Here is a 72,089-nt window from a genome sequence, read left to right as displayed (position 1 = left end):
CCTTCTCTTCTTTTCTCCTCTGTGTAAGGTGTCTTATCTCATGCTCCTTACTTTGTTTCCTCTCTCCCCACCTCCTTCTTCCAGACAAACTGTTGGATTTTTCATATCCTGGAAATGAATTCATCTCTTTTTCTTTGGTAACTTTCTAAATCCCCGCAAAGGTACTCTGAGTACTCTGAGGACTCAGCTTATGTTACATCTTCACCTTTGATTCCATCATCAGTGATCTCTTGACTAAAGTTCACAGCTGTTGGGACCCTTAGTGTGTGGGTAGAGAAGAGAAGCAGGGGTGAACCCACAGCCTAAGATGTACTTACTACAAGTAGTTTGACTCTGATTACAAAGCAAATTCACTGCAGAACAAGGATTTGAGCTCAGAAGTCCAAGATACCTTTACCACACAAAGATGCCATCACACTTTGTAGTTTGAAGAAAGACCATAAAAGTTTGTCCATACCTAATAGGTATTTAGACTTTTTCAATTTAGAGAGACTCAAGCTAAACCAAACATAGACTAGGTACTCACTGAGATCACAGTTATTGGGTTCCTGGTTAATTAATAATAATTATTATAATAATAAAAATGATAATATTAATACTGATAATCTATTTATACAGTCCTTACTATGTATCCTAAATTCTTTATGTGCATTAATTCAGTCCAGCCTCTCAAACAAACAAACAAAAGATCAGTATTATCATATGATCTCCATTTTACAGATGAGAAAACTGAGACACAGTGAGGAGAGTAGAAGCTATCAGGCATTTTCATCTCACTGGATCTTTTATTGGAAGTTCTACAACACTTGATAAATGAATTGTAAATAAGACAAAATAAAATATGATGCACTAAGTTCAGTTGCACAGAGAAAGGCTTTAACAATTGCCCTATCGGGGCGCCTGGGTGGCTCAGTCGGTTGAGCATCCGACTTCAGCTCAGGTCACGATCTCTCAGTTCACAAGTTCGAGTGCCACCTCGGGCTCTGTGCTGACAGCTCAGAGCCTGGAGCCTGCTTCAGATTTTGTCTCTTCTCTCTCTGCCCCTCCTCAGCTCTTGTTCTGTCTCTCTATCTCTCAAAAATAAATAAAAAACATTTAAAAAATTTTTAAAAATTGCTTGTATATAGTGCTTAAGATTCCCTAGGTGCTTATTTAAAAAAAAAAATAAAAGTCATACCAAAAATCTCAGGAAAAACAGAAAGAATACCTACTCCCATTCTCTGACAAAATTACTAAAAACTGAAGTCATTGCCCCTACATTTGTGGAGTCTTAAGCCTTTGGCTTAAGTATTGCTTCACATTTCTGGAGGCTTGAGATCACAGTGTCAGCTGTCTCTCTGAAGGCTCTAACTGAGGATCTTTCATTGCCTCTTTCAGCCCTGGTGGCTCCAGGCATTTCTTGGCTTGTGGCCACATGTTTCCCCTCCATCAAGGGAGGTAGTACCCACTCTGGTAATTTAGGATGATCTTATCTCACAGTCTTTAACTTAATTACATCCACAAAGAGCTTTTTTCAAACAAAGTCATATTTGCAGGTTTGGGGACATGGAAAAATGTTGTTGGAGACCCCCCATTCAACTCACTGAAAATAATTAGAGAAGTTTTTTCAGGTTTTTAAAAACTGTTTCTTTATTTTGAGTGAGAGGGAGAGCACACATGAGTGGGGAAGGGGCGGAGAGAGAATCCCAAGCAGGCTCTGTGCTGTCAGCACAGAGCCCAACACAGGCTCAGTCACAGGAATTGGGAGATCATGACCTGAGCTGACATCAAGAGTCAGATGCTCAACTGACTGAGCCATCCAGGTGCCGCTTTTTCAGGTTTTTATAAGAAATTTAGTAGTATTTAAGATACAATCCTAAATAGTTTGTCTTACAATGGGGCTAATTGTCTTGTGCTTCACAGTGAATGTCCTGGGGCTATTATCAAATATAAGACTCTGACGCACAGAGATAAGTGATTTTGAGCTCGAGAGACTTGCTTATGACTTTAACAGAGCAGGAATAGAATTGACTTGTAAACTTCCACTTTCCCTCTCTAAAATAAAATACTAACTTTCTTAACTACAACTTTGAATTGGCAGAACACTCATTTAAACTTAATTAAGATCATATGTTTTAGTTTTCCCTCTTTTGACAGGCTTTCAAATGTCATTCAGATGTTAACTTGGCAACAAGGGGAAAATAAAACTGTGGAGAAAATGAGTAAAAAGATTTTTAAAATGAACAGTGAAATAAATTTTAAGGATAAAGGTAGATTTGTATATTACTTTTAATATTGGAACATACATCCTCACTTACCTTTTTACATTTATTTTAGCTCATACACTGTTGAGTATCAGAAACCTTAAAATCTCAAGACATTTTCATCCATTTCAAACTTGCAATAGCTTGAGTCCTCAGATGGGACTGTGGTTGGGGGAATGTAATAATGCCTTTGAGAAATGAATGACCTGAAGATTTAACTGAATATGTTTGCCATAGACTGAAGGTTTGTCTTCCCTTAATTCATATTTTTAAATCCCAGCTCCCAGTGTAATGCTGTTAGGAGGTGGGGCCTTCTGGAGCTGATTATGTTATGAGGGTGCAGCTTTCCTGAATGGGATTAGTGCCCTTATACAAGAAAGCCCAGAGAGATCCTTTCCCCTTTCCATCATGTGAAGACAGAAAGATGAGGCCATCTATGAATCAGGAAGTGGGCCCTCACTATATGGAATCCGCCAGCACATTGATCTTGGACTTCCCAGACTCCAGAAATGGAAGAAATAAATTTCTGTTGTTTGTAAATCACCCAATCTGTGGTAATTTGTTATGCAGCCTGAATGGACTAAAACATCTATGCATATCAGGTTGGAATGGTTGGTTACCCAGCAAGGAGAGCTTGGCAAGATTCTAGGGCATTGTTTCTTGTCCAAGGAAAACAGCATTTCCTGGAGTGTGGCCTATAAAACAGCTGCATAATATTCTGTTTCTTAATTCTTCATTCAGTGCACACATACTCATCCTGCATTTTAAGGTCTCTGAAACTAGGCTACCTGTCACACAATGTCAGGTGATGTTTGTTAGCCACGAGGCCTTGCCTGCACGAACTAAGTTGTGCATGGAGAAGGCCCTTTCGTCTGACAACCACTTCAGTCAAGTTATTTGCATTCCTGTACCTCCTGAGGCTAAATTTAACTCTGGTCCTCAATTTTTGCTTATAAGAGATTACACTTCAATGTTGCATTGAAATGAAACATTTTTATGAAAGCAGAAGATTGACAGTCACAAGAAAACTAATCCAATTTAAGGTAGTAGACACTGCCAAATCTCTTGAAGTAGATCGTAAAATGTTGAAAGCTAGAAGGAGTTGATGTGATTTATATAGGCATTGAACTGTTAGCTGTCAAAAGCTTCCAGCTGAATTTCAAGAGAAACAGATTAACTTCTAGAGATACATACTTAAATTAAGTATATAATAGGAAATGCAGATAAAACTCTAAGAGGCTTTCATATAATATAGAATTATAATGTCAATCCTGAAGACCCTAAAGAACTAATATGATGAATGTAATTTATGAAAAACATGTCAATGTGAGTTATACTGAGTACCTTAGGATGATGGAAATCTTCCTTTTAGGATCTCTGAAGGTATCTATCTTAGGTTATTAAAAGTTCTTAAACATACTATAATAGAGAAATCTACCTAGCTTTGCTTTTACCATTATTTCCAAACATATGAAGAAACTAGAACTCCCCCTACCCCCACCCCCCACTGCCAACACACACACACACACACACACACACACACACACACCCCTACTACTGTTTGCTAGTGCTGCATACTAGTGACTATACCACTGAGGTATGTTACCCTAGGGAATAGATTATCATGATAATTTATCCATTCATCACTTTTGTAAATGGTAAAGTTACAGATATAATCAAAAGGATTAAACACTGAAATTCAGAAAACCTTACTACTATTTTTTCATTAACTTGCTTTATGACCATGAACAGGTCCCTTCCCCATCTCTGAAATGATTTCCCCATCTCTTCAATAAATACATGGTACAGAATAATCCACAGTCCCTCGTATTACCCTGCCTTTCAATGCCTGCAATGAGGTCTGTTTGATGGGGGAGAGAATATCAGCTTTGGCTAAACAGACACTTCTCTCATTTGTAAATATTCTTGCAAAACATAAAACCACAACTTATTTTGTGGTTTTCAAGAATAATACATTAATTTGCTTGATACTTAACTCTTTTTTAATGTTTATTTTGAGAAAGAGAGAGAGAGCAGGGGAGGGACAGAGAGTGAGGGAGAGAGAAAATCCCAAGCAGAGCCTGATGTGGAGCTCAATCCCACAGACCCACGAGATCGTGACATGAGCCGAAATCAAGAGTCAGACGCTCAACCAACTGAGTCACCGAGGCACCCCAGTGCTTAACTCTTGTAGGTCAGTCACCCTTCTAGTGCCACATTCGGGGAGTTCTGTAGCAGCCATCACAAGGAGAGCCGTGCAATCAAATGTACCACTAGGTGTTCACGTATCAAGTTCCTTTCATGTGCTGACCTGATTGCATGGAGTAGAGTCATCTGAGGCCACAAGAGAGACTCTTGAACTCTTGGCTGTGTATTCCACTTTGGTGATGGTGGTGTTGATGGTGGTGGTCCTCCTCCTTCTTTGCTGTCATCCTTATCACTATGCTATCTCATTTCTAATCTACTTTCTATATTACTTCCTGAAGATTTGACTCTGCATGCTCCTGCTAAACACTTCAGACACTTCTCATCCACTCAGAGATGAAGTCCAATCTTCTTGTGTGGTGTAACACACCTCTTATAGTTTATCAGATCATTTATATGTTGGGCATGGAGCCTACACACACATACACACACACACACACACACACACACACACACACATTTAAATAAAAATATTTACCAGACCGCCTATACCTTTATAGTTTATTAGACCGTTTTCCCTCTCTATCATCATCGCTTGCCATTTCCCACCAACCACTGTATATTCCACTACCGCATGACCTTTGTTCAGTTCCTTAAATGTGTTATGCTCTTTTTTTTATGTCTGTGTGTACACATGCTGTTCCTTTATCCAAAGATGTTATCTTCACCACCCCCACCTCCCTCCTTCCACTGCCTCCACTTGGCTACTGGTTTTTTTTTTAACTTTTGTTTAACATTCATTTATCTTTGAGAGACACAAAGAGACAGAATGCGAGTGGGGGAGGGGCAGAGAGAGAGGGAGACACAGAATCCGAAACAGGCTCCAGGCTCTGAGCTGTCATCACAGACCCTGATGCGGGGCTCCAACACATGGACTATGAGATCATGACCTGAGTTGAAGTTGGACGCTTAGCTGACTGAGCCAACCAGGCACCCCTTGGTTACAGTTGTAATGGGTAATGCCTGATCATCAATACTGAATTAAGTAGTCCTCCTGTCAGCTCCAACAGCACCTCCCGCAAACCCTGGTACAGCACTGTCAGGACTCTGTTGTAATTGCCCTCTTCCTTGTGTATCTCCCACTAAATTTCAAACTCTGGGACTGCTTTTCAGGTGGATCATTTCAGATAGTATAAGGGTCCTGTGGAGCTTCAGAGCTCTATCCAGCAGTCTGACCAAGTCTGAAGTCTACTGTCCTAAGCAGAGATCTGAGAATATGAAAGGATGCATTCTGTTCAGTGTCATTGTGGGTGACATGACCTTTTCAACACCACCAATTTAAAGTAAAAGCAAAACAAATGTCCCAACAATGTACTAGATACATAAAGCATGAAACAACTGTGACAAATGTCTTACTTTGGAAATGATCCCCAGTTGCCTAAGGAATGGCTTACACTCTGGAGTACTCTTAGGAGATCTAAAAATTTCTCTTCATTGTTCCAGCTTTCCTCTTACTCACATGTTGACTGATCACATATTTGCCCAGCCTGGGGAGTGATTTTCTATCTCCTACCTTCTTTTGAAGCTGTGCATAAAGCTAACTTCCTGGCAATGTGATACTGTAACCATTAGGCAGTATGTGTGAAGGCCGCTGGATCTAGAAAGCAGGTCTTTTTTGTAACTGCAACTTACTAATTAACTAATATAAAAATGATGATAAAAAAATCAAGAATTTTTAAAGAGTCCAATGTGATTTCAGCACCTTGAATGCATTACATAAGTTAATCCTCTCAACAATCATGCAAGTAGGTCTTATTTCCTCCATTTCAAAGATGAAGAGACAGAGGCTTCCAGTGGCTTAATGGCTTGTCCAAAGTCAAGGAGCTGTGAAGTGTCAGAGCTCATGTTAGAAGTCACATCTCTCTAATTCCAAAGCCTGTATTCTTTTCACTCCATGAATATGCTTCTCAGTTTTCACTACAGGATATCCAGTACTTACAGAATCAAGAAAATAAAAATGGTGCATTTGGGAACACTTGCTTTTGGAGCAAAAGCATGGAGTAAAAGAGATCCTCTCTCAAGGCTGCCCCTGTTCACTGTGCCCTGAAGTGAGGGACTGCTCAGCCAGTGTTGCCACATAGGATACATCTGTGGCAGGTGGGGTCACTGTGGCTCAGTGTCCTCTCTTCTGAGGATCACTCCTTGAATAACCTTCCTATCTCCACTCAGACAGCTTCACTGTCACATTGTAGAAGCTGACAGAGCACTGTAGCTGGTGTTGGGCAGACCAGAGTTTCAGTCCTGACTTGGCTACTTACCACACAAGTGAATTGGGTGACCATTAAATTACTGCATCTCATGAGGAGGGGATGGGGCTCCCACAAGGTTGGAGAGGGACCCACATGAGTGACATCATGCCTCTGAGAGAACCTTGGGAACAGTAAAAGTGATGAATGTATATAAGGCAGTATTATTATACCCTCCAAACCAGTAATCAATAAAAACTTCAGACATATTGTCATCTAAGTTTGTGAGCACAAGAAGGGAGATACAGTCCCATTGTTCCTCTGTTTGCCTCTCCTTGACCTCAGGGCCTTAAACAGAAGAGCAACTCTTTGATGGTTATTCCTTGAGACCTTCTTGGTCTTTGGTGGTGATCATAGCCCTACCCGTTCCCACCCCAAGCTGTAAGGAAGTGGCTTCTAATGCTCTGAAAATATTCACTGTCTGAAATCCTCATCTGCACTTTGAATCCCCTGGCTTACTGTGTTTGGGGTTTTTTTCTATGACATATGCATAATAATGTTAACAGTGAACATTTATTAAGTGTCTAATTTGTGCCAGGCAGATTGTACTTTATGTACACTATCCAATGTAATTTTTACAGCTATCTCACATCTTATTGTATAACTATCATCATTTTTGCACATGAGAACACTCAGAGAAGGCAGCCCCTTTGTTTGGTTTATCAGGACTCCCCATCAAACAAGGTTCTGAACTCAGGACTCCCAGGGACCAGAGCCCTTACACAGCCTCTATATTATGCCAGTGACTTTGCTGAATTCTGACTGTCGAGTCCGAGAACATGGCTTGACCATGTTTGCTTTCTCCAAGGGACCAGAAACCTGCATGGAACAGTTGTTATATGGATACTCTCAAATTCCTCATCTGAAAAAGACAGTAAGGGTCCCTACTTCATGAAACTGTGTGAGGATAAAATGATACCATATATAAAATGTGTAGCAAAGTGCCTCCTATAGATAAACATTCAATAAGGGAGTAGCTACTACGATGTATGGTCTGAATGTCATTTTCCTATTACCCTCCCTCCCTTGCCGCGTAATGTCCTCAAGCACAGTGTCAATACTAATGTGTCCTTTATTTTTGGCTCCCATAGAAACCTATACCAGATCTGTAACACACAAAAAATGTGAATGGACAGGATGTAAGATCCTGGGATCCGACTCACAGGGCAGTTTGGGGATCAGAACCGATGACCAGATGGGAACAGTTTCTCATAGGCAGACAACACTCTACAGTTTAGAGATAAGCAATACAGAAGAATGTTGGTGACATGGACTATGGAGTCACTCTGAATTAAATAACAAAAGCTGGTGCTTCTGTTGATTCAATAAATACCCATTAAGTGCTCCCTATGTGCCAAGCACTGGGAAACAAGTTTCACACTCACTAGCTTTGTGAGCTCATGCAAGTCAATAAATTCCCTATGCCTCGATTTACTCATCTGTAAAATGTGCATAACACAACCTATCTCAGAGTGTTGTTGGCTTTATAGGAAACAGTATACGACAGTTCTGAGAACAGAGCCCAGTGACAGCAGTTCTAACTTTTCGGCCTCTGTGTGAACACTCCACCTCACGTGATTCTCACAACAATCCTGAGTGTTATTTGTTATTGCTGTGATCCCCATTTGGAAGGTGAGGGAATCAAAGACATTCAGTTATACTCCTCACCTATTCTTGTGGGTGGAACGAGGCAGCTAAATGGCAAGTGTGGGTGAAACAGTCCTTCCTGAGGGAGACCTAAGGACAACTGCCCTGTGTAGGTTGCTCAGTGGCTGCGGAGGAGAATATTATCCCAGCTGTGCCTACATCTTCCCACCAGTGAGTCCTAGAGCACTAGACATGGCCACGTGAATCTGCTGGGCCTCCAAGAACTGAATGGAGGCAGGAAATCTGCCAGCCTTGGCCTCATCTCTAGGAAAGTTCTGCCACCCCTTGCTGCCAGCTCAGACGGTTGTCATATTATTCATGCATGTGGTATCATACCCAAGAAGTCGTTGGCTCCCCAGTGGCTGGCATGGATAAGGAAGTGTTGGACGCCCAAAAATCCAGACCAACAGTGGAAAAGTCTGGCATGAGTTTGGAGACCTGCTGGGCTCATCAGTGTGTCAATTCTGGGCAAACCAAGAATGGTCTCCTAAGGCTGGCATCCTAGGGGCCAGTCTGTCAGCCACGCCGTGGAAGCCAAGCAGCATGTTAGACACTGTGGGGAACAGGAAGGGAGGTGTCTTAGTCTGCTCAGGCTGCCATGACAGAACACTGGGTGTCTTAGGCAACAGAAATTTATGGAGGCTGGAAGCCTGAGATTAAGGTGCCAGAATGGTCTCTTTCTGCTGAGAGATCTCTTCCTAACTTGCAGATGGCTGCCTTCATGCTGCCTTAACGCACGGCAGCAAGAGACAGTGTGGCAAGCTCTCTGGTGTATCTTCTTATAGGAGCACAAATCCAATCATCAGGGCCCTGCCCTCTTGACCTCATCTAAACTTAATTACCTCCCAAAGGTCCCATCTCCAAATAGCACCACATTGAGGGTTAGGGCTTCAACATATGAATTTGAGAGAGGATAAATCAGTCCATAACAGAAGGTAAGCATTTGATTGCATTTGGAGTCTGGTCACTTCTGGCTAATGTATTTAAGAGGATCAGTGCCAAACTAGGAAATGCAGAACAGATAAACCATAATAGGAAAGGATCTTAAAATCACATTATATAGGAAAAGAAGGAAGGAAGGAAGGAGGGAGGGAAGGAAAAGAAAGAGAGAAAGGAGTCATAAAGGAACTTCTGGGGGGCCCGTACTAGTGTAACAGAAAACATTTACAAAAGCACACATTGCTATGGTGCCGAAAGAAAGATACTAGAACCCTGATTGCAAAATTACTAATGTGATGGTTAGATTTAAGATGGTATCTATAAACATTCAGTATTTTTGTTTTAATTTTAGGATACACGTTAGATGGTTAGAGTGTCAATTACAAATGGTATGGATGATCATTGCAAAAGATTAATGCACTAATTGAGTAATTAGCAAATTACAATTCAACACTCTGGTGAGCCCTTTCAGTAATATTCAAATGACTTGAGCAGAACTTTTCATTCAGTCTGCACTCATAGGTGAACAATCATATAATGCTACTAATTGACCTTTTGTGGAAAATAAATCAAACCCCAAGTGAACCCTTATATCAAGGTACTTTACTCATGTGGTTGGGGTTAAGGACCTACTTGAGTAGCTGAGGAAAGTCATAAACCCTTTCCTCAGAAAAATGCATTCATGGATAAATCTTGACATATAGTTTCATAAAGTTAAGAATCTAAGATCTAAACTGTATCATAGTTAGTACTCAGTGGTTATATGTCAAGTGACTTAATGAGTGGTAGAATGAATAAATATTGAAACCTATTTTATCAACCTTTTAGTGTAGTTGGATACTTCTCCCTTCTGAGACAGAGGCTTTTCCCAGACATTTCCAGGCACACTTTGTGACATTAGCTGGGCTCTGGTTGGTTCTGCTGGATTTAGCTTCTAGCTGTAGGTCTGGGTCAGGTCTGCTCTCCCTGTCTCATTCTGAGCCCAGGCTAATGGGGCAGTGGACACCCAGGCCATGTGTTCATAGTGATGACAGAAGCAGAAGGTGGCATGCCCTGGCATGTTGATGACAAGCCAACAGCCAGAAGTCGTGGAGGGGAGCATATGCTTCAGCTGCTGTGAAGCCATAGCAGGGTTGTGGGAGGTTAATACTGATCCAGGAGAATGAAGAATTGAGACCGATAATCCAATCGGCCAAACTCTCTCCCTTCCATTTACTTCACACACCTTTACAGAGCTAGGTTTGGAAGGACAAGCTAAAAGGGGATAAAGAAAAGATTTCAGACAAAGGAAACAAAGATGAAGGATTAGGAATAAACAGACGGGTAAACAAAGGGAGAAAGAGAGAGAATGAGAGTGGGAATCTGAAGGAACACACTGGGGGGATGTTTTTGATAAATAGTATCAATGCTTGAGGCTTTATTTTTGTTTGTTTGTTGTCTGAAAATTTCTTGAAGTTTTGAGACTTGGATAGAAAGGAAGCCAGAAAGGATAGAAAGAAGCCAGAAAACCAGAATTTAGCCCCAGTTCTAATATGCTGAGTACTTACTTAGTCAAAGTTCATCCCTGTTCAGTTTGTTTCTCCATTTGTAAAGATTACTGATTCCCCCAGGTGAAGTCAAAAGGCCCTTATAGCTCTGGGAATGATTATTCTGGGTCCACCTGGAACAGAAGGAGCTATGCTGGAGTTCCCCTCTAGAACTTGGAGAGAAGGAATGAGAAAGAAATTAACTGGTGATGCATCTACCAGCATAGCACTGGGGACAACCGATAAATCGGATTACACGTTCCAAAAGAGAGGACAGCCAGTCTGGGAAATCCACACTGGAATGTTCCCTCCACGTTGGCCTTGGAAATCCCTGAGGGTAGAGCATTCTTACCTCCAAAACTGAAGGGGCAGGGGGAGGGCAAGCCTGTATCTGATGCCAAATACATGAAGGCCCTTCCAGTTCGTTGATGGAATCCACAGCTTGAAAAGAAAGCAACTTGTTTTTGCAAGCATTTCTAGGGAGCCAGTTCTTCTGTTTCCATTCACACCCAATAACCCCAGGTCAGCAGAATATGGAACGGACGACCTTGGCCAAGGCTTCCAATAGCCATGGCTAACGAGGCTCTAGGGAAAAGGCCTTCAAAGAGTCCACAGATATTACTTACTGTGTCTGCCAGTGAGACTTTTGACCAAAACAAAGCAGGACTGCTAAGGCGGGCCAGGCAGTAGGAAGTGCGAAAATGCTGTGCTAATGGCCACTGACTATGGACATTTCTACAAGCTGCTTTTTGGCAGTTTGACGTGGTTTAGCCAAGGGGCTGTGCCAGGGAGAGCCACTTCCATCTAACTTCTCTGAAGAGTAGAGAAGCCAGGGAATTTGACAACCTGCTTGTCATCACCCAGCAAAAGGTGTCTCTGAGAAAGAACTGAGTTTGAGCTCTGAATCAGTTCCCCACCACCACTGACTCCTGTGTGATCTTGTACAGGTTATTCTACCTCTTTGGGTCTTAGTTTTCTCACTGTTAAAAGTAGGAACTTGGCTTAACCCTAACGCTTTGGAAACACAGAAAAACAAGCTTTGCTTTAAGCAACGAATATGTGGCAGAAATGTTTACTTTATTTATTTTTTTAAGTTTATTTTTTATTTATTTTGAGAGATAGAGATAGAGAGAGAGCAAGAGTGGGAGGGGCAGAGAAAAAGGGAGGCAGAATCCCAAGCAGGTTCTGCGCTGTCAGTGCAGAGCCCCATGTGGGGCTCAGACTCAGGAATGATGAAATCAAGACCTGAGCCAAACTCAAGTCAGATGCTCTACCAACTGAGCCACCCAGGTGCCCCTGAAATTTTTACTTTAGATTGCTCTGTGTGTGTTTGTGTTGTGTGTGTGTGTGTGTGTGTGTGTGTGCACAGCAACTTTATAATGGAGTTTAAAAACCAAGGCTATGAGACAGGATTTCCTAGGGTCAGTTCAGTTGAGTGAACATGGTTTAGACGTATTGCTAAGTTCAGGAGATAGAGGAATGAATAAGGCTCAATTTCCTTCTCTTGAGGACTTCCTAATTGGTGGCAAAGCAGACCTGTTGAAAGATAATCTCAGCACAATGTGGTGGGAGCAACAAAGGACCTCATACAGCTGCCTGGGAGAGACAGAAATAAGGCAGAGGCAGAAGTAGACCTTCTTCCAGTAAGTGGTGGGAAGGAAGATTGAAAGAATGCTTGCCAGTAGGAAGAAAAAAGAAAAAAATCCTTGCATTGTCTCCTTTGATTGTGGATCTGGTCATTTTACTTTATTTATTTATTTATTTATTTATTTATTTATTTATTTTTAATTTTTTTTAACGTTTATTCACTTTTGAGAGACAGAGACAGAGTGCGAGCAGAGGAGGGGCAGAGAGAGAGGGAGACACGGAATCTGAAGCAGGATCCAGGCTCCAAGCTGTCAGCACAGAGCCCGATGGCAGGGCTCAAACTCATGAAGGGCGAGATCATGACCTGAGTTGAAGTCAGACACTCAACCAACTGAGCCACCCAGGCACCCCTAGATCTGGTCATTTTAAAAAGAAAGTAAGAAGTGGTTGGAAGGAAGATAAAGGAAGGCTTTCCAAGACAAAAGGCAAAGCATAAGGCATGGGAATGTAAAGGAGGTGGCATAACATGAGATGTTAACTGGAAACCATCTGTGTAACTCAACATTGTTGGAGGATAAAGTAGAAGAAAATGGCACAGTGGGTAATCTGGGATCAAGCAAATATGTTCTAGAAGCAAATCCATCCTTTTTTTTTGTTTGAAAATACCCTATGCAATATTTTGATATACAAAATGTTGTAAAGAATAAAATAACACCAGTATACCTACCATTCCCTCTGAGAAATAAGACATGGCCGACGTAATTACAGAGCCTTGCATTCCCCACCTGGAGCATACCCATGGAGACTGAATTTATCTCAAGGTTGGCCTCACAGTAATTGAATTCTCAGGAATAGGGTAAAAGTTGGAATTGTGTTTGATTAATTTATATTGTGAAATCTGACTGTCACATGGACTGGAATATGACCATCCCTGAAGTCAGTACATTCCTTCCTAGTACCAAGCTAAAGGGTACACCACATCTTAGTCAAAAGCCAATTTATCAGTTAACAGTGAGAAATTCCAGGCAGTCTGACCAGTTTATTCTTCCCTACTGGCTAATTCCTTATGAAATGTTAAATTGTAGACATATGTTTTTTTGGTAAAACTGAAGTCAGATGAATCAAGTCAAGTGGTGCAAAGTTAAGGTAGCCTGATTCATATCTTCTTCCATTCTCCCTTGCCCCCTTGCACCTTCTTCCCTTCCCTTCCCTTCTCGTCCCTTCACTTCCCTTCTCCCTTTCCTTCCTTCCTTCCTTCCTTCCTTCCTTCCTTCCTTCCTTCCTTCCTTCCTTCCTTCTTCCTGTGGTTGCAAGATAAAATACAGAGTACCTAATTAAATCTGAATTTCAGGTAAACAACAAATGAAATTTGAATATAAGTATGTACCAAATACTGCGTGAGATACACTTATATGAAAAAAAGTATTCATCATTCAATCTGAGATTCAAATCAAACTGGGCATTCTATATTTTTATTTGCTAAATCTTGTAATCCTATAATCCTTCCTTCCCTTGACAGATATTCAGAATCAATGATGTATTAGTGAATGGGACATTTTTTTATACTTTCTAGCTACCAGTACCTTTTACATTTTTGGAAATTTCTGGCTTTCTGAATCCCGTCTCACAAAGGTAGAATGGAATGAATTCAATTCCTTGGGTCATCTGGTTCTACCAATGAGATTCACATTTACTAAACTTTGATGGGCAAGTCAGCAACTATGGAAGGAAGTACCACTCAAAATCCTTTTTGTCTACTGTGTGATCTCAGAGGCACCCAGTTTTTGGTAGTGGGATTATTTTCAAGATCAAGTCTGGTGGTTTTCTTTATGGAAAAGAGGACAGCAGTAGGAACAGAGGTATGCTTGTCATCCCAGTTCTGTGCCATGGTTTGGAGCGTTTTTTTCTGGAACTTCAGGCCTGAGCATGATTTTCTAGCACCATTCCTGTTCCTGCTTAATCTCCAGACTTGGTTTCTGTTGCTTCCATAAGACTCCTGTTTATACTAATTGCTCTACAACTAATGAGCATAACACAGGCCTTGACTACATGAAACTTATAAATTTGTGGAGGAGGCAGACATTAAATAAATACACAATTACAAATTATGGTAAGTTGTAATTATCTCTATGAAGAAAAACTACATCTATAAAAGTGTTAATAGGGGGAACTCACTTCAGTATCAGTCAATTCTGTGGCAGCCCCGGGTAGATGATGCAGAATGAATATGATATTTCTTCTGAGGACAGTAGGAAGGCATTGAAAGGTGTCAGATAAGAGTGTTGCCTGATCTCATTTTTTAAAATCTATTTTATTTTTTGAAAATGCTTATTTATTTATTTTTAATTTTTTTTTAACATTTATTTATTTTTGAGACAGAGAGAGACAGAGCATGAACAGGGGAGGGGCAGAGAGAGAGGGAGACATAGAATCTGAAACAGGCTCCAGGCTCTGAGCTGTCAGCACGGAGCTCGATGCGGGGCTCGAACTCACAGACCGCGAGCTCGTGACCTGAGCCGAAGTCGGACGCTTAACCAACCAAGCCACCCAGGCGCCCCAACTTATTTATTTTTGAGAGAGAGAGACAGAGAAAGTGAGGAAGCAGGGGAAGGGCAGAGAGAAGGAGACAAAATCTGAAGCAGGCTCCGTGCTGTCAGCATAGAGCCCCTACACAGGGCTTGAACTCAGAAATTGTGAGATCATGACCTGAGCTGAAGTCAGAAGCTTAACTGACTGAGCCACCCAGGTGCCCCTCATTTTTTTTTTTCCCTCAATTCACTTGGTGTATATAATGGATTTTCATTGGGCCCAATGGAAGTAGTCAGTTCCCACCCCCAGTTCACACCACCACCACCTGAGTGTGGTCTGTTCTTAGTGATTCAATCACCTACAAAGAGTATAGAAAAGGGAAAAATAGTAACTTTACCAGGAAGAAACCTAGAAAACCATTTCCTTAACCAAACTATCCAGGTTAATGTTACCAGCTGCTCTAGATTAAATGTTTGCATTGTCCTGAAATTCATATGTCCTCAGTGTGGTGGTATTTGGAGGCAGGGTCTTTGAGAGGCAATTAGGTTATAAAGGTGGAGCCCACATGGGTAGAATTCATGACTTTATAAAAGAGTCCCCAGAGAGCTCCCTTCCCGTGGGAGGAGGTAGCTGTCTATGAATCGGAACGTGGGACCTAATCATATATTGAATTTATTTACCAGCACCTTGATCTTGGGCTTTCAGTCTTTATAACTGTGAGAAGTAAATTTCTGTTGTTTATCAGCCATTTAATCTCTGGTATTCTGTTATGGACGCCCAAACAGACTAAGCAGCGATAGGCCATGCGATAAGTACCTCCTGATATGTGTGTGTGATAAACGGGGAACTTCACTTCTGTGGAATTTTTACACTAAACTCATAACCTTAGTTGAATCATGAAGCTATACATCAAAGAAACTCAAATTGAGGGACATTCTACAAAATACCTGACCTCAGGTACTCCTCAGAACGGTCAAGGCATGAAAAGTAAGGAAAGACTTAAGACACTTTGTCCGCAGAGAAGAGTAAGGAGACATAATAGCGCAATGTGCTATCCTGGATTGGATTCTGGAACAGAAGGAAAGACGTTAGTGTAAAAATCATTCAAATCTGAACAGTCTGCAGTTTAGATAATAGTAGGTGCACCAATGTTAGTTTCTTACTTTTGACAAATGGTGCCATTAGGGGACACTAGGTAAAGAATCTACAGGAACTCTCTTAATCTTGCAACAGTTCTGTAAATGTAACACTATTCCAAAATAAAGTGTTTATTTTTTAAAAGAAGCAAGAAAACTCATTAACTGATAACTGCACACCCTTGTCTGAGCAAGGGAATGGACTTTGGAGAGGGCATTGAGAGGTAGAATTAAAAGTTCCAGTGTGTCCTTCTCGCATTAGGGGAAAGGTGTTGGAAGGGTAGCGGGGAGCAAGGCCTAGAAACAAAAGCCTCACACTGGTCAAGGCTTTACAGTTAGTCACTGTCCCAACAATACACACCAGATGTGTGCATGTCCCAAGTCCTGACAGATTTCCAATCCTCTAATTTCCATGGAGAATAAAATCTTTTTTTTTTCCCCCTCTGAGTCCCAGAAGCCCTCTCCCTAAGCTTCTTGTTTAGCTGATTTATAAATGTTTGGTTTTTCATTTGCATCAAATAAATCGTTGCCAACAGTGAGCTGGTGATTCAGCCTGGGTGGGAAGCTCTCTGTTATCCTAGGGCCATGTGCTTGCTAATTTGTCTTGCTGAGCTTATGGCTTTAGCAATCCCTTTATTTATCCTGTAGTTGACTACAGTAGTCCCTCTTCAATTGTTAAAAGTCTGGGTGGAACTGAAGAGCACGTTTTGTTTCTCAGCTCAATGTGGTTTTGATGGGTAACCATGGAAGGAGACTAGGGGGCAGAAAGAGGTGTGCATGGGCAGGGGTGGGGAGCGCTAGGAAGGGCTGGGGAACTATATTTGGCAAGTTTCCCTCAAGCCCAAGGTTACTGCCTTTGGGGAGTTTGCAGGTTATTATGATGTTTGAGCCACAGAATCCTGCATGGCTACTGGATATAAAAATATGGGGCCTGACGGCCAGGAACAGTGACATGTTTGTGAGTACAATCTAAGAACTAAAGGTAGAGTAGAGTGGTGGACCTGTGTTTTTGCCTCCTTGTGCCTCCCTTCCTTATCCCTATTCTATGAGGTTTGGGTGTGACTGACCCCGGTCCTGTATACTCTACCTCTGGAATACTTGGATACTTTTAATTCCTGTGAAACAGTCTTTCTCAGGGATTGAGGAAACATTATACAGTATTTACTTTTTGTTAATGTTTATTTATTTTTGAGGGAGAGAGAAAGAAAGCACGAGAGAGCGAGGGGCAGAGAGAGAGGAAGACAGAGTATCGGAAGCAGGCTCTGTGCTGACAGCAGAGAGCCCAATGCAGGGCTTGAACCCAGGAACTGTGAGATCACAACCTGAGCTGAAGTTGGACACTTAACCAACTGAGCCACCCAGGCATCCCTGGACAGTATTTTTTTTTAACCAGCTAGTGGAAGGCGTGTTATAAGAAATAAAGGAAAAGGAAGCACCTGAAAATAAAGAATGGTTGAATTGAAACAGTTTGATAGGTTGTGCAAAGTGCACAGATAATGGTGCATTTTGTAGAAAAAAAATTCTAAATTATTATTATAGTTACATTGTATTTTAATAACAAAATTGATACATATTTATTATAGTATAGGATGGTGAAGCTAGGAGAATATGTTTGTAGAGGCAGAAAACTACTTAAATCTCAGCTCCATGACTCCTTATGCAAATAATGAGCCTCTCTGAGCTTCAAATTGCACATCTATAAAGTGGGATTATTGTGACAGCATCATTGTGATTAGGAAAAGAATGTAAAATTGCACTGAATCAATGTAAGTTGTTACTATTGCAGAATGGAATTCAGAAAATTCAAGAAAATTTGAAGAAGGAAATAAAGATTATCCTTTATTCTACTATCTAATGCAAACTAGAATTAAGGTCATAAGTCCTTTTTTTCCAGGTCTATATGTATTTTGGGAAGGGGAGTTCCATTTCAGAGATAGGGATTTATTTAGCATCTAATATATAGTTTTTAAAATACTTTTTTACTGGACTGCATATTATACATCTTTTTATGTCTACAAATGTAAATGTAATTCATCATTTTCATGGCTGAATTTTATTCTATGGCATGGCAACAATGTTTTACTAATGATATTACTTATGATATTTATATTTTTACTTTATTTTTTTAAGTTTATTTATTTTGAGAGAGAGAGAGCGTGAGCACACATGCAGGGGAGGGGCAGAGACAGGGAGAGAGAGAGAATCGCAGACAGGTCTCCATTGGCAACACAAGGCCCGATGAGGGGCTCGAACTCAAGAACCACAAGATCATGACCTGAACCGAAACCAAGAGATGGAGGCATAACCGACTGAGCCACCCAGGTGCCCTTACATTTTTACTGTATGCTATTATATTTTACTATTATTCTTGTAAGCACTTATGATGAGGATTGTGAGAAGTAAGGGAGATGATTCATTTTCAGAAACACCAAATAAAAGCTGTGCTGTCTAGTTAACAGTAGGTTTACAACCTATTGGAAATATTTATGAACCTTCCCCCCTCCATAATGGAGTCCCAAACCCTTAGACACTTCACTTCCTGCTTCTTCTTACCCCTGTCATTTCATGAGCTCATTTTCGTGGGCTCTGCAGTGAGCATGTGCCAAAGAACAAAGGGAGGAGGGACTGAAAGTCTCTGTGTTGCCTCAGGGAATGCACATTTGTTCCAGTCAGACTACTTTTTGCCTTACAGGGGCATAGGCGATATCTGGGTAAGGCAGTAACCTCTGTAGTACTCAGCCCCTGGGGAACCAGGGCAGGGACTTGCATGCAAGGAGATGAATTGCTGTAACTGCCCCGAGTATGCCTGTCCCTCAGACACCTGCTCTTGCAAGAACTTTGATTAAAGCCTCACTTCACTGTGCTTGGAGTCTCCTTGTCCCTCCTTTGATTGGGTCGGTAGGCTTATATCTCACAAGGATCACTAGAGATGTGCATTTTTAGTATCTGTCCTATTCTTTGTAAAAATATAATATGTTTTGTTCAACATCTACGCTCCTTCATGTATATGAAAACTATCATCAAAGTGCCCTCCAGAATTTATACTTTTCACGTGCAATACAAGAATGTCTGGAAAATGTTCCATTTCAGGCTGGGCATGTATCTGAGCACAGAGGCTCTTCAAGCCCCAATGTCTTGAGGTTCAGGTTGCATATAGCTTGGTCCAGCTACCTGGCCTGGGTTGGTGAATATATATCCAAGTCAGAGTTTCCACTGGATGTGTGATTCTAGATAAGCTTCATCCTTAAACTTAGTCCCTTTACTTGTAAAATGGGAGTGAGATGCATACTGTGGTTGAGAAAATTAAGAGGAATATAATAAAATATATAGTGCCTGATTCATCACAGGCACTTAATAAATACATGCTCATTTCCTCCATTCTTTTGTAAACTGTGAGTTTTTATGCAACGGTGCCTTGTAAAAGTAGGTACTCACAAACTTATATCATTATTTTGAATCCTTTTACTCCTGAAAAAAATGTATTAGGAAGTAATGGATCAAAGAGGATATCTGTGGAGTTAGCTAGCCTTAAAGACTGGAGGATGAAGAGGATAGAGGTGGAAAAGGGGGGAAAGCAGGGAGGATTGGGACTGGAATTTGAAGACAGACACATCTAGGGTTGGATTCTAGCCCCATCACTTACTACCTGTGTGAATTGGGATTTTGAGTTAACCTCCTTGAACCTCAAGTCCTGATCAATAATGTGCAGTTAATGACTTCTCTCTCAATGTGTTCTTTGGAGGATTAATTGCAAGAGTGCAGGTAAAGTGATCAGAGTGCTTTCAGACAAAGACGAGATGTCTAATAAAAGGTCATTCTTATTTATTATTGCCATCATTATTTACACCGTTGACATCATTATTCCATCATTATATCCATTATTGACAATATTTAACTTCCTTCTTGTGATTAACTCTCAAGAAACCCTCATTGCTTAGCACAGTTAATCTATTATGGCCCCCAGTGGTCCACTTGAGTGTCATTTATCCACTCATTCATGGGAAAGGTTAGAGCCACACATTGAATTTCTGTCTCAGCTGATCCACAGCTTTTCAGGTGGACAGAGACTGACCAATGATACATGCTATAGACTTAGGGATCAGAGAGCCCGGCATGGAAACAGGGCTTCTTTCTATCTTTTGCATTCTTTACTTTGCTCATCATTCATTGCTAACAGCCATCATTCTATATCTGTATCTACATCTATCTATCTATCTATCTATGTATCTAATCATCTTTATATATAAGTCATGTCTGTTCCTTCATTTTTGTTTTTGGTTTGCTGGTTTGGTTTTTGTTTTAGTATTTTGTTTGTCACAAAAGGAATAAAGAATGTAAGACCAGATCTTGAAGCCAAAATAGACCATGGTAAACCCACTCCACTCACTGTAAAAGCTGGTAATAAAGGAAATCTGTGGGGCAAGTTCTTTCTGATAGCCACACCATGATGGACTTAAAGAGAAGAAATGAAAAAGAGGAGGTTTTTTTTTGTTTGTTGTTTTGTTTTTTCGTTTTTTTGTTTTTGCATTGCCTCTGACTGCAAATTCACCATGCTATCTAGAATAGAAAACAATGTCAAGATATAAAACATGCCATATGGGTCTTCCAGGTCTGTCTTCCATAGTTCCAAGTTGTACACATAGAGGGAAGCCCAGTAAAATGGACAGAGGAAGCTCATGCATACCTTCTCATAGACAGAGACCCTTCTGTTAAGTGATAACTGAGGCTTGACACCCTCTTTAAAATGTCCAACATTTTAATTTTTTTAAGTGTCAAAAATTTTTAAATTTTATTTATTTTTTAATGTTTTTATTTATTATTATTTTTCTTAAAAAAAGTTTTTTTTACATTTATTTACTTTTGAGAGACAGAGACAGAGCATGAGTGGGGGAGGGTCAGAGAGAGAGGGAGACACAGAATCAGAAGCAGGCTCCAGGCTCTGAGCTGGCAGCACAGAGCCCGACGTGGGGCTCAAACCCACGAACCGTGAGATCATGACCTGAGCTGAAGTCAGACGCTCAGCCGACTAAGCCACCCAGGCGCCCCTATTATTTTTCTTTTTTAAAGTTTATTTATTTTGAGAGGGACAGAGACAGTGCGAGTGAGGGAGGGGCAGAGGGAGAGGGAGAGAGAGAATGCCAAGCAGGCTCAGTGCTGCCAGTGCAGATCCCAGCCTGGGGCTTGAACCCATGAAACCATGAAAGCATGACCTGAGCTGAAACCAAGAGTTGGACGCGTTAACTGACTGAGCCACCCAGGCACCCCTGTTTTTATTTATTTTTGAGAGAGAGCAAGGGAGGGGCAGAGAGAGGGAGGCAGAGGATCTGAAACCAGCTTAGTGCTGAGAGCAGACTCCAGAGTGGGGCTAGAAATCACGAACTGTCTAATCACGAACTGTGAGACTCATGACCTGAGCCCAATCTGGACACTTAACCAGCTGAGCCACCCAGCCGCCCCAGTGTCAAACATTTCTAAGTAAACTATCATAGGCAAAAGTCATTCTAAAATAATCTGTGCACATCTCTGATGATCCTAAACTTAGTTTTCATTGGTTCAGCAACCCAATGTTATATGGTGGGGGAGGTAGGTCTCTTTGTCTGCTTGGCTTTTATTTTTTCCTCTCCTATTTTCAAGCTGTCAAGTCTTCTGTTGACATTTCAGTGTTTCTGCCAAGTCCTCTTCCTTTTCTAAATCATTTTATCAATCTGTTGGGGGAATAAAGAGAGGAAGAGAGAGAGAGAGAAGCAAATAACAAAGCTTGGTACCTAAAGTGTATTTAATAAGATTTCATGAGACCTGGTAGGAGAGCCAGAGGGTTTATGCCTCTTCATTCATTAAATTCCATCTACAAATATTCACCAGACTCTTTGTGTAAAGCCTTGTGATAATCCACAGGCTACAGCTTGCCCTGGGCAGCAAAGCACATTGTCTTGGAGCCGTAGTTTTTTGACAAGGATATTTCCATTGTCAGGAGCTTTTTCAAACGTCTGAGTTTATGGCTAAACTGTGGATGGCCAATACTGTTAACTTTTGACCTCTGAAGATTTGATTAATTACGGAACTACCCTGCCTATATATGTGCTGTCCTCATGTCTCCTCCCAAAGCATAATCAAGCATTTTGTTGTTGTTGTTGTTTTGATCTTGCATTTGAGGTAAGCAAGTTCAGAATGTTTATACACTACTTAGAACACAGGGAAGAGAGGCTCATAAATTGTGAGTCATTTTCAACCCTTCAAAATATCAGTCTAGAACGGGACTGTCCACTAGCTGAAAGCCCGTTCCCTGAGCCTTTGTTAAAGCCTTGAAGGCCTTTTGATCTCTTAGTGCCACGCCTAAAATCCCATGTTGGAAAAGCGCTGGCCCAGGAATCAGGCGATTTGGATTCTAGTCTGAAATTTGTAGGAGACTCGCAAGCAAACATCTCTAGGCTCCAGGTTTCTCTCTTTTCCTCTGTGAAATGAGGATGATCCTATCTGCCTCACAGGCTGAAATGATGACACATTTCAAAACACTAGTATTAAGCCAGGTATATCACCAAGCCCCTCTGCAGCTTGGGACCTAACCAGAGATAGAGCAAAATCCTGTCCTCCATTTCTAGCATGGCCCGCCTGATGATTTACAGACCTCCCCCTCCCTGTAGGAGGTATCAGCAAAAGCCTAATGATAATAGAGACACAAAGAAGCTGTCTACATAGACTGTCCCTCTGGCCTCACCACTTTACTATATTCCTTCCACAGGAGGCTGGGAAAGAGGGGCAGTTCTGGGAAAGACTAGTTGTTCATCAGTGGCCTCCCTGGGAACCTGGTGTTTCTCTCTTGAAACACACACACAGAGAAGAACACCAGCTCCAACCAGACTCGTTACAAGAATTTCAGTGTTGCGTGCTGAAGATGAACAGATGTGCGCTTTCTCCTCCTACACAGTCTAAGGCCAGACACAGGCTCTCTGGATGTGGGGCCTCTCTCCTGGGTCCTAACAGCAAGTGCTGAAAGCCCCACTTGCCACAGCCTTTGCTTTAGATCTGGAGTGATAAGGGTGGAGACTGGAGTAGACAAACCTGGGTAGATTATGGGCTCTGACACTTCTGAGCTGTGTAATTTTTCCAAAGCACTTCCCTCATCCCTAAACAGGGGATAGTCCCCTTTTGTAAAGATTTAATGAGATAATGTAAGTAAGATGCACATTAGAGAGTGGCACTGAGGAGGAAGCCTGGGGAAGCTGAGGGCAAAGTATAGGCTAACAGCACCCCTCCCCCTAAGATGGGATATGCATGACATTCCTCAGGCACTCCAGGCTACCCAAAAAAGGGGAAGGACAAAAAAAACGTCTCTTCCAGTTTACAACAAAAAGGCAATCCCATCCATGGCCTTAAGTCCAGTAACTCCCTACTGTCTTAATGTTAATGCTTTGCCAGAGGGAAAAACAACCTTAGCGTGACAATAGCTAGGCCTCCAATAATCTGTGAGTCTTTAGCATAAGAAACTCTCTTTGGAAACTCTCTTGACTTTATCTCTCCAGACTCTACAAAAGGATCACCCCCACAACCCCAGTGCAGCTCTTCCTTTCCATGGGTCCTGTGTCCATGCTTTAATAAAATCACCTTTTTGCACCAAAGATGTCTTCAAGAATTCTTTCTTGGCTGTTAGCTCCAAACCCCACAAATCCCACCATCACCCCCAACCCTCATCAGCACTAAGCGCTAGCTTATAATTTATTATGTGTATAATTTACTAGTTCCCTTTCTTCTTCCACCAACCTACCTGCCCGATGCAATGGAAATCCCTGTTTCCTGTAAGAGGTACAATATATGAAATCTTTGAGGAAGATCATTTCTAACACCACAGAGTTGACAGAGATGAAGATGAAAAACTTGGGGGTTTTAGTTGTTGTTGTTGTTGTTGTTGTTATTTTAGGTTTTGTTTGTTTGTTTTGTTTTTGCGTTGCCTCTGATAGGAAACTCATCAGACTACCTATGATACATAACTGACCAGGCTACCCTGGCTGTCATGTGCCTGTCTTGCCATCTGTCCACCCCTGGCCATGTTGGGAGGCAGGAGGATGTGTGGAGAGGACAAGGCTGCTGCTCCCTCTTACATGAATGGAGACAAAGTCAGGAGATGGCCAGGGGTGGCCTCCTCTCTGCCTTCAGGAACCAGCCCACCTTCCTTATCTGAACCCCTGAAGACCCTTCCTTGCCTAGCTCAGTTATAACCTTCAGCAAGGAGGACTCACAATCACTTCCTGTTGAGAGCATTTAGCAGATGCTGGGGTTGTAAATGTGATGTCTTACAGATCTACAAATGAAATTAACAATGCCCTTGGGATGCTCCTTTCTGAATCAGGAGATAGTGACACTAGTTACAGCTGGTTACACTGTAACAGCTGGTGACACTGGTTACAGCTTGAGTTCTTACTATAAGACAGAGTATTGTGCCAATAACTTTTTTATAGCCATTACTGGTATTTAAGGACACAAAGAGTAAGAGGGATTAAGCAGCATAGTCAAGGACTACAATCTAGAAAGTGACAACAGCAGACTCCACACCCAGTTCTAGCTGAATCCAGACTTCGTTTCCTAAACCACCAGGCCTTTGTGCTTCTCTCACTTGCTCTGGGTGGTTTTGCAGTGTCAGCCTCCAGCCTCACCAGCTTAAAATGAGGCAGTATCTGCAGTGATGTGGAGGTTCTTGGTGACCCTCTGTCCCTCAGAACTCTCTGAGCTGTGCCTGGTGGCATGGTGACACTCAGGTTACTTTGAATCTATTAACTCATTAGTCAGAAGGAGATGCTGCTATAGCTCCCTTCCCTCCTTTTTTTTAAAGAATTTTTTAATGTTTATTTATTTTTGAGAGAGAGCACGAGCAGGAGAGGGACAGAGAGAGAGGGAGAGAGAGAATCCAATTGGGCTTTGTGCTGTGAGTGCTAAGTCAGATGTGTAGCTTGAACCCATGAACTGTGAGATCACGACCTGAGGCGAAGTTGGGTGCTCAACCGACTGAGCCACCCACGTGTCCCTATGGCTCCCTCCTCCTTAACCACCCACCTGCTGAAAGTTATCCCAAAGCGGCTGATGAGGCGTTTTATTTATTTATAATTTAATTTTTTTAACGTTTATTTATTTTTGAGACAGAGACGGAGCATGAACGGGGGAGGGTCAGAGAGAGGGAGACACAGAATCGGAAACAGGCTCCAGGCTCTGAGCCATCAGCCCAGAGCCCCACGCGGGGCTCGAACTCACGGACCGTGAGATCGTGCCCTGAGCCGAAGTCGGCCGTTCAACCGACTGAACCACCCAGGCACCCCTGATGAAGCATTTTAAATAATACTTCCAGGGAAATACCTGTCAGACCGAAGGCATATGAACCTTCATTCCCCTTTCCTATGTCCAAAGGGAGAGTATCTTTGGGCAGAGTTTACTGTTTGCCTGTCATTAGGCCAGTTAAAATTATGGCTTTAAGAATTGTCTAATAAATGATATTTTATAAAACATCACAAAATCGATGGAAGATAAAAGAAGATAAATAAGTAGATGGATGGACATATGTAGGTAGAAAGAAAGAAAGAGGGAAAGAAAGAAAGAAAGAAAGAAAGAAAGAAGAAAAGAAAGAAAGAAAGAAAGAAGAAAGAAAGAAAGAAAGAAAGAAAGAAAGAAAAGAAAGAAAGAAAGAAGAAAGAAAGAAGAAAGAAAGAAAGAAGGAAAAAGGCTAGCAGTCAGTTGTCTAAATATTTTTCAGGGATTGATATAGTGAATGCTCTATTTAAAAAATGCTAACAAATAGTAAAAACGCTAAAATGTTTAAGAAAACACTGCCACAAATTTAGTATTTAAAGAAAAAAGGAAAAGTAAATTTGTTTTAATTTAGTTATTTTTGTTGTTGTATTGTTGTCTTATTTTCCACATCCAGCATTGCCCTAAGTGTGTCAGGTCACTGCTGCATGCTGTGATGTTGAGAAGTGTGCAGTACCTGGTGTGATTTTGAGCAGGTGTTACTGAGAGGAGGAAAAAAGTACAGCCAATCTGGGCACAGCACTCTTGTTTTAGAAAATCAAAACAGGAAGTAAGTCTAACCATCACTAGTCACAGGGCTGAAATAAATAGAATGGGATTGGGAATTCTTTGTTCTTTTTCATAGTTTCCAAACATACTCAAGTCCCAGTGCAGTGTGGTTGGTGTGGGAGGAAGCAGCCATGCTCCACGCCTTCATTGAGAACCCAGGCTCCTTCCATCTTACACTGCTTCTCTTCTCAACGTGGGGTCTTCATGAGTGCTACAGAAGCAGCAGAGTTTGGAACATCATATGTCAGATTTTAGGGCAGGCGTGGAAGTGGTGCCATCACATCTGGACAAAACTTGGTCACACCGTGCTAACCTTATCACAGAGAGTAGAGAATGTCTTCTTGTGTGTCTAGGACAGACTTGAAAGGTTTCATGAACATATTTCATTGTCCTTGCCACATACCTCCTTTGGATTTCTTGCTGTGCTCTTGCTCCCCTTAAACCTAATCTCAAACAAGAAGCCAATGGAATCATTTAAAAACAAAAAAATAAGGTTATGCCATTTCTGTGCTCAAAACTTTCCAGAGGCTCAGACATTGTTGCAGAGTAAAAGCTAAAGTCTTCACAGTGACCTACATGGCCCCCCAAGACGTGGCCCCCATCATCTCACTAACCTCAACTTCTGCTACTGTCCCTCTCACCCACATGCTTCACCCATGCCAGACTCCTCCTTTGCTATGTATGTGCTCTGCCTGGAAAGCTTCTAACCCAGGTAACTCTATTCATTACCTCCTTCAAATTCAAATTAGCCTTTTCAATGAGATCCACCATGATCATCCTGTTTAAAATTTAACTTCCCTTCTACCAATACTTCTAATCCCCTTTACCTTGCTTCTTTTTTTTCCAGATCACTTACCACCTTTTATCTAGTATTTAAACTCATATTATTATTGTCTATTGTCACGCCCCGCCTAGACAATAAGCATGCTGATTTGGAAGTCACGGTCGCACAAGAAGGTGCATGATGGTAGGGGAGACGTTATACATATTTTATTCTGTATCTGGCTGCAGAGACAGATGTTTCAGTCCATCTTGTTCTGTGACATCCCCTAAGTGCCTAGAACAGTGCTTGCAATGAGGCAGGTATTCAAATCATAGTTGCTAAAGGAATGAATGAATGAGTTAGGGAATTATGTGACTGAATGGAATCCATGCAGTTAAAATGCCCTGACACTTTGTGTATATTTCAAAACAAGTTCAAAGTCCTAGATTTTGCAACAACTCTAGATCTTGGTAGATTCATTTTGCCTCAGCAGTTCATTTTCTCTTCTGCAAAATGAGCATTTTCACATATCTATTACATCTGCTTTTAAAGATTGCTATAAACACTGGAATATGGTATGAAATATTATATGAAGGGAAATAATTTTAACAACAGAAGCACTAATTATGATATTTATCTAGGGGCATGGTTTGGTTACTCTGCTTCTTATACAGAAAATATATGCTACTCTGATTTGATTTCTGATTAAAGATTGGTAGGTATCCCTGGGGCAGTTGTCTGGGGGCCTGCTATCTGTCCACTGCTTGCATGTGGCTACTCCTGATAAGAGCCAGACTGCACCTAGTTGGTCCTATTGAGAGGCCCTACAGAGGAGGATTGAGAGTTCTCTCGTGAGACAGCCAAGGCAACCAGGCCTGTACTGCTGTTCTTGTACCTGCTGAGACCTTCTGTTCAAAGAGTTGTCTCCTCTCTGATCAGGAAACGAAGAATCCTTAGCCCGTCTGACATTTCCATTTACACTGCCCACAGCTTGAACTGCCAAATCTTGTCTGGACTGATAAGAAATAAGACATGGTAATCCTTAAGGTGTCATTTTGGCTAAGAATCCTCCCCTTTGCTGCCTGTTGTGTCTCTAGTGAGCTCCAGGGGGTAGCATTGGAGACTGAAGCCTTCTATACTTTATCCATCCTCTGTGAATTTGTGTCCTCATGTGAAAGTCTGCCCACCTCAAGCAGAACAAATCTACTTTAACTCTATCCTAGAACTTGAAGACTAACCCTTAACTGGAGGACACCAGTGTCAAGGATATAGGTGGGAAGAATATGACTACTTGCCACGGTCAGGATTGTTTGTAACTGATTAGATAAGGATTGCTTGTAGCTTCTTAAAACCGAATGAGTGCCTAAATGTGCTTGAAAAAATGTATTCTTTCAAACAAGGTTATTTTTTCCATATGGTTCTATCAATCTTATTGTCTGATGTGGGAAAATTATCATTGTTATGAAGGAGCCACTCGAAGCCACATCCTATCTGAGTGATCATTTATGAAAGTGAAATTAGAAAATTTTCCTAAGCATATGGCCATCCCCAAATTCCCACTTTTACTATGATTTTTTATGTATGGTCTGTTCCCCTATTTCAACCCCATCCATTTGCCTTTAGCAAATTGCTACTCTTTTCTCTTGCAATCTGTCCTTATTAAGGAGAGTTTAGAAATCCCAAGGGAAGTTTCAAAAAGGGTCTCCAGAAGCTATTTATAAAAATCACTGAGTCTAATCAGTTGATTGAATAGGAAAGTTGGCATCTTGCCCCATGACAGACTAAGATAAACAGGGGCAAGGTGGAACAGAAACTGCCCTCCAGGACCAAATTCTAGCCTGAAGATCACTTCAGTGCATCCAAAGCTCTGAGAACATCCGAAAAGGAAGACTCCCAAAGAAATAAATGTTCCCATCCCTGACTGCCTCATTCCTGGCTCCTTCTCGGAACCCCTGCACTTGCCACTGAAAGCCCTGGAGAGTCATATCCAGAGCTGTGGACAAACTGATTTCAGGGGGTTTCCTTGTTACCAGAGTGACATCTGGGCAACAATAGACGATTTACTCAAGGACATGCCCCTTTTTCCTGTTATCTTCACCACTCTGTTTTCCCAAATAGCACCAAGTGTGGGAACAGAAGACATAAATCACTCCCTCAGCTCCCCCCAGCACTGCCTTAACTCACAAACACACTCCCGCTCCCCATGCTCTGACCTGGTAAGCCTTTATTAAGCCCCTGTGTGTTGAGTTCCTGCTACAGAATAGGCTCTGCACTTGGAGACTTGCATGCACGCCATCACTGGATCCTCACATGCCCTATGGAGTAGGTTCTATTATTAATACCATGTAACACCCAGGAAGCTAAGAGTCAAAAAGTCTAAGGAACTTATTTGAGGCTGCACAGCTAAGAAGTGTCACGGATTGCTTTATAGAAGTACATACTTCTTTTATTTTATTATTGAAGTATAATTAATATAGTGTCATATTAGTTTCTGGTGTACAATATAATGACTCAGTAATTCTGTACATTACTCAGTGCTCATCATGGTAAGTGTACTCTTAATTCCCTTCATCTCTTTCAACCTTCCCCCTACCCACCTCCTCTCTGGTGACCACCAGTTTGTTCTCTATAATCTTTTTTTTTATTTGTCTCTCTCTTTTTTTGTTCATTTGTTCTATTTCTTAAATTCTACATATGAGTGAAATCATATGGCATTTGTCTTTCTCTGACTGACTTATTTCTCTTAGCATTTTACCCTCTAGATCCATCCATGTTGCTGCAAATGTCAAGATCTCGTTCTTTTATACACACACACACACACACACACACCACATGCGTCGGGCTCTGTGTTGAGCTCTGTGCCGGGCTCCTTGTTGGTCTCTGTGCTGACGGCTTGCAGCTTGGAGCCTGGATCCTGCTTCAGGTTCTGTCTCATCTCTCTGACCCTCCCCTGCTCGTGCTCTGTCTCTCTCTCTCTCTCTGTCTCTCACTCTCTCTCAAATATAAATAAACATTAAAACATTTTTTTAAATAAAAATGGTCAGAGGACCTGAGAAGAATTTTTCCAAAGAAGACATACAGATGGCCAATAGATACATAAAAAGATGTTAAACATCATTAATCATCAAGGAAATACAAATCAAAACCACAATGAGATACCACCTTACACTTGCCAGAATGGCTAGAATCAAAAGAATAAGAAATAACAAGTGTTGGCAAGGATGTGGAGAAAAAGGAACCCTCATACTTCTTTTCTCTTATCTCTTTTCTCTGAACTTCCTTTATCAGCTACCTCATCAGTTCTTGGAGGACATTGAGGGGTCCAGAGTATGTGACCTCAAGCAATATCTTCTTCTCTAAATCTGTTTCCCTTTCTGTAAAATAAAATGAGGGGGTTAAGCTTTGTTCATTCTTCAAAATCCTTGGACTCTAAGGATGCAATTAATCACAGCAAATGATTTGCTGAAACATCTCAGTTTGTAAACTCTCACATACCTGTTTTTATTATACTTATTGAGAAGTCACCAGCTGGCAATTCTCTGTGGCTCAGAAAGAGGAGAGATTGTGGACAACTCAGCCCACAGGTCAAGGTAAATAAAGCCAGATGCAGAGTGTGGTCACTAAACATTTTTTTCTAATTTTTGAAAATGTGAAAAAGATCACTGGCTGCTCAAACAAGTATGGTGTAGATTCTAGAATTTAGGAGACTCTGGTTCATATTGTGCCTCTGTAACTAACTTACTGTATTATCGTGGGCATGTCATTAACTCTTTGGGAATCTGTTTCTCCAACTGAAAATGGAGATGCTAATAGCCATAACTATGCTTTCCCTCCAGGATCATTGAGAGGAACAAAGGGGCCCCATAGGTTAGGGTTAACCTCTGACTAGCCCATCACAGCATGTGCAAGTCAAAGTTCAAAAATAGATATGCAAAATGCTCCCTTCTTCAGTCATAGAGGGTTGACTTCTTATGGGCATAACTCTAGCAACAAAAATAGTCAGAAAAGGATGGGAGATGATTAGCTTTCTTCCCCAGCAGCCTGACCATTAATGGAATTAAGCAAGAACAGAACTTCTCATCCCTTGTGCTTGCTCCTCCAAGCCACTGAGACTCAAGAAGTGACGCGTATTGAAGACACTGATTGTGTTTGTTGGCCAGTGGTTTTAAATGCTTATTCGATGTTGAGCATCTTAGCTTTGGGCTGAACATTGTTTGAAAGTTCCAATTAAATTTACTACTCTCTCCTCTCTTGAAGCAGATTCCTCTTTGGATAACCTTGAATAAGAATGGCAAACAAAGATGTATTCAAAAGCCCTGTTGTACTTTCCAAAGTAATGGCTCCTGGTGGGACAGTAGTCTTGATTTTTATTTGAATATGTGTCTCTAGGCACAGAGGGAACATGCACCCAGAAATGTGCTTCCCCAGCATGCTTTTCTCCAGGGTCATACCCTTTTGGGTATTAGTCATTCTTAACTCATAAGATCAAAACTAAAGCTAAATAAAATCTAAAAATGGATGATTTGTTACCCAGCAAGCACCAATAAAATGTAACCACATGGAAAGATGAGTTAAGTCAAGCCTGCCCTACTCTTAAAGATAATTTCCTCTAATGTCTCATGAGTTACTGTGTTTGTTTCCCTACAAATCCTTCCTGACCCAGATAGCCAAGCCCTGCCCTTCATTCCTCCTTTATGAGCCCACTGGCTTTTTCCTCACAGGAAAATGTTTCTTTGTGAAGGCTTTCTGATTTGGGCAGGTGCCATGATTCCAAGTGGACCAGGACTGGGCCACCCACCTGAAGCAGCCCCACACATCCAGCTAGCACATTCGCCAATCTTCTTCCTAGGCCCCCACCTCCTAACAAGACCACCCCAGATGACTTCTGATACAACAGTAAACTCGAGTCTGGTTTGCTGAGGATTGACCTTGTAGAGAAGATGAAACCTGGTCCTGGTCCATCTTCTCAAAAGATTATCTCAGCCTGCCCAGCTGTTGGTCTTCACCATGGGAATATCGATCGGCCCATGTATAGATTTTGACACAGGTATTTTATCTTCTGTATCACTTAATAATACAAACACAAATAATAAGAACACTGACAAAAATACTTAGAATAATCATCAACACTAATACTAAATAATATTGTTAAGTAACACTAACAATAAATTTATGTTATAATTTAATGACACTAATAATTCTTTACTAATAATAACTCTGATACACATACTTCTCAACATTGTAACACTGATAAAGTGATGAGAGTAACATACACCATATGTTGAAGCTCACTTACACATTTCTCTTGTACGATCTCCAGGTTGCTATGAGTAGAACATATAACCTTATTTTATACATGAAGAAACTAAAGTTACAAAAGGTTAAATAACTTGCCTGCATCCTACAGTTAACCAGGGCCAAAATGAATGCCCAGGGCTGACTGGGAAGCCCTTGCATTTAACCATTCTCTTCCTCTTCTCACCCATGTAGTCAAGTAAACCAGCCATGTGAACAGGGTCAGGTTTGGTCTTCTGTCTTCATGGAAGAATCATCATTAGGGAAGATTTGAGTTGAACCTACAGCCTCTAATTCTATTAGGTTTGGCTATCTTCCCTTCAATCTCATCATTGCACACCTGAACCATACTGTTATAAATAGTCCTGGCTGAATGGAGGAACAACTAAATACATATGAACCAAATAAATAAGGTGTCATCAGTAGGCATATTAGGAAAATGCAAGGGCTTAGACTGCATGAGATTTTCAATCTCATCCTTGTCTGTCAATCTAGGAATCTGTGGAAGGAAGGAGGAGGGAAGAGAGGGAAAAGGAAGGGAGGAAGAGGAAGGAGAAGGAAAGCATGGCATTAATTTGCATTAGGAGTTAACGTTTACTAAATCTTTTTCAAGTGCAAACATTGCACTAAAAGATCAACATATGTAATCTTTCCAACAACCCTAATGCAAATGAGAAAGATGGCCCCTGCTGAAGTCAAGAAATTTCTCCACGTTCACATGTCTGGTAAGTGGTGGAGATGGATTTCAGACCTAGATCTGGTTGCTCAAGGAAACTCACGCTTTACTACAAGGCTGCCATGCCTCAATGTGCTGGACACTTCACATCACACGTGAACACTGCTGCCCCACTTAATCCAGTAAGTAGTGAGGTTTCTTTTCCTCCTTCAACCCTTTTTCATTCTGACTCTTTAGCATCATACCTGAGGCCCTTTATGACCTGTTCTTTGCCTAAATCTCCAGGCCTGGCTCCTACCATCCACCCAATCCTCTAGCTGTTTTGGCCTCCTTATAGATTATCTTACCTTTGGCTCATTGTCACATGCATTTTCTTCTTGGAGCACCTTTCCCTGTCTATTCACTTAGCTTATTCCTTCTATGCTTTCAAGATTGGGGCTTGGGGTCAACTCATTCAGGAGTCTTTCCCTGGGTTGCTCTGAGCTTGGTTTTAATGCCTCTTATTTGTACTTCCTCCATATCCTAAGCTTCTCTCCATCATAGTACTCATTGCACTATACTGTGCTTGAGTATTGTACTTTGTACTTGAGTATGTATTTGTACTTCCTCCATATCCTAAGCTTCTCTCCATCGTAGTACTCATTGCACTATACTGTGGATGTGTCTGCTCCTTGTCTCCCCAAACTTTGAAGATCTTGAGTACAGAGATTGTATCCTATACTATATTACATCCCCACCACTCAGCAGTGTCTGATGAACAATAAACATTCTCAAAAAAATTTTTTTTAACATTTATTTATTTTTGAGAGAAAGAGACAGAGACAGAACCTGGGCAGGTGAGGGGCAGAGAGAGAAGAAGATGCAGAATCTGAAGCAGGCTCCAGGCTCCAAGCTGTCAGCACAGAGCTGACGTGGGGCTCTAACTCACCAACTGTGAGATCATGACCTGAGCTGAAGTTGGACGCTTAACCAACTGAGCCACCCAGGTGCCCCTGAACAATAGACATTCTAAGGCTATTTCTGAAATGAATGAATGAGTTCATGGCTCACTGGCAGGATAGTTGGATGGAAAAAAAAATTAAGAATTCTTGCAATGAGTTGTTGTAGTTGCTAAAAGTAATATAATATGCCATGACCCCTGACAGCCCTAAAGACTACAGAGAAGGAAGCACAATCATGAGCAAGTCTGGTTAGGAAACAAGAGAAGCACATTCTAAAGAATAGCAAAGAAACATCTACCTCACAGCTCATCAAGTTCAATCTTCTTATTTTACAAATAGGGAAACTGGGGCATGGAGAAGGGGTGTCGTCAGATAACGAATTATAGCCTAGTATAAAACGGAACCGGGTCTCTTAATTCCCAGATCAGTGTCCTCTATCTTTCTCTCATCCTGAGATGCATGGAATGGGATACTGCCCCCATAAAATACTTGTTCCAATGAGGCTCCTCGGATTTAAATGGATTCCTCTTAATGACAGGAAGTGTGTGGAATGCCAAAGCCAGCAGAGTTTGAGCATGAAAGGGAAATAATGAGAGCTGCAGCTAAAGTTAGGCCGGGGTGATAGGAAGTGCACCTAATTCCCTGGAAAAGGAGGAAGATGCAGAAACTCCTAAATACATGACACACCATCACGAGATCCTCAGAACTCTGGGTGACCTCCCTGATGACTCTTGGTTGTGACACATGTATATAATTTCAGACGTGCACAAGAAGATGCATGAAATTAATGAAGAAGACTTGATGCCAGTATATTGGGCTTGAAAACAGTAAACTCTGATGTACATGTCGAATAACACTGAGGTTTCTCTATACTCCAGACCCAGGACTGGGTCTTCAGTCTACACCCAAGAAACTTTACACTACAAGTATTTATTTATTCATGGTCTCAGTGCCTTAGTGCTTCCCCTACACCCACATATTCTCCACAAAGGATCTTATTAAAATATAAAGCGGATCTATGTCACATTGCTTTTTAAAACCCTTCATCTGTCATACATAGAATGAAATTTGAACTCCTCATAGTGGCCTGCAAGTCCCTTAGTGATCTGACCCGGACTGCCTCCCTGTTCCTCTGATCTCCTTCCTTACTAGTCTCCAGGTACTGGTCTGGTTGTTTCTTCTCCTTCTCCTACTCCTCCTCCCCTCCCCCCTCCCCCCCTCCTCTTCTTCTTTTTTTTCCTCCCCTCCAACACACCAAATTCTTTCCTGCCTCTGGGTCTTTTTTTTTTTTTTAATTTTTAATGTTTATTTAATTTTGAGACAGAGCAGGAGTGGGGGGCAGAGCAGAGAGAAAGGGAGACACAGAATCCAATCCAAGTCTGAGCTGTCCTCACAGAGTCCGACGTGGGGCTCAAACCTATGACCTGTGAGATCATGACCTGAGCCAGTTGCTTAACTGACTGAGCCACCCAGGCATCCCTGCCTTGGGTCTTTTAACTTGATGTTTCCTCTACCTAGAATATTCTTCTCCCTGTTCGTAAGACTGACACTTTCATTTTTCATATTTAATATCAAGTGCTAAGTCATCAAAGAGGCTTTTCTCTGATCACCCTTGCAGAAGTGGCCTCCTAATGCCCATCCCAGTGATTCACCCTCTGTTTATTTGCTTTATAATATTCCTTATCTGACCTCACTATTTCTGTTATCTGGTTCATTGATTGTCTCCTCTAAGCCAACATAAGTTCCTAAAAGGCAGGGACCTTGTAAGTCTTGGTCACTACTAAATTTCCTAATGCCCAGAAGAGTACCTGTCACCTAGAAAGCTATACATTATAATCAGCTAATGAATAAATTAAAAAAATCATATAAGAGATTTATTGAGTTGTCTACTGTGTGCAGGACATTATAATGGGTCCTGTGGGAGACAGAGAGATGCACTAATCATGGCATCTACTGGTGAGGATTTTATAGACTTATAGAGAAGGTGATTCTGGTGGTTGGTAATGAACAAATATAACTCCAGTGCTATATATTTATGACTGGAGTCATTAAAGGCAGATAAAATGGTGTGGGGTTAAACTTACAGTGTTACATGTAAAATGTATTCAATAATTTTAAAAAAATGATGTGGGTGATTGTTTGGGAGAGATTAACTCCAAATAGAGTCAGAGCCAGAGAAAGGGTAGGATTTTCACAAAGAGAACCATAAGGTTGCCTCATGGACCTGAGATCAAGGAGGACAGGGGTACTGACTATGGTATTCATTGTTTTATTCCCAGAGTTAAGAAAGGTGCTTGGCACATAACAAGGATTTGATGAATATATGCTGAGCGAATTAACAAATACATAAATGAGCTTATTGCAATAACCATTTCTAACATCTATTAAAATATGCTTGTATCCATTTAATGGGAAAAGTGATCTTCCATTCTTGTCATAGTCCATGTGTAGTAAAAGTCTCCTTTTGTTTCTGTTAAAATAAAGAAGCACTGTCTTCCTCTACTTGCACCCACTCAAATTCCAGGATTATCGTTTGGGAGATAAGTTAGCATTGTAGGAGAGGTCAACACTCATCCCTCCATGTCCTGTCACCAAAGAAGAAATGGGAGCTAAAAACCCTGGGTGAGAAAGGACTTTCCTGTGGCTGTAAAGAGAAATGAAGATGCCCATAGGAGAGGAGTGGAGAGAAGCCTTTTTTGATTTCTGCTCTACATAATTACTTTTTTAACAGCTTTATTGACATTTCATTTACTTACCATAAAATTCACTCTTTTCAACTGTGCAATCCATGACTGGAGGTAAATTTATAGAGGTGTGCAACCATCACACAATTCAATGTCGGGACATTTCCATCAGCCCAAGGGTGATCCTCATCGCCAATATGGTCACTCCTTGTCCACGCCCCCTGCCCCAGGAAGCCACTAACCTGTTTTCTATCTGCACACATTTACCTTTTCTGGACATTTCAAGTAAATGGAATCATGTGCATTTACATCATTAATTTCTATGTCAAAATTTTGTACCTGTCTATTATCTGGAGGCAGAATTTGAGCCTCCAATAATCCTCTTCCTATTCTTTTTGTTCTTCAGTTTCTTCATCTTTAAAATGAGATTCATAATGCTCCCACATATGATTAAAGGCATTTAGTGCAATGCCTGGTTAAATACTACATGCTCAATAAATCATACTTTGGTATAATTATTATTTTATTTATTTTACCCCAGCACAGCTCAGCAAGGCCAGGATAAAGAAATGAAAAATGGCACATTAAAAACAGAAAATATTTCCATTCAGGTTCTAGCAGGGGGAAGCCTGTTTCTTTTCCAAGGCTTTCTGTTCCTATTTCTTCTTTGGGGGATGGGATATGGATGGTTGTGAATTAGCCATCTCATTCACTACTGATTTACTGCCAGAGAAATGATTCTGGAACCTGAGTAGATGTAAGAGGAGGGAGAGGGTGTTTTTCTGTTTTGCTAGAAATGAAAGGAGACCTTTAATATGAGTTCCAAGTGACAAGGACAGGGAACTGGTATTTCCATTAGGCAGACATAGTAGTGTTTTCATGTCTGACTATGGCATATCCATTAGCAGAAAGATTGAAAAAATCCATTTCTGTATTAAAACCCCAGTGGAAATGAAGGTGTGTGTGTGCATGCGTGTGTGTGTGTGTGTGTGTGTGTGTGTGTGTGTGTTTCCCTGAAGGAAATGATTTCTTCCTCTTCTCAAGCTAAAAAGAAAAATATATATAATTCCTGATTTCAAGTCAGAGACTAAGGTTCTGGTGCTAGCTCCGTCCCTGGAGCAGTTAACTGAGTAAATGAGTTTCCCTTTGTGGACCTGTTTACTTTCGCTGTTAAAAGGAGAGGTTTGACCTCTGAATCCCTCCTCTAAAGTAATACTCTGTGGTTCTAAGGCTGTGGAGTTCTTAGAGTAAAGGCAGGGCTGCAGGTGGTTGGGGAAGAGCTCAGAGCCATGTACTTTCCTACAACATCATGCATTATACGGACCAAAGGTTTGTGTTGGAAGAAACTTACTTTCTCATAAATCACAGAACATTTACAGTGTCTTTAATTTAAAGCAGGGGTGAGTGAACTGTGGCCTGTATGCCAAATTCACCCTACCTCCTTTTTTCGTAAATAATGTTTTATTGGATTACAGCCACAACCATCTGTTTACATATTGTCTATGGCAAACGCTAAAATATTTACTGTCTGGCCCTTTTCAGAAAAAAAAAAAAAATCTGGTGATCTCTAGTTTAAAGAATTGATTGGCTTTGTGAACCACTCTAAATAAAGGTTGAAAATAAACACCATATATAGTTAAGCAATTTTAGAAAGCCTTATGTAGTGGCAAATGTGAACTGGCTATGGTCATAGAGCTAGTAAGAAAGAATAAGAAAAAAAGGCAGTAAAGGATGAGGAGGAGAAGGAGGTGGCTGAGGTAGGAGACTTATTGAGTGTTCAAGGATGCAAGATAATGATCTCAATACTTTATACTAATATATAATTCTCACAACTGTCATCTTGTTATCTCAACTTCATAAATGAGAATAAGGCTTAGGAGTGTAACAAACTTGACCAAGATCATAAAGCTAGTAAGTCACGACTTGGAATATAGGATTATACGGTCTGGTATTCTGTTACAAATGGGAAAACAGCATTCCAGAAAAGGAAGGAAGCTTGCACAAAATCTTTTATGACAAAGGGAAAGGAGTCCCCAGGCTTCCTGACCCCATAACCAGTATTCCTATCATCACACCATGTACTAGTCCACATCCTAACTTATGGGAGATTTCTGTGTCTATATATTGACCATCCATTTTACTGACCACTTCCAGGCTATTAGGTCTATGAAGATAAAATCACATCTTCTATTTCTTTTCCTAGAGCCCTGGCATCTGATAGGCATGCAATAAATGCCTGGTTATAATGATAGCAAGCGTCTGTTGATATAGCATGATGTTACAAGAAATTATTTTAGCACTTTGCATGGATTACTATAGGACCTACCACTATTAGGTCCTTAAAACAGTCCTGTGCTAGGCACTCTCGTTATCTGTGAACATTATACAAATGTTTAAAATAGGTATGTGTCTGTGGTCTCATAGCTGGAGGGTGGTAAAGCTTGGATGTGAACTTGTACAGGTGACCGTGCTCTAAGTCCTGGTCACTCAGTGTGGCCCATCAGTTAGTGGGCATGCAGTCACCTGGGACTGGTTAAAAACACAGAATCTCGGGCCTGTTGGGTCATGATCTGCATTTTAACAAGATCCTCAGGTGCTTTGTACACACATTAAAATTTGAGACTCTTTGCTCTAAATGAGCAGGTAATGCTTTCTGGGATTGAATAAGAACAGAATGAATGAGTGGTTGCTTTCTGTAAAGTGGCAAGAAACCAGCTGATCCGATGAGTCCTGTGCTCCAAGACAAAGGACCCAAGTGTCCATTTCTATAAATCAAACCTATTCCTGAAACTAATGCTCTTTCTTCAGATTCTGTGCTGATATGCTGCCCCTCCAGTCTCCTGAAACCTCCTCTCTACAAATGTCCAAGATCTATATTTATACTCTCAGCTGCATGATAAATACAGAAGCAAATGCTTCAGGACTGAGTAATAGAGCTATAACCAGGCGGGGCTTTGCTTGTGATGCACCCGATGTGTGTTTTTAGGCAAGAGGCAGAGGGGAAATTGCCGTCTGCTCAGTAACCTGTGAGCTACTATTTCCTGAAAATCTAAGTTTTCCCCAATTCCTTTAACGTGAATTACAATGCAAACTTGAGGTGACAGTTTAGTTTTGCCCCTGGAAAATGTTCTGACTTCTTGGTATCATCAGATGTGGCAGGGGCCACATTCAAGGTGGTACAGTTACTTTGTGCTTGGTTATCATTTTTTTCCATATTTTTGATAAAAATTTTCACCAAGTAGTCAAAACAAGTTGTTCCATCCTAAATCCTCTTTCCTCCCTAGGCCATGGAAATGTCCTTTATCGCTTCAGGGAGATGGGGATTGGGGCAAGCATCTTACTGCCACTTCAGTTGAAAGGTAGCAATTGTTTCCCTCTTTTGTAACCAAATCCTTTGTGTCTCATGCTGGTAGTAATTCCTCTGACCCTCAGTTGTCTCAATGGTCAAATGAAGATAGTGCCACCTACCATTACTGGGTCTTGATGAAGGTTATTTTCCCTTCTTTACACTGAATTGCTCATTAAGCCACTAACCTAGTGGTTTCTAAACATTCATGAGGAAAGCAATACCACGTGAGTTTGTAAATCTTCAGATCCCATCCCAAGTAGTCCAATGAGATAGGTTCATTTAGATAGTGAGAAGACCCAGAAATCGGCATCTTAAAGATGTTTTCCAAGTGATTTAATTCAGATGGTCTCAAAACCAGAGTCTGAAGTCTGTCTCCAGTGGTTCCTTGCATTTCCTTAATACAAATTCCAACTCCCTAGGCAAATACAATTCCCCAAAAGAGGGTGAGTCCAAATTTGAGATAATGCCTTAGCCCCTAGGAGCAAACTCCATGGTGTGCTCTCCAGAATATCAAGCTGGGCTGTAACTTACGGGGGGAAAAAGTCACAGAGAGGCAGGATCAAGGCTTGAAATGCTGTGCTTGGGGCTGGAGTGCTCATGAGTTAAATGCACCCATTTGAGTCTCAGATCCTGACCCAGCTCACAGGTGATGGGGCTCCCACCCTGCTGCAGCACTGTGCAGGACATGTGGAACATGGCCCACTATACCAGCCTCAGGGACTTGGCTCAGCATACCCAACTATTATGAAAATAGTAGCAGACTGAACTCAGTTTGTTTCACCTTGACTTGTTTTTGTGAACAGTTGGACATGATTGAATTCCTTTTCATTTGCAGTGGTAGCTGCTTCTACTTCTGTGACCACTCTCAGTGATCTGTTCTCATATACACAGTAAACTCCTACTAAACACTAAAAAGAAATTGCACTAACTTCTCCAAGACAGCTTGCATCATTTTCAGATCTTGCCTATCTTGCAGTGGTATGGTAGCATATTCATTTATTTATTATGTAAATGCAGATCTCAGGTCTGGGGAATATCTTATCACTTATTCTAATGCCTGAACTGTGTTCAGATATCTTTTTGTCTTTCTTTCTCACATCCAAGACCCCTCCTGTCCTAATCAAAATAAAGTATTCTGAGGACCAGTTGATGCCGTATATATATTTCAGATCCAAGAGGAAGAGTTTGCTTACTGTTGCCTCAACAGTTCAAATCCACCAACACACACTCCCTACTTCTAGACTGCAGGTGCTTATATCTGCAGTGATATCAAAAGTAAATTTTTATTTTATCAATAATATTAATAGATGTTCTAAATTATTATCAATAAACCGTTAAACAGTTTCACCCATTATGTGATTAAATTTTACAACAATCTCACTAAATCATATGCTATTATTCTTGTTAAGAACTTGAAATTAAGAGGTAATTATCATAAATCAGTTGACAAAGTCAGGGTTTGAACCAAGGGTCATCAGAGACCTGAGGCTGGGTGTTTTATCACCACTACTTTGTTTCTCCCAGGGGGGAGGAATGTGACACCTGAACTTGATGGGGAGATCAAGCTTCAGTTGGGATTGGCAACATAATGGACTGCTACCTTACTGGATGTGTTGTGACAATCCCCTCCCCTCCTGGGGCCCTCAGGGTTTATTCAGATTGACTACCAATACATTGATGGCTCTAATATAATATGAACCTTTAAGATAACTCTACCACTACTCTGTTGGAAAGGCTTGATAATTTTTGGTCTTTTTGTGACCCCTAAAAAAGGGATAAAGTTCTGCTATAATTAATGATCCTACATATATCCCAAACTGAGAAAGATTTGAGAACGAAAGAAGATACTATTAATAATTATCCCTGAGCATTAGGCAAAAGTCACGAGTGTCCTAAGTAAACTAAGAAGTATGTTCATCATTGCTTACCTTATGATATGCTTATCTCTCTAAATTCTTAGTTACTAGCTGAATGTGTTCAATAATACAAAAGATGATTGTCTCTAGAGAAAAAACAAGAATGAGGGTAGAAAAGAGACTATTGGATGGATCAAAGTTAACATTACTGCCAGATCAAGATGGGAGGATTGGGGAAAAGAGACTGCACACAGTGAGAGGTGACACATGCAGTGAGTATAAGAAAACAATTCCTAATTTCCCCATTGTGCATTAGCTTGACACTGGACCCTGGAGCCTCTATTCATAGTGGTGACACACACTCAGAGCAAGATTTTTCAGGTTTCTTGTAATTCTATCTCTAGGCATTGCTACTGCTGCTAGCCTGCCTTTCTCTTTGAATGAAGAGTCTGTGGGGCTGACAGATGTGTCAGCTATGGGCAGGTCATATCTTATTTCAGAAATGGAAGGTGACAGCTGACCCTGTTCCAAACAGTTCCCCAAGACATGAGGCCACAGAGAACATGCCTCTGCTAGATTCTGCTGTTGGAATGCCATAGCTTAATCATTAACCATGGCTTATGTTTTGTTATCCTGACCTTTCGTATTCAAGACAGTAGCTCCCTTTTTTCAAGAAAATGTGAATTCTTTGGAGAAAGAACATACACGCAGATACTATCTGCTTCTTACCCCTACTTTCATCCATCCTTTGAAGAATTAAGCACACATGATAAGAAGATAAAGTGGGTCAAACCTTGTGTTGACCTTGGGAATTCATTGATGAGTAAGACATGGCTTTTGCTTTTGAAGAAATCAATTTTTATTTAATGAGACAAACTGATATATAGTAAATCAATATGTCACCATTTTTTACAGAAATTTATCCCATCCCAGACATTACACATATATCCAATTTAATCTCCATTCCAGCACAGTAAGGTAGGCTCTTGTATCCCAGTTCCCAGTATCCCAAGTCACAGAGTCAGAGTCAAGATTTCATCATAGGTCTATTTCATTCTATACTCACTTCTCTGTTCATGATCTCCAATGGCTGATCATTTTATTCATGATAAAAGCCAATGTTTTTACTATGACCCAGTGGCTGTATTGTCATTTGCCAAATTTATAGATTTTTCCCTCAATCTAGACACATGATAGGACTTTGCTTCCTGATTTCATAGGTCAATCTAAGTAATCCATTCAGTCCAGTGAGTTATGTTGGAAGTGATGTGTTTCACTTTGAGGCTGAGTATTATACTGACGATGCGGGACCTAGCATGACCTCTTTTTTTTTTTTCCCCTTCTGCCAAGGCTACCAGCAATATTACAGATATTGGTTGCTCGGTCAACCTGGATCCTAGAGTGAGGAAGACAGTGAAGATGTGGAAACAGAGTCCATGATGGATATTAGCCCTGTAGAAGAAGTCATTGAGATCTCAGACTTGTTTATTTCTGCATCATAATCTGGCTTCTCGTGATTGATACAGCTAATTTTTTTTTCCTTCTTCAAATATACCTCATCTTGTCATATACTATACTTATTTATCATGAAATTTTCTAAAATGTTAGCTCCATGAGGGTAAGGAGTTTGTCCCTTTTTATCACTAATCTGTTTCTCATGACAAGAACAGTATATGTCTCATTGTTGGATCTCAATAAATCCTTAACTGAATGCATCTAAGAACAAAGCTACCTCATTACACCCATGAGTGATGAGTTAGAGTCAGGTTCAGGGTATTTTCAGAACACAGGACCAATTCAAAACAAGGCTGGACTCATGTGTTTCCCTTGTACAGCTCCAGTGCCTAGTGAGTGCCTTCAGCATGATGGGAAATCAATATACAATTGTTGAGCTGTTATAGCAAAGAGCTTCCTGTGGTTCTCATGACCACATGAGAAGTGGCTCAGCATGCACACATTCATTAATAAATCACTCCCACTCTCCTAGTGGTGAGACCTTCATCCATCACCCTGGAGGTCCTAGTCATGCCTCAGTCATGACCAGTGACTCAGCTGCACTTAGCTTTTCCCTAGTGACATTCCTCTCCTCCTTGCTCAATGTTCACTCTACTCTCTCTCTTTTAATTCACACCTCACTCAGGTGTGTCTTGGGCATTTAGCCCCAGTGACACCTGCTGCCTTTCAGAACAAAGTAGCTCTTTTTGCTGCCATGTCAGTGGAGGCATTTCTTACAGATTTCAGCCTCAGGAAACTGTTAGGGGCACACAGGTCTATCTGTCAGAGATTCCAAAGGAATCGTTCTCTCATCACCAAAATATGTTCACGCACTGGAAATAATGCTGGCTTTTCTTTATGTCTGAATGAATGTGCTTCGAAGGGTTGGCTGCCCTGCTGACATCTAAAGCACAAAATTTCAAAGTAGAACTTGTATCTTTCTTTTACTGAATTCCTTCCTTGTTTTGGTGTAGACACCACTTCCAGATACCCACACTCTCTTTTTACCCAACTTGCTACCTTCACCTGAGGCAAGGAAGGAAAATGATGTATGGGTTATATGTATGGAATTGGCTTGTATGATTGTGGGGGCTACTGAGTCTGAAATTTGTAGAGCAGGACAGTAGGCTGGAAATTCAGGCAGGATTTATATATTACCATCTTGAGGCAGAATTCCTTCTTCTCTGGGAAACTTCAGTTTTGCTCTTTAGGTTTTCAGTTATGTGGGTGAGACACATTATCAAGGGTAATCTTTATTTGAAGACACCGATTATAAATGTCCACCATATCTACAAAATACCATCAACCAACATCTAGACTATTGTCTGACCAAGCAGCTGGGCACCACAGCCTAGCTAGTTTGACATATGAAATTAGCCATCACATGTTTACAGTTGTAAATGCACAGCAGACATTATTAATCAATCACAGATAAGTTCAGATGAGATTTCCTGATTCCTCTCCCAAAAGCACTGTTGCCAGCCATTACCAGCAGATCAAGTTGAAAAGCATCTCTGGCTTATATATTTAAAAAACAGTTCTAATCACTTTTATCTCATGCTTAATGGCTCTTCATCGCCTAAGATTCCTTACACAAAACATGTTTCACAAGACAGTAATCTTACAAAATACTCTGTGAAAGAGAGATTTATGGTCAAAAAGGTTTACTATAATTAACTTCCCATACCTGTCTCCAAAAATCTCGAGAACTCATATAGGAATTAAAACAATAACAACTTGATAAGCCAGCTTTTCAAAAATCTGTCCACTCAAGCCATTCTTAACATTGTACTCACTAACAATGAGGAAAAAACATTTTGGGAAATGCTTGTCACTCCAGGCCTTTCCATATCTCATATCAACCGTCTTTCCAAAGCAAATGTTTTTGAATCAAAGTGTTCCTTGAACATCCCCTACACTGTCTACATCCTGCTTATCCCTCAACTTGCTCAATTAGCAATTCCACAGTATTTATGTCAATATCCCTGACAGAAACAATGCTATGTGCTCAGTGAACCTTCTGTCCTGAGTATACAGGAAGAACACATTTCCCATTCTCCAGTGCAGTTATTTCAGGGCATGTTACTGAGTCTGTACACTGGAATGTGAGTGAAATGAAGTAAGCCTCTTACAGGCCTGGTCCCTCAAACTTCTACCCCATCTTCCACTCTCTCTGTCTTCCCTGCTCACCTGGCTGAAAGCATAGGACTCTCAAAGTGAGCCTCATGATGCAAGAAGCCTGTATCTTGAGTCACTGTGTAGAAGAAAACACTACTTAACTCTAAAAGAAATTGAGGAAGACATTCTTTTGATGTTTGATGTTAAGCTACAAAAATTTGGGGGCTGTATGTCACAGCAGCTAGTGGTAATTATCCTGACTATTACACCAATCCATAAAGTCTAATATGATGCCTTGACTGCAGTAGGTTTTCTTTCTCAGACTGTGTAGTACTTTGGTACACTCATAATACTTATTACATCCTACCTCTCATCAGAATGACTTATGTTGCTATTACATGTCTATTCCTAGACTGAGCTTCTTGAGGGCAAAATTCATATCCATTTCATCTCTATATCCCTCCACCTCACTTTGGAGAGTAGACCGTCTATGGTCATCATCAAGGATTGTTGAATAAAAGATGACACAAGAGGTATTCCCATTCTAAAAGAAAATTAATTGCGGTCAGACAAAGCTGTGAGCTAAAGGGAATTTAGGACATATAGCATTTGTCAGGGACTCTCTGTTGACAGCTTTGATGGGCTGATCACATTAGCTCGCTCTCATCCTTATATAATTCCGTGGTACTTCCTTATGTAGAAAGCCAGACTGAAAAGTCAAAAATGCTCCGATTTTGGAATTAGAGAGTACTTGGCTGAATCCCAATTCTCTCCCTTGTTGCTTTGACTTTGGACAAATGACTTCACATTCCTAAGCCTCAGTTCCCTTGTCTTTAAATCTGAGAATAATCCCTACCTCCTGGGACTGCAAGGTGGATTAAATGAAATCCTGGATGTGAAGTACCCGGTAGAGAGCCCGGCACATGAGTAAGTGCTCAAGAAATGGCAGCTCCTTCTGCCTGGGCTGGGCGGCTGCTGCTGACATGTCAGCAGGGGCCATCCTGGCCTGGGGAAGCAAGCCAGAGCCCTAAAGGAAATTGGATGGCTTTTAAAGCAGAGTTGATTAAATATGATTTTGCAGCTCCTGCTGAGAGACGAGTAGCAAAGGAACAGCTGTGTTGTGTTTTTGGGGAATCGAGAATTGAGTGTCATATGAAGTCCTCTTACAAAAAGTCTAAAAAGTTATTGATGCCACAGAGAGGTTTGTTCAGTAAGTGATGTCCTCTCTCAAACAGCCATGGCTAAATGGTGAGGTTAAAACAAAATGTAAGTAGCAGTTTTCTTTCCATATTGGCCCTGATAAATTAAAACATACATGTATCAGTGCGACTGCTGCTTCAGGCCGAGCTCATGCAACACTGATGCCGCTGTCTCAGTGGAAAAATGACAAATTAGAGTAGAGGGTAGCCTAATCTTTTATATAAACATGTTAGGAACCGGAGTCCCCGAATGGCAGTCTAAGATGGAAAAGTAAGTTTATTCCTGTAAATGCCATTGTTCTTCATTTGGAAGTGGTCATGGAGAATGGAGGGCTGATGAGGTGGAGACATAATTGCTTGGGCTCTGTTTTTCCTTTTTTTTTTTTTCCCCTCTAGAAATGTCTGCAAAATGTGGCAGAAAATGTATCAAATAGACCTGGGTTCAAGTTCTGGCCTGTCCACTGGGTCATGTGAGGTAAATCCCTTCCCTTCTCTTGGCCTCAGTTTCCCTGACATGGGAAGGAATCACATCAGGCAGCTTCCAAGCCCTCCCTGCAATTCCACTAAGTGTAGTGTGCTAGGATTCCTTTTCATACATTCCTTGTACTGGTGGGGAGAAATAAATGGTTACATATGAGGTGGAACTGAGAGACTTGGTTTGAAAAGGAGCATTGGTCTGGAAGGGAAATAATCAGAACATTTGGTTCAGTTCTCCATTAAAAGATAACTGTCAAATTTATAGTAGCCAAAGGAAACAGAAAGATGGTTTTCCAGTTTATTGAACTTCCCAGTGCCCATCAAAGTTATTATTCATCCTACACATGCAAAGACCACGGCAGGAAAGATCCTGACCCAAACCCCACAAATCCTGTCTCCTCAGATGAGTAAGAGCTGGCATTTATTGAGCCCTCGTGATGTGCAGGCACTATGCTAAGTGGTTTATAAACTTCATTTTATTTTTCCTCACCGCAGCTACAAGGAAGTAGAGATATTATTCCCCACTGCACTAATTAGAGACAGGAAGTCAATTGCCCAAGGTCAGGACAAGTACTAGAATGCAAAACCAGCTCCTTCAGTGGCTCTCACAGAATAACTGTTTGATTCTGTTTTGTGCCTCCTGTTGTCTTTCACATATTCCTTCAACAAATGTTTACCAAAGGCCTGCAAAGAACTAGGTACTGGGGATTGATTCTTGTAGGGAGACAGAAGGGGCTACCGTACATACAGAACTCATGTTCTAGCTAGGCAGTGGTGGAAAATAAACAAAATTATAAACAAAAACAGAAGGAAAATACCAGATGCCAGTAAATAATATGCAGATGATATAATCTGCATAACAGTGAAGGAGGAGTGGGTGGCTGCTTTGTATTGGGTGTGTGAAAGCATCTACCTCTGAAGATGTGACATTTAAGCTGAGGCCTTGGGAAAAGCATCTGACCTCTCTGGGCTTCAGGTTTCCCATCTGTAATGTGGGGAATAAAATGAGTCTGGGCAACAGGATGTTGGAGAGGAGCAGATGGCACTGTGAAGGTTAACAACTTAGTACACAGTGAGATCCTTGCAAATGCAAGCCTTTGACCCCCAAGTGTTGCTTCCCAATAGGAGGCGATTTTGTACTTAGCAATTTAGGATTCCTTAGCGTGTGGTTGAGCCAGAGTAATAATAATAATATAACAACAACAACAACAACAACAACAGTAATAACAAAGGTTTACTGAGTGCTTACTATGTGCTAGGCAGTGTTCTCAATACTTTACATGTATTAGTCCTCTCAACACCCCCATGAAACAAATACTATTCTTAGTTTCATTTAATAGATGTTGAAATTAGGGCCAACTTTATGCAGATAGCAAGCAGTAGAGCCAGGCTCGGACCTAGATTGTCTGGATTCTGGGGCCATATCCTTAGCCATCACACTTTGATGTTTTATACATAATAGTCTTTGGCCTCAGATCTCCAAAATCCCTTCTCATCCTACCAGGAGTGAATAAAACTGCTTGTGAACCCCATATTGATCTTTCACTATTCAGTTTTGCACCAGGCATGGTGACCCCGCCTAGAAAGTAATCTGTCTGGAGGGCAAATACAGAGCACTGCATTTTCTCCAGATGATTTGAGATCCTCCCAGCACTCCACGGGCTCTAAGACTTTACTACATGATAAGAAGCACAAGATACTAGTAGCAGCCAGACTTTTAAAGTAGTAATCTCCCTAGCACTAGAGGTATTCAAATAGAGGCTTGATGCTCCTTTGTCAAAGGTATTGCATAATGGAATTGCACATTAACTAGAGCAATTGGTCTAGGATCTCTTCAATGCTAAAATCCCAGCTTCTCATAAAGATTATACAGTAGGGGTCTCCTCTGCCTTTCTGTGCCTATAGATGAGGTAGGAGGCTGCCTATAAAATAACTGTATAGTGCCACCCCTCCCCTCTCCCCAAATATACAGTCTGCATGTGTCTGTTTCCTACAACCTGGAAATAGTTGCTTCTCTGATTTAAGTCACAAAAGTCTTCAGTCAGAATGAAATTGTGATCTCCAGAAGGAGGCAACGTACCAATGACAGATATCAGAACTGCCAATTCCTATATCATTTAAGAGGGGACAAAGGCAGCTTTCTGGGATAGTGAAAGGGTCAAGGTCCAGATTGGGAGCTAAGGATAGAAATTTAGAAGTTGAGAGTTTAAAAAAAATTCAGGGTATTTAATATTCTGCCTGAGGCCACCCTCATAATTCTAAAAAATGTCTCTAAAGCATAGTAAATGTTTTCAGATATAAATTATAATCTGGAAAAAAAGTAGAGTCAGAGGGAATAAAGAAAGCTCCATATAGACATCCCTGCCCATTCTAAAAGAAGGACCCTTGTACTCATAGTCCAAGAGGGAAGAAAAAACACAGCAGTTATATTTTCCACACATCCAGGAAAGGGTCCCATTTATAGACTAGGACATGTGGTTCAGAACGAGATTTTCACTTTCTTTTATGTGTTAATTCACAATGTCAGCCTATGCATGACCATCAAAATGAAAAAATAAAAGTTGAACATAAATTCCTGGAGCCCATGAAGAAGGGGCTGGCTCTGCAATGTGAAGGGCTGAGCTGAGAAGGCTCCTTTTCGCTGACATAAGGGTCAGATCTAAGGTGATACTTAAAGATCTGGCTTCACGAGAGGGTGTGAATGACCCAGCAGTGTGCAGGGTCCCAGAGGAAAAGTGAGGGGCCCTGCTACTAGAAACCCGGGGTTCCAAGGTTCTGTTTTCTTGAACGAGTTGGAGATTCTGTGTGTAGGTCATTTCCACCCAAAGGATCAATTTATCAAATCATAAATAAGAACAACATGGACCAGATTTACATCTGGGACATTAAAGATAGCATCATATAGTGGCAAAAACAAGTAAAACAGACATGGGTTCTTATTCTTCCACTACTTGGCCAAGTGGCTTCTGCTTTCTGAGCCACTTACATTATCTATAAATATGAAAGAACAGTCCAAACTTTATTCTTGTGGAGTTTGAATGAGATAATGTGAGTGACATGCAATGCCTAATACAGTATGAACTTTTAGTAAATTCTGTTATTGTTAACATTGTTTTATAATTCATATTATATATATTTATATCTATATATCTATATACTTATGTTTATGGTTAGGAGAGATTTCTCTTACAAATAGCAATAGTATCTTCTTGTGTATCTTCAAATCTGAATCTTAGTGGTAGTCTGTCTGAATGGATTAGTTAGAAAACATCACCTTTGGGTCATGAGCCAGTGGCTGTCATGGGTCACATGGCCACTTATAGTCCAATCAGAGACACAGAGAACAGCCTACAGACGCTTTTGTGAATCGAGACTGTGAACATGACGGTTCAAGTACAGGCAGCATTAGATTGATTTGTCCAGCTCATCAGCTGAACCAACCCCATGTATATAAAAAATCTTACTAGCAACTGGACCCTCTACACAACTTGGGAGCTAATCAGAAGCATGAAATCAAGGGTAACATACATATTCCAACTGGAGTAGTCACCATTGGCTGTTGGATATCATCTTTATCATAGATTCTTGATGGAGTGACATCAAAGCCCATTTTGCCCTGCCCTTTTATTTTCATGTGGGAAACCTAAGTTCAGAGAGAAGTACTTGGGGAGTCACACAATAATCTCTTCTTTATTATCCAAACTCTTCCCAGCTTCAAGACTCAAGTCTCCCCTCCTTTGAGCAGACACTCTTGGCCTTACATGGAAACTGTGTGTGTATCTTCTCCCTTAATATTCTCATTGTTCTCAGTATGTGCACTCTTCACTTAGGACTTAATCATATTCATTCACTCACCTTATGCACACGAGTACTCTTGGGCACCTACAATGGGCCAGATTCCATATGCAGAGACAAACAAGACACTATCCCTTTCTTTAAGGGGCTCACAATCCAGATCAGTGCTGTCCAAAAGAAATAATAGGAACTACAAACCTAACTTTAAATTTTCAAGAAGACACATTAAAAAAAGGTAAAGAAAAAAGATAAAGTGAATTTTAATATTTTTATTTAACCTAGTGTGTCCAAAATATTTTAATTTTGACGTGTAATCATTTATAATTATTACTGACATTTTACATTATTCTTTCTACCAAGACTTCAGTGTGAGATTTTTACACTCCCAGAACATCTCTCTTTGGGCCACCATATTTCAAATGCTCAACAGCTGCCTGTCATTACCATATCGGACAGCCAAGTCCAGATGAAAAATAAATAAGTGAATTCATATACAAAAGACAGGTATATAGAGTGTTTGAGGAGGACCAGTTATGATTCCTTAACCTGGTAGTGTGTGTGTGCACGTGTGTTGTTGATATCTGCTTGTAGGTACCTGACTGTATGTGGTAGAGTTAGGTAAGAATGGGAGTTCATCAGAAAAGAGTTCCCAAAGTTTGGTCATTTTTAATAGTATTTTGAGATATAATTTACACCCCATAAAATTCACTCTTCCCAAAAGATTTGATACTTAAGCTAAATCATAAAAAGTGATGTCATTATGTGGACAAATAGAGTAGGGCGTTCAAGGCTGATTATTTATTCGAGGCTGAGTTACTTATTCGCACAAGCTTAGGTATGTGACTAAGTATAGTTTATACAAGAAAATTTAGTTGTTTTTTGTTTGGTGGTAAAATGGGGATCTGAAGAACAGCCCGATATAGGGCTGGATAAGACTTTGCACATCTTCTAAGGCATTTGAACTTTTTCACTTAAGGCATTGAAAACCCATCGCATTTTTTGATTGAAAAAGTGGTAAGAATAGATCACGACAAGTGTACTGGGAACCAGAGTAGGCAAGCTTGGTGGCAAGGGGGCTTATCTACTGACAACTTGATTTATTTTGAGAAAGGGATTGATATTTGGTCTGTCTTGTATTTTAACAAATGGTACATTTCTGTGCTGTATCAAATAGTGTGCCCCCCCAAGGGCAGTGAGTGTTTATTATGGTTTTATTGTTGTTGTTCGATGTTGTTGGTCACTTTAATTACTTTAGATGTTTTCAGCACAGCTCCAATCTGTACTGTGACCAGAATAAGAAAGCCTTAATTCATACCATCTTCTGATGACAAAAGACAAGCAAGTTTGTAATTTAATAAATGTGGTCAAATCTGACCTTTGAGATGAACAAAAAACATCTTGTAGGCTGAAATATAGTCCTAGGGACTTGCCAGGGACATTGGATAATATGATACCTTGATTCTTCTGCACATAAAGTCCTGGGCATGCAATTTCAAAATGTGTGTCCTGAGTCTTTCCATAAAAGATAATTATGGAGTTCTTCCTTCTAAGATCCTAAGATAGTTACAATGATGTCTCATAAAAAGCCGTGGCTTGTCAAGCTGGGTCCAGTTAGGTTAGGAGCTAGCTTACCGTGATGAATTATATGAAAAGTAACTTGGGACTGGCCAGATGGAAGCTGTCACTTAATGCTTTTACTGTTGTGGAAGAGCTGCCTAAAGGAAGAAATTTAGTGAGCAGATCATGGAAAACTTAAACCAGAGTCAAACTCAAGCCCCACTCTTGATAAATGACAATACAACATCTCCCTTGGATACTAAGCCCTGTAAACAAATAATAGCACAAACACGCTAGCACTCACATGCATGCCGAAAGCGCTTGTGTGAGCGTCTAACGTACTCTTGTCCCACCTCATTTGTGAGTTAGTGTTTAAAATAATCAGAGGAATTAGCTAAGTTGTTTAGGTAACCTCTTGAATAGTTTCGTGCTTGTCATGACTAGTTGAAACCTCTCTTGTTTATCTCTGTCTACTTAAGAGAGACAGCAAGGAATAGTGTTGTTCTCATGCCTGCTTTGTGTTTACCTGCTTGAGGAACTTAGGGCACTTTCTCCCACAGAGCATTGGTCTCTCTATCTGGGTGATAATTCACACTTTAAGCTCTGAGGATGACCTCCACATAGTTATGGAACAAATGATCTGTCACTTTAAGTGACCTCAGACTATCAGATCCAGTAGCTGAAAAGTTCATTCTAAATGTAAATGTTGCTTCAAGACAATCCTTGGGACTTTTAAACTTAGGTTCTCTCATCCTAGAAAGAGATGGCTGAGTACACCTTGGTTTACTATTTACCATCCATTTCCCTTTCTAAAGGTAACAGTTCCACACATATCCTTTGGAGAACTGACCCTCCATAATTGTTAGCTATGCATCTTAGGTAGAATTGACTCACACCCAGCTCCAGAAGTAGGCCTTGACTGGTATATATGCCCATATATCAGTAGATGGGTAGTGAAGCTCATCTACCTGCACGTGGTTAGTTTATAGACTGGCATGTGACCCAGTTTAAGCCAATGAGATGCAAGGAGGCATATGCTAAGGACTTCTGGAAATGAAGACATCTCACTCTTTAAAGAAAGCTAATGGGAATGAAGCTCTTTCGGTCCCTATTTATAAATAAACATGAAGACCTAAAGCATCTGGCCACTATCTTATGTTCTGAGATGATAACAAAAAGGTAGAAAGGATGGAGAAGAAAAAAAAAAACAAAACAGAAGACAGGCCTTTGGTCATAATGTTGAGGCACTGGAGTAATCTGTACAGAAAGTCTGCTCTACCTCTGAACTTTTGGATACATCCACCAATAAATTTCCTTAATTATCTAAACAACTTTGATTTGTTTCTCTTACATACGACCAAACAGTTCAGTGAGTCCAGTGATGAAGACTAGTTCATACCTGAATACCCTTTCCTGCTTGTCAAACTCCATGGCCCCACATATTTTTTCTGTTAGGAAATCAGTTGTGTGGACAGATCCCAGATGCTTCAGCAAGTCTTTTCACGTTAAACAGAGTCCTGTGTTTCTTTGTGTACGGAAGGCGATTCTCAGCTAGATAATAAAAAAGTGTTTATACAATGCCACAACTTATTCTAGCCAAATCTGGATGACTCAAAGAGAGGCTTAGGCAAAACTGTAGTTTGGTGATTTGTAATTGTCTAACAATCAACACAAGATAGAATCATTTCTTTTTTAAAATTTAATTAATTTTAGAGAGAGAGCATGAGTGGGGGAGAAGGGAAGAGAGAGAGAGAATCTTGAGCAGGCTCCATACCAAGCGCATGCTAAGCCCGACACAGGGTTCAATCCCACGACCCTGGGATCATGACCTGAGCTAAAATCAAGAGCCGGACCCTCGACCGACTGAGCCACCCAGGTGCCCCCAAATAGGATTATTTCTGATCCGAGTGTCAGGGGTCTGGCTAAAATGATTTAAGATTGTTCCAAAAGACAGTGTGCCTGAGACTTCAGCTTATGACCCCATGCCACATCACATCAGGTTTGCCAGATCCAGAGACTTCACATGTGACATTTTGCCATTTTATTTTTTAGATGCTTGATTGTTTCTTGATAATATAAGAAAGCATTTCAGTCCCAGGCCCTGGAACACACAGCCTGGGTTTCAGTTCCAGCTCTGTCACTTCTGGCAATGCATCCTCATGTGAACTCAGACTTTCTTCCTCTGTGCTTCTGTTTTCTTCATTATGAAATGGGGATAATAGAATTCCCTGTCTCAAAGGGTCTTTAGACAGATTAGATCAATTATTACTTTAAATCCTTAGAACAGTGACTTGCATGACATAAGCTCTCAATAAATATAGTCATTCTTAGTGGTATTTTAGAAAATATCCAAATTTTGTGATGGCTTCTCATCTTAAATGATCTGTTCTAAGTATCTTAGCAAAAGTATGGGCACTATGATAGGAATTTTATAGGTAAAAGCATTGTATATAAAGGCATTACTGACTCACAACAGCACTGTACCAGGATATTATGGCTCCCTCTTCCATATGAAGAGACTGGGTCTCCAAGAGGTTAAAGCCCACAGATGGTAAGGGACAGAGGCAGGATTGGAACCATCCTCTCTTTTTTTTTTTTTTAATTTTTTTTTTTTTTTCAACGTTTATTTATTTTTGGGACAGAGAGAGACAGAGCATGAACGGGGGAGGGGCAGAGAGAGAGGGAGACACAGAATCGGAAACGGGCTCCAGGCTCTGAGCCATCAGCCCAGAGCCCGACGCGGGGCTCGAACTCACGGACCGCGAGATCGTGACCTGGCTGAAGTCGGACGCTTAACCGACTGCGCCACCCAGGCGCCCCGGAACCATCCTCTCTTAAGACTTGCTTAAACCATAACAAAATCCATTAATTTTCTTATCCATACTGGTTGACTTTACAGTCTCTGCATTTTGGGAGGCTTGACATAGATCTGTCTTGCTTAGTCTGTTCCCAGGAATGAATCCTTTTCTGTCTGGCTTCTTCTCCTGATCCCTCATATTCCCAGAGGTTGCAAGATGTGGAAGAAAACCGTTCCTCTTGTGTCAGTTCCCCATACGAGGCACTGGGTGGGTCATTTGTTTTCCTCAATCATGCATCACCTAACACAAATCAGAAGTTAATTTAAAATCAGTTAAGTCTCTCCGTTGCCCTCAGGATAAAGTTCATTGATCCGTTTAGTCTTTCAACAAAGTTGTACCAATGTTCCAAGCACTGTGCTAGTTCAGGTTCCTTAAATGACCTACAAGCTGTCAAGATTTGCCTTTTGTTTGTTTTTCCAACCTTGGGTCTTGCTACACCCAACTTAATGCATCAGCCTTCATAGATTCTTTGCTATTTCTTATAGTGCCATTCTCTTGCTAATGTCTGGGTCTATATAGGCTGTTACTTCTGGCTGAAATACATCTAAAAGGCCCATGTCTACTGTGCTTGGCTGACATTTACTTGTCCTTCATACCTCAGCTCACACAGCTCACCCTCTGTGCTCTGGCCCCCAGAAGGAGGTACGAGCCTTGCTTTGCACCCCAGCTCTGTCCCTGTGCCAACACCCCATCTGCTCCAGTTTATTAAAAAGTCCTGTCTTCTTATCTAATCCTCCACTGGAAGACAGCACTTATAAGAACAGGGATGATGATTTATTCATACCTAAATCATCAGCACTTAACATAGCGCTTAATATATGGTGTAAACCCAATAAACATTTGATTAATGAATGAATCAGCATCGTGATCCTTAAACTAGTGAAAGTGGGATTGAGAAGAAAATGAGATGGTGCTGGGAGTCACCACCTACCTCTGGTAACAGAGGCTGGGATGAGCCTAAAAGATAACAAGTTTCAAGGGATCTCAGCAGTTCATTTCAACTGAATTCCTGACGCTTGACTGCCTGATTTAACAACACCACAGCTCTCTTATTTATAACTTCCTAAGGAATCATGTGCTCAGTTGCAAACTCAAGAAAAACGCTTGATTTAAGATGTCCTTTAAGGGGAAAATAATCTTTCCCTCTGACCAAATTCCACACCAGTGAAGAAAGTGGAAACTTCAAGGGGGAAAGAATCAGTCTTCAGGGAGATGATTTGAAAGAATGAGTAAAGCTTTCCCCAATTCCCATGAGTTGTGTAATAACTTTTAAGGTCTTAGTTGGAAACAACACCTCCCAAACCTAATTGTTTTAGGAAAGTTATACATCCAAGAGCAAACCCAACTCCACATCACAGAATTTCATTTTCTTCTGTATTAAGTTCATTAAATCAACAAAATTTAATTGAGCATTTGCTATGTGCCCAAGAAACAGCATATTGTGTACTTTCTCTATGCTAGACATTACATGCTTTTCAAAAGTTAAGTTTTTCCCTATAGCAACTGTATAAAGTAAATATAATCACTTTCCTCATTATAATGAAGAGAAACATGAAGCAGAAAGAGGTTTAGTAGCTTAGATCTGGGATTCAAACCTAGGCATTCTGGTTTCAGACATTTCCCTCTTAACCAGTTGGCCATGTCCCCTCACTTTCATATATATTGTGTCACTTAACTCTCACAATTGCTTTGCCATGTTATAAATGCAAAAATTATCATAACTTACCAAAGAAGATATATAGATGGCAGATAAACATATGAAAAGGTGCTTCACATTAAATATCATTAGGGAAAGGCAAAATAAAACAATAGGATACCTATTAGAAATGGCCCGAATCCAGAACACTGACTACACCAAATGCTGGTGAGAATATAGAGCATAAGGAACTCTTATTGCTGGTTGGAATGCAAAATGGTACAGCCATTTCAGAAGACAGTTTGGTGGTTTCTTACAAAACTAAACAAATTCTTACCAAACAATCCGGCAATCATGCTCCTTGTTATTTACTCAAAGGAGTTAAAACTTTGTGTTCACGCAAGAACATCCATATACATATGGATATTTAAAGCAGTATTATTCATAATTGCCAAAACTTGGAAGCAACAAAGATGTCTCTCAGTAGGTGAATGGATACATAAACTAGGATACATCCATATTATTTAATATTGTTTAACAGTAAAAAGAGATGAGTTTTCAAGCCATGGAGGAAATTTAAATGCATATTGCTAAGTGAAATAAGTCACTCTGGATGATTCCAACCATATGACATTCTGGAAAAGGCAAAACTATGGAAATATTAGTTGCCAGGGTTTAGGAGAAAAAGGGATGAATAGGTTGACCACAGAGAATTTTTAGGAGAGTGAAAATACTCTGTACAATAATACAATGATAGATATAACCTGTAGTTACAAATTTGTCCAAGCCCATAGAATGTACAAGACCAAGAGTCAACGCTAATGTAAACTATGGACTTGGGTGATTATGACACATTGATGTAGGGTCATCAGTTGTAATAAGTGTACTACTCTGATTGACAGTGTTTATAGTAGGAGAGACTATGCATGTATAATATCAAGGGTATATGAGAACTCTCTACCTTCCTCTAATTTTGTGTGAACTTTACACTGCTCTAAAATTTTAATTAATTAATTTTAATGTAATTGATTACTAATTTTTAAATTAACTAAGTAATTAATTTTTAAAATATCCAGCTTCATGAATTCAGCTGAAAATTTACAGGAAAGTAGCTCTATAGGGACAAAGTCTATGTCTTTTCTTTTGCTCTGCTATACTTTTAGCTTCCAGTATCATATCTGCCACATAGCAGGTACTCTGTACACTTCATTACTTAATGGTCTTTGCTTTCATCCCAGTTAATACCATCCCAATAACTCAATGGTGTCTCTTCATGGGAATTGGGAAGGTCAAAATGTTATTTAAAAAAAATTCATGAGAGTACTTAAAAGTGAATCTTTAGAGAGAAATGAAAAGTAAAAAATAGAAGATATCACTTGTGTCTGTATATTGAAAACATCCAGTCAAGGAGACTTCTCAGATTTTGAAAAAAATATTACATAATTCTAGAAAGCTGTAGGGTTGGAGACATCTGAAGAAGTGTCTGAATCTTGTTCTCTTCCACTGGAAATATAGAAAGTAGGTGCATGTCTTTCTTACATACTTAATTACTTTCTTACTATATAGCCATAGAGAAGTTTTTTCTTTTTTCTTTTCTTTTTTTTTTTTAAAGTAAATAAGAGGGAGGAAGTAGGGGAGAGGAGGGCCTGGTTCCTATTCTCAAAATGTAAAAGTTTTATTCTGCTCCCAAGACACCAGTGAGGCCAAAGTCACCATTGAAGGGATGTGTCTGTCAGATATTCCTTCAACCAAATCCAAGTCTGGAAATTCAGCCACCTCCATTCCTATAGGGACTTACAAAGCCCCACTATTTCAGCAAAGTGTCCTTCCGTGAACAGACACAGCCCATTCCTGCCATTTCTAAAAAAAGCCCCTCTCTTTGAAATGAGACTAAAGGGTGGTCTCAACCCAGAGTCTTCCCTTATATAATAAAACTAACATGTCAGCACTGACAATAAAGCACATAGTTTTATGGGCAGATGAATAATGGATTTGTTTTATCAACCCAGAAAGTAACTGTCTGCTCACCTGGTAACTGTAAAGGCCTGCTGACATGGAGACTCTGGAGAGGCATTCCTTGAATCCCAGCTCGTCTTTCTAATCTAAGAAAGTATTTCCAACCAAGTCTCCCCACCTGATGGCACAGTCACAGGGATAAGAGATAAATCCTGGTTGGGGGGAAGGAGCAAAGAAAGTTCACATCCTTTGAGAATATTGTGCCCTTGAGTATTCAGGTGCCACTGGCAGCTGTACCTTCCTTCCATCTTCTGGCAAAGGAAGCTGGAGAACTAACATGTATTAAGTTATATTATGTGTTGGACACTGTTCTATCTGTGCTGTACATGTGCTAACTATTTGTACTCATAACAACCTGTTAGAAAGATATTTTTCACTTCATTTCACAGGACATTGAAACCCAGGGAGGAAATCATTCATGGTCACAGAGTAAGTCAATGGTAGAGCTTGGATCTGGACCAAGATCCAACTGGCTTCAAAACCCACACCCTTTCCAACATATCTTTCTGTAAGAAGAAAATGAAATGGGAAGCAAACATCTGATCTGGCATTAGAATCTACAACCCTTAGTGTCAAGATCAAGACAACAGGAATTTTAAGCATGAGTCCCAATCCTGGCTTTGCCACCAACATGCTATCACTTTGGGCCAGTGCTGAATGTCCCTGGACCTCAGAAGTGAGTGTTGGGTTTGCATGGAGTAGGCTGACTTCCTGGGGAATAATGGATAATTGAAGGATAATAATTACTGGATTATTCCTTTGCTAACACTCAGTGGTATTTTAATAGTGACAGTTTTAGTATGTTTAAATCTAAACTACAGTGCATATTATGCTATATGATATATTGGAAAGTTCTCAGGTTTTGTTGTAGGACATTTATGGAAACACATTTTTGTGCTGGACCTCTTCTTATCCTTCCTACAGCTTTCTCATGTATAAAAGGTATTTCTGGAACTCACATGTTAGTGGGTTAAATAGGATAGTAATAGGGGCACCTGGGTGGCTCAGTAGGTTAAGTGCCCAAATCTTGGTTTTGGTTCAGGTCATGATCTCATGGTTTGTGAGTTCGAGCCCTGCATTGGGCTCTGTGCTGACAGCATGGAGCCTGCTTGGGATTCTCTCTCTCTCTCTCTCTCTCTCTCTCTCTCTCTCTCTGCCTCTCCCCTGCTCTCTCTCTCTCAATATAAATAAATAAGCTTTTAAAAAATTTAAATAGGTTAGTGTAAGTAAATGCTTGTGTTGAGTGCCTGGCAAAAAGCAGGTGCCCAATAAAGGTTAGCTAAGGGGAGGATATGGGAGGATTATAAAATTTGGGCAGCCATCTAATGTTATAGATGGAGAGTCTCTTCAGTCCAGAGTTATGAAAAACATTGCAACATATGTTTAAGAACAGAAGAATATGGGCATTCTTCTCTAGGGACTGCAGAATTGATACTATGACCTGCTTTCTCCAGGAGGAGCTCCTGGAGTTACATGCTCTTTCCTTATGGTGATCCCTCCCTTCCCGCTGCCTCACACCATTGCCCAGTCTGTCACTACCGGGTTGCTCTGGGTGTGCTGAGTGGGAGAGGACTTTGTGATTGCTCTCAAGTTGTTTCATTTTTGCATCTGCATCTCAAAAGGCAAAGTAGAGGTCAGGGCCTGACTTCTGTTATATATTTAAGAAATTGCAGCCTTCTTGGAGGAGGGAATCTGTCTTGTTAAGCTCTACCCATGTTCTTCTGTGTAGTAGCACAAGGCATGGTATAGTATCAAGACCCAGTGGAACGTGGATTCAAAGAACAGATGAATGATTCAATACTCTCTCAACTGTGCATCACCATCCACATGTGTTTGCTATCACCTGCAGTAAAGAGCTCAAACCCCCAAGGCAAGCATGAAAACCACTTTGTGATGTAGCCCACATCTGACCTCTGCGATCTCATCCTGACCATGCTCTGAACACTCCAGGCAAACCAATCTGTTTACACTTGCCAAACACATGTGCTGTTTCATACCTCCTTTTTTTTCCTTCTGCTCATATCATTCCCTCCATCTACATTTCCTTCTCCCTAACCATATCTCACCCTTGCATACCTGACAAAAGCTTTCTCACCTTTGGGAAGCTCTCATCAAGTTTCTTCTCTAGAAAACAGTTCCTGAAAGCTATTTACCTATTTCAATTCTCTCTCTCTCTCTCTCTCTCTCTCTCTGTCTCTCTTTCCTTCTAGTAGTACTTTCCACCTCACCACCCCCCCACAAGTGACTGTTGGCTCCATTAAATCAATGGCCATGTATGCATTTTCTCTGTATCCAGATAGACCAGTACAGAACCCAAAACACAACAAGTGCACCCTAAAAGGATCTCAGCCATTTGCTTATAAGTATATTTACTAACAACCTTTTATGTGGCAGGGATTATGCAGGGGCTGGGGAAAACAAGGCCAATCCATTCTGGAATGTGCCTTGCCTGCAGATAGTAGTCAACCAATCACTCAAAAATGCCCAGTTTAAATTGGGAAAGATACAAAGAAGGTGAGATGGAAACCTCCAAGAGAGGATTTGACCATCAAGGGAAGTAAGGAGAACCTCCCATGAGAAAGTAACAATTCTGGGGCGCCTGGGTGGTTCAGTGGGTTGAGCATCCAACTTCAGCTCAGGTCACGATCTCACAGTTTGTGGGTTTGAGCCCTTCGTCAGGCTCTGTGCTGACAGCTCGGAGCCTGGAGCCTGCTTCGGATTCTCTGTCTCCCTCTCTCTCTGCCCCTCTCCTGCTCATGTTGTGTCTCTATCTCTTAAAAATAAATAAAGGTTAAAAAAAAAAAACAATTGAAGTATCAGTAAAAGACATCAGTTAGGCAGGGATCAGAGAGTGAATAAATGAATGAGGTCTTCAGGTACCCAGGGCAGTGTGCTTTCTTCTGAGATTCTGAGTCTCAATTTCCTCCATCAGTGTCACAGGGAAACAATCCTTAACTCAATATGTGGTGTCTGAGGATAAAGTGAGAAAATGTATTTGATGTGCTCTGCACAATCCTTGGCATAGAGTTCCTGCTTGCTACGTGCTAATGCCCCTAGTCATCTTAAAAATGGTGGGAGATAGAGCATGTGGCTACTCGATAGGATAACCCAAGGAATTGGCTTGCACGGAGACATAACAAGCTCACTACTCCCTCTAAGTATGAGGGTGTTTGACCTCTTTCTGAATACTCTCTCTAGACTTATTGTGTTTATTTGTCTGTTTATTTTGTTGGATTAGTTCAGGTGATCTAGATTTTAGCCTTCCCCATTCTCCCATTTACTTATAGGTAAGTCCAGAAGTTGAACCTAATGATTGATACTGTTTCTTTCATATGGAGTTCTTGCCTTATTCTTTTATACTTTTTCCCGTTCCTTCTTTCCTTTTCTTACTCCTCCTCCACCTCTTTTTCTCCATCATTACCTGCTATTTAATAATACATTCAGTCATAGATACTGTGGGTCAGTGCTAGGCTAGGTACTGGTGGTATAGGGATGACCAAGGCAGATATGTCCTAACCCTTGTATAGCTCACAGACTAATGGGGGAATTATACTATTGAAATTGGGATAACCACAATGAAGAAGATCGGGCTACCAGGGAAATATGTATCAACAATCTTACCTAGCCTGGGAATTCAGGGAAGTTATGTTTCAATTACTAAACATGAGTAGAGTAGGATGTGTAGGAGTTAACCAGGAGAAAGATAAGGGGGCAAACCTTTCCAGGATGAGAGAATAGCATTTGCAAAGACTTTGAGGATTAAAGGGACATAAAAATGGTGGTCAGCCTGGCTAGAGAAGACAAGAGTAGCCCTGGAGGAGGCTAGCAAGACAGACCATCTCATGCCCAGCCTAGTGGGCCATATTAGGCAGTTTTAACTTTATCCTAAGAGCAATGGGAGTGGCATGATACTGAGATCCCTTTATCTCTTCTTCAAAAGCAGGCTTTTATTTTTCTAAAAACTCTAGCAATAATTCATGGAAACCATTTCCTTCTTTTTCCTCACCTCTCCCGCTCATACCTCCCCCATTGCCTCCATCAACAGGGTATGATTGTAAGGAGCTTGGAAAGTAGCCGTTTGGAGCCTGGAGCTGCAACTGACGCTGCCCACCACATTACTGACCCAAATGTGGATCAACCAAGAATTATTGGGTGAAGCCTATCCATTGGCTGTGCTTTCAGCTATGTGGTCACAGCAAGAGAACTGGCCCCTTGAAAGCAATCATGCCTGCCCATCGAGGAATAGCTGACTCAATGGCCCCATTCATGGGCCTTCCCACACCTTCCAGCTCTCCTTCTCTCCAGAGATATATGGCAGGATATCCATATATGCAGCTGTCGGTGGAAAACCATGGAATGGGTGCGGTGGGTGGAAAATACCTTTCTTTTTGCAAATTTATGGAAAGCAAATATTGCAGTTTTCCTCCTTCATGATGCTAAATATAGCAGGTAACAGATCCTCCTTTAAAAACTTAAAACCGACATTGATTTTTTTCATAAAGAAGGAATAGCAAAAACACAGGAGACAGGCAAATCTGCTACAATCATTGAGTATTGATACAAAAGCCAATTCTTTCTAGTTAGACCCAAAAACCACCCATGCTAAGGATGGCTGGCATGCAGTCTTAACTCAGAACTTAGTATTAACAATGGCATGTACATGTTCAGCACATTCCTTCCACGGCTGTAAGTCCTACCCCAAAGTATATTCCTTTCCCCTTCTTCCTGCATGGCCAACACATTTATTTGTGTTCTCATGGCCTCTAATCTCAGTCCCTTCAGACATGATAGTGCTACTTGATATTAAAGTATAGATAAAGATACCGTTTTATAAAGATTAGTAACTGTAGTTCATGTCACAGTTTCTTAAGCTCGGTGTTATTGACATTTTAGACCAAGTAATTATTTGTTGTGGGGGATGTCCTGTGCACTGCAGGAAGTTTAGCAACATCCTTGGCCTCTACCCACTGGATGCCAACAGTGTCCCTTTCCTCTTGCACTCAGCAACTAGACAACCACAAATGTCTCTAGACATTGCCAAATATCCCCTGGAGGACAAGGTTGCCCTGGGTTGAAAACCACTGGTCTATTCTCAGGCTAAAAGTGGTAATAGCATCTTCTAGCACCCCCAGTGAGGTAAAGACCACCATTCTGCTCCAAACTGCTGAAATTTCAACTGCTACTGCCTCCAGTTTCTACCTCCTAACTAAATCTGGTAGTTTTATATTCTCTTCAATTTCTCTTCCACATCAGAGACTTTGTGGGTTTTGTTTATTTGTTTTTAGTATCTCGACTTAGACTCCTTCTGACTTAGGAGGCAATAAGCACAGTGGTTAAGGCACACTAGACTTTGAAATTAAAAACAACTCTAAGTTTGACTCTTACCTCTGCAATCTAATTTCTATAAGACCTGTAGCAAGTGAGTCAATATCTACAAGTCTCAGTTTCCTCAACAACCTGAGGAAAAGAATATTTACCTTTTAATGTTGTATCTAGAATTATATAATGTGGGTAAAGCAGTTTTCAGAGTCTGAAATATAGTAACTAACAAATAAAAGTTGATATTAGTTACCTGCAATCATTATTATTAACTCTTATTCAGATGTCTCCCTCCCATTTCCAAGGTTAGTCTTCCTTCTCTGCTTATTTTTCTTTCTGTATTTAAACATTCTCTTAAAATTGATCCATCCCTAAATTGAGAACATGCAAAAAGTTACCCTACCCTTAACGTTTCCCCTCAATACTAGCCCTCTGTTTCTAAATATCCAGAAAATGCTCTACTTGAATGTCATGGAATTATATCCAAAGCAGAATGTCAAAAAACAAACAAACGCAAATGTATCAGGGATGAATTAAAAGGTCACTAAGGGGAAGGAAGAAGCATTCACTATTTAAGTGACTCAAATTAGGCCATGGTTCTCATCAAAACAAACAGATATCAAATCCCTTGAGGGGCAAAGTCAAGATTTAATTTCATCGGAGTGACTTTGGAAATACATTAATAAACTTTGGGGAGTCTAGATTAAAAAATCCAAATTGAAGGGACGCCTGGGTGGCTCAGTCGATTAAACATCTGACTTCGGCTCAGATCATGATCTTGTGGTCTGTGAGTTCGAATCCCACATCAGGCTCTGTGCTGACCACTCAGAGCCTGGAGCTTGCTTTGGCTTCTGTGTTTCATTCTCTTTCTGTCCCTTCCCTCTTCACACTGTCTCTCTCTCTCTCAAAAAATAAATATATATATTTTTAAATCTAGGTGGAAGAAGGATCTAATGAGGAATCTTCAATCCAAACCAGCTGATAAACATTCACTATTAAAGTCTAATTGCATATGGGAAGTTTAAATTGCCTACAGTACAGTGCAGTGAGCAAAGTACTATATCTCTTAGTGGAAACAAGTGTCAGGGAAGCCACATTTAACTGGTATCATTTAAGTACAAGTTAAAGGATGACACATGTTAGAAATTACTGAGTTGTTTCAGTTGGAAAAAAAGAGATTTAAAGGAGATATGCTCATTGTAACCCAAAGATTCTCCTTTATTAAAGTATTTGAACTTATTTAATGTGGTTCTATAAGGCAGAACTAATTGCAATGAGCAGAAATTTCAAGGAGTAGATTTCTGCTGTTTCCCTTGCAGCAATGGGATAATTAAGTTGAAATGGGTTGTTTACAGTTAGTTCTTTCCCAGGCATCAGAGTTTAATTAGAGACTAACAAAGTCTTTATCACAAGTGTCTTCTTAACATCTGCTTGAGAGATGGGAAGTGGATTCTTGGTTAATAGATGAAGCTTTTGAGTTGGTTACATTTTTCACTGAAACTTGGACTCTGCCACTCAGTAGTCATGCGATGTTGGTTACAAGTGCTTCCCCAATCTTAGCTCCAGTTTCTTAATCTGTAATGATACTATGATAACTGCCTCCTTGAGATGGTAACAAGATTAAGTTAGTTAATTTTCATAAAGCACTTAGCGTAGTACGTGGAACAAAGCAAATGCTCTGTAATTGATACTAGTTGTTTTAATCATGTTAGAGGGAATCTTGCATAGGGTAAGGTCGGACTAGGGGAATAGATGGAATTCAAATCATAGTGAGTTTTTTATCCCCTAATTCCCTCCTGCAAACAGTCAAAGCATAACCAAGACATTGAAAGATTGGGACTCTGAATGTTATGTGGGGCGGGGCTGGGGGGCAGAATTCTGCTCTTTTCCCCATTGCCCATTTAGACATATTCTGGAATGTCAGTTCTTCTTCTGTGACTGAATATAACATTGAATTGGCTCAATGGTTTGTCTGATTGTTCTTCGATAATATAAAAACATCCCCCAAACAATTCAGTTCAGTGATTAATTCAGTTCAGTTCAGTTCAAAGATGAACATGTTCAATCCTGTGGAACTATAAGAATTTTAACTTCATTTATCACTTAAGATTCTTCCTTTCCTAGATCAGGCCTCCATGAGGTTTGGTGCTCATAGTTTCCTTTCTCTTTTTTCCCTTCATTCCCCTCATGAGGATTGAAGTGGAAGACTGAGGAGAGACAAAGACCAGGAATATTCTCTCTTTATCAGTGCTGTTATAATCTGACATTGGTTTCCTTTGGACATAATAGGAAATAAAAACTGAGACTAGGATCAGTGGATATTCCAAGCTGTTACTTTTTTGTAGTATTCTTCTGAGTTCTTTGGGAACAGTCCTCCTACACTCTTGGATATCTTAACATGCCTTCTGTTCTCCACACTGCAACCTCCCCTATGGCTTCTGGCAGTCCCATAGAGACTTCTTTACTGGGATCCCAACACTCATCCAGACTCCCAAAAGACTTTTGGGAAAAGTCTTTTAAGGATGACTCTTAGCTTCCTCTTTTCTGGTGACCACCATCTGGTCCATTAGAAACATCTATTTTTTGTTCCAATGAACTCTGGGAGGGTAGGTCATTCCCGACAGAACTGCCCTCATCATCTATCACCAGAACAGCTACCAGGCACTGTTTTTCCTCAGTTAGGCTTTAGCAGGCATGAGTCCATTATCAACCACTGTCAGCTTACAGATTTCAGTTTTCTTAAAATTCCTTTAACTCATTCTTCCTGCAGTGAGATAAAATGAGCTCTTGTCTCCCTCCATGTGCAAAAACCACATCACTAACAACTTTTTCCAGTTAAAACGATTCTCACTTTTAAAATCTTCTCTTCACTATTTTTTATACCCTCCAGGTGAATATTGGGCTAATAGTCACATTATCGTTGGCCCCATCTTTTACAAGGAATATATGTGTCAGCTAACACCACATTCTAGAAGGTAGAAGTAGTTGACACTGTATATTCTGAAAGTAACTCACAAATGATCCTATTTTAACATCTCATTACAGAAAGCAATCTTTCAAAATACCAAAGTCACCATTGCATTGAAGTCTTTAAGTGCCCCCTGGAGTTGTGTGATGAGTCAGCACCATCAGGAGGATAGAATCCAAACATTCCCACCCTTTGGCAGACCGAGCTGAGAGCTGAGTAGAGAGTATATGGAGAGCTCTTTTCCAATCCATGAACCCATTATCAAAGTGGTGTGAGTGGCCAGGGACCTTGGCTTGTAATCTTTTATGTTTTTGTATCTTAAGATATAATGTCTTCTAATATTTTTCCTTCTTTTCTTCAAACTCATAATGTATCAGAAGGATCATCATCTATGGCAGGTCCAAAATCTAGTGTAGACTGTCAAAGTGTCACTTGACACTTGAAAAAATATTTCACAATTAGAATTTCTACTGTCCCTTTCTCCAGAGCTTAGGAAAGCAAGTATGGTACAGCAGAGAGTAGAGTGAGTTTAGAAGTTAAGGAATCCAGGGGGCCTGGGTGGCTCAGTCAGTTAAGTGTCCGACTTCGGCTCAGGTCATGATCTCATGGTCCATGAGTTCGAGCTCCGCATCGGGCTCTGTGCTGACAGCTCAGAGCCTGGAGCCTGCTTCAGATTCTGTGTCTCCCTCTCTCTCTGACCCTCCCTGATTCATGCTCTGTCTCTCTCTGTCTCAAAAATAAATAAAACATTAAAAAAATTAAAAAAAAAAAGTTAAGGAATCCAAGGATCAAATTCCAGTTCTATAGCTCCCTTGCTAGGTGACCTTGGGAATTGGGCTTAATATCCATGTATACATCATTTGTTAATTTATTCTATTCATAAATATTTATTAAGTACTGCTATACAACAAATACATTACCAGATTCTGAAGAACGGTGAATGAGCATACAAAACCACAATCCTCACAGAACTTAGTCATCAGAGGGACAGATGTCAGAGTCCAAGGATAGAACTCTTGAACAAGCAATATAGTTCTCTTTAGTTACAAATTGCAGAAGATAGAAGCAGATTCTATCAAATCTAAGTCCTGATGACTTGATGACCTTTGCAAATGTTAAATATATAGGAAACTTGTATTTTGAATGCAAAGGGAATATTAATATCAGGTGTAAGAAGAGTCCTATAAAGAGTTGTTTAGCTCTGCAGAACTCACAGTTGTGACACATATTTCCTACAACATTTGCCTTTACTATGGATGTTGGTTTATTTTTGTGTTGAGTAGTCCAAAGGCATAGTACATGGTTTCTAATTTCTGATCATCATCTCTTTCTTCTTTCTTTTTTTTTCTTCTTCACTTTTACAGATTTTCATTTCAACCGAATTCTATTTGTTAGTCCACTGTTTCATTAGCATGTCTACTTTGATTAAGAAGAAAGGCACAGATAAATACATTTTTGAAACCATACATTACCCATATATCACCTCTGAGTGAGATTATAATCACCCAGTGTAGATCATTTTGAAATACAAAGGATTATGTTCAAGTTTCTTGAATGTAGCAGAAACCAAAGGAGTTATTGAGTTTTAAATAAAAGTTTCTTTACAAAAATAGATTCCATTTATGAAAACTCCCTCTAAAATAAAGGGGGTGACATTATTTAAAACACTGACATTGGGGACATTTTTAAAAATTATATGCTTCCACCCTAAATAGTATCTCTTGAATCCTTGCTTTTCCCCTTTTCTGGATTTAAATATTATGTTTTTATTCTCAAGCTTTATAATAGTTTTGTTCTTGGTAACAGTAACACTCAGAGTCATTAATATTAATTACATATTTAAATAGACAATGTTCACCAATTTTTTTCAAATGTTTATTTTATTTTTGACAGAGAGCCATGTGAATGGGGGGGGGGGGTAGGGAGAAAGGGAGACAGAGGATCCCAAGTGAGCTCTGTGCTGACAGCAGAGAGCCCCATGTGGGCCTCCATCACACTAACTGAACCATGAGCCAAAGTGATGCTTGAGCCAAAGCATCCATCACACTAACTGAACTGAGCCAAAGTCAGATGCTTAACCGACTGAACCACCCAGGTGCCCCTCACCACCACTACTTTTTTACCATGTCTTCTCTACTCCTAAGTGTTTTAAGTCTACTCTTGTCTCTTCATTTCTTGCATTCCTTTACCTAGCGTCTGTTCTTTTCATCCCAAGAAAGGTTTTGCATGCTGTATATTGAATTCTGCATATATGAGGATATAGATATTACCTTCATATTCCAAAGACAAACTATTGCTGGATATAAAATTAGTGAGTCCAAATTCCTATCTTCCGTAAATTATGGACCCTATTCCACTGTCTTTTGTCATTACATGTTGCTGTGGAAAAGCATTAAGCAGGCCTGGACCTTTCCTTTTTATATTAGTTTTACTATTGTTGCTGTTAGTGGTAACACTAGTACTGGAATATAATAAGTTTACCAGGATTTTTGCTCATTATTCTATATAAAAAATTTTGCCATAGGATATAGTGATGTTTCTTTCTATTAAATCACCTTTATTTTATAAAACATTTTCTTTTTTTGTTGTTTCAGAATAACCTAATTTATTTTTTATCATTTTTTTGTATTTTCTTTGGCTTTTATTTTATTTTTTTTAATTTTATTTTTTTAATTTATATCCAAATTAGTTAGCATATAGTGCAATAATGATTTCAGGAGTAGATTCCTTAATGCCTCTTACCCATTTAGCTCATCGCCCCTCCCACAACTCCTCCAGTAACCCTCGGTTTGTTCTCCATATTTAAGAGTCTCTTATGTTTTGTCCCCCTCCTCGTTTTTATATTATTTTTGTTTCCCTTACTTTATGTCATCTGTTTTGTGTCTTAAAGTCCTCATATGAGTAAAGTCATATGATATTTGTCTTTCTCTGACTAATTTCACTTAGCATAATACCCTCCAGTTCCATCCACATAGTTTCAAATGGCAAGATTTCATTCTTTTTTTTATTGCCGAGTGATACTCCATTGCTGTTGTTGTTTTTAACGTTTATTTATTTTTGAGATACAGACAGAGTGCGAGTGAAGGAGGGTCAGAGAGAGAGGGAGACACAGAATCTGAAGCAGGCTCCAGGCTCTTGAGCTGTCAGCACAGAGCCCAATGCAGGGCTCAAACCCACAGACTGCGAGATCATGACCTGAGTAATATTCCATTGTATAGATATATCACATCTTCTTTATCCATTCATCGACATCGATGGACATTTGGGCTGTTTCCATACTTTGGCTATCGTTGATAGTGCTGCTATAAACATTGGGGTGCATGTGTCCCTTTGAAACAGCACACCTGTATCCCTTGGATAAATACCTAGTAGTACAATTGCTGGGTCGTAGGATAGTTCTATTTTTAATTTTTTGAGGAACCTCCATACTGTTTTCCAGAGTGGCTGCACCAGCTTGCATTCCCAGTGAGGGAAACTCTTTGAAGGAGGTAGGCATCTTTATCTTGTTCATTTTCTAGAACACTTTCACCCAATTTAACTTTGCCATTGCTGGGGGCATGTTTCCATCCCTTTTGTTGTAGGTATTTGGGAGATCAGGTTGGATTCCATACAAACTCTATGCTACAAGCCTGATTTGTGATCTGTAGATCACTGTTTTCATTCTACACTTTCATTTTTCATTCTCAGAGATGGAGTGAACAAGACTAGGTGGGGAAGGAGGAGTGGGTGGGCTAACTCACGAATAGCTACAAATGCCATTGTAGAGAGCCTGCTTCTGGGCCAGTGGTTTCCCATAGCATTACCTCTGTCTTCTTCCTGAGCTGCCCACAATCTTAGATTTCCCTGTTTTAATCAAAGGATCACTGAGTAGTGTCTTCAGGATTGTAACACTCTTAAGAAAATCTGCATCCACTTCAAGGTTTAGGCAGGTACATTATGTTCTCCGGCCCCTTGCCACAGACCACATTTCAGCCCTGGGTAGGAATTTATCAGAGTCTTTGGTTTAGGTTGTAACTATTTCCCCTTTCACCAAAGATAGAATAGATTTTATTTCTCCTTCTATTTTTCTTTCTTTATCTTTTTATCATTTTCAGAAGACCTAAAGGATGGATTTCCGTATCTTTAAGCCAATCTTTAAACCCAAGTGTCTTTTTTGAATGCTCAACAGACCTATGTGGAGAAGGAACATTAGGGCCCTTACAGTTGCCTTTGCTCTGCTTCCAGCTAGAGAATAGCCAGAATGAACATGTGAGGCAGATACAAGATTGTACCTATGAGGACAGAAGAGATGATAGAATCGTGAGGATGAAAGAGATGATACAAAGTTGAACTTGATTCTTAAGAAACAAGTGCCCTGAATCACTCTTTCTCCTTGCTATGATCGTTTTATTTACTTGCCTCTTTCAATGAAATAGGGTTATTTTGAAAGACATATTCCCCTGCTGTGTTTAAAATAAGATGAGAAGTGGGGCACCTGGGTGGCTCAATTGGTTAAGCATCCGACTTTGGCTAGGGTCATGATCTCACGGTTCGTGAGTTCAAGCGCCACGTCGGGCTCTGTGCTGACAGCTCAGAGCCTGGAGCCTGCTTCAGATTCTGTATCTTCCTCTCTTTCTGCCCCTTCCCGACTCACACTCTGTCTCTCTCTCTCTCTTTCCCAAAAATAAATAAACATTTAAAAAATTTAAATAAGATGAGGAGAACTCTGACCTAGTGTTAGGTCATCATGCCCTTCTCTGTACCAGTTCTGTACTGTGGACTAACTCCCCTATCTCATCACTTAGAGTCTATCACTTTCCTCCAGTGCAGGGGCCCCTGCAGAGCCTAGCACAAGGCACAGTGCCCAGTGCCACTTGAACGTTGGGCAATCGAGAGAAATAATTCAAGAAACTAATTGTGCAAAGCAAATCCCACCTTTTCAGACCCAAGGCCTGTTTTTTCCCAAATCTCTCCCTCACTCCCTACAGCTTC

The sequence above is a fragment of the Lynx canadensis genome, chromosome D4 (assembly GCF_007474595.2).
Source record: "Lynx canadensis isolate LIC74 chromosome D4, mLynCan4.pri.v2, whole genome shotgun sequence".
NCBI classification, from domain to species: domain Eukaryota; kingdom Metazoa; phylum Chordata; class Mammalia; order Carnivora; family Felidae; genus Lynx; species Lynx canadensis.
Note: the sequence above shows the minus strand (reverse complement) of the source record.